This window comes from Centroberyx affinis, unplaced genomic scaffold (assembly GCF_046629955.1).
Source record: "Centroberyx affinis isolate AG114_WGS23_722 - 3 ecotype Tasmania unplaced genomic scaffold, CSIRO-AGI_Caff_v1 ptg000757l_1, whole genome shotgun sequence".
NCBI classification, from domain to species: Eukaryota; Metazoa; Chordata; class Actinopteri; order Beryciformes; family Berycidae; genus Centroberyx; species Centroberyx affinis.
Window position 1 is genome coordinate 1 of NW_027279369.1, and position 59734 is coordinate 59734.

The 59734-nt window shown below is 40.8% G+C and overlaps 1 protein-coding gene across 4 annotated transcripts; it reads right to left on the reverse strand.

The window, feature by feature from the left end:
• Positions 1–24677: 24677 nt before the first annotated feature.
• Positions 24678–57376, reverse strand: abcc1 (ATP binding cassette subfamily C member 1 (ABCC1 blood group)). 4 transcript variants are annotated; one of them, XM_071520009.1, is made up of 33 exons: positions 57267–57376; positions 53690–53866; positions 53418–53546; positions 51998–52135; positions 51502–51627; positions 50567–50628; positions 50168–50299; positions 49018–49245; positions 48518–48695; positions 48003–48164; positions 46745–46837; positions 45670–45873; positions 44554–44700; positions 43508–43595; positions 43245–43314; positions 42163–42289; positions 41706–41882; positions 41319–41486; positions 40424–40601; positions 38224–38265; positions 36358–36409; positions 36108–36246; positions 35709–35916; positions 34621–34931; positions 33514–33713; positions 32291–32417; positions 31458–31559; positions 30112–30258; positions 29840–29998; positions 29110–29276; positions 28696–28890; positions 27164–27968; positions 24678–25145 (listed from the first exon to the last, which is right to left on the reverse strand). In XM_071520009.1, exons 1-32 carry the CDS (start codon positions 57312–57314, stop codon positions 27860–27862), a joined length of 4590 nt encoding a protein of 1529 aa, XP_071376110.1. In that variant the 5' UTR covers positions 57315–57376; the 3' UTR covers positions 24678–25145; positions 27164–27859. The 4 variants fall into 4 exon arrangements, with proteins under 4 accessions (XP_071376110.1, XP_071376111.1, XP_071376109.1 ...); XM_071520010.1 differs by lacking the exon at positions 38224–38265 and having other exon boundaries at positions 36108–36243; XM_071520008.1 differs by lacking the exon at positions 38224–38265 and having other exon boundaries at positions 27164–27985; positions 36108–36243.
• Positions 57377–59734: the final 2358 nt, after the last annotated feature.

A 59734-nucleotide genomic window follows, 5' to 3' on the forward strand; every position in this document is an offset into this window, starting at 1 on the left:
CCTACTGTCTTCTAAACATAATTGATTTGCGTACTATACCTAACGTATCTAGTAGGAAAAAATTTCAGGTAATAGTGAACGTCATTCACATGTTAACAATATTGGTTGCTTTACTAAATTATCCTGCTAACCTAAATTTGGAAACAAATCTATCCTTCCCAGACTTTTCACTTTTACTTATAACATTACTGAATGGATCTACACCCATACCACAACACTTTTTTTTTTCAGGTATCTCCCTTTTTCTAGGTTGTTACATATTTAGACATATCTAACTAAGCCAGTTATCCATTGGAACTCCATGATGGAGTGACAGACCCGGCTGATCGGAGACATGTGATCCCACTGCAAAGCCTCTATATCATTTTATCTCTATAGACCGCTAACCTTTTGTTTGAGAAAAGTTTTCAACCCTCTAACCCATTGGTCAAAGTCCCATTTAAAGACTGCATGGGCACATGTGGTCATAAGGATGAGGTTTGAGTGGAGAGTTTCTAGTGTACTGAATGTGTAACAACAGCATCCTCATGCTGAATGTTGGCATGTCATGCTTTCCAAAAGCCTGAACTCTTCAACTGAGAACATTGATAGCTGGCAGGAGACAAAACAGGAGTCAACATGCTCCAAAGGTTATAGCTTACATAGCATAGCGTATGGCATTCCAGCACTGCGGTGTTAAATGGTGATGCTAACTGATGTGCAGTCTATAATGAAAGGAACAGTGTCACTAACTTGCTAGTCGACAAATACTAAGAACAGTGTACACAAGAGGCAGCGGTATTCTCGTTGATGCTTACGTTTAATGGAAGGTGAATGTTGAGTGAACATTAGCCAGCACTGACTGGCAAAGTATTCACTTACACAAGAAAATGTAGAAAATGTGGTTGGAATATATATCTAGTAACTTACCAATCAGCTGCAACATTCTCAAATGAATAAATGTCTCTTTTGCTATTCTATATATATCGCTGATAGAGAGGAGTCGGAAGCTGAGGATGTTGGGGAGACTGATCGTGGCTGACAAGGCTAACACAGGGAGGGTGGACCCTGCAGTACAGCACACCTCCAACACTCTGCTATTGGGAAAGTTTAAAGGAATAGTTCACCCAAAAATGAAAATTCTGTCATCATCTACTCACCCTCACGCCAGTTGAAACACAGGTGAAGTTTGTCCATATAACACACAGGGAGGTTGCCAGCACAACTCCATAGCAGCCTTCTCCAAAACAGCTGAAGTCAGTGGGGACCAGTTCTTCAGAGTTCCAAAAAGACCTACAGTATATTTACACCATCATTTAGTGCAAATCTTAACTACAGCTGATTGATTTGCAACAAATAATGGTGTATAGGTCTTTCTATTCACAGTGTGATTGTTTGGCTGTTTTTGTTTTGGAACTCTAAAGAACAGGTCCCCATTGACTTCAGTTGTTTTGGAGAAGGCTGCTACCAAGTTGTGCTGACAACCTCCCTGTGTGTTATATGGACTAACAAATTTCACCTGTGTTTCATTTGGCATGAGGGTGAGGAGATGATGACAGAATTTTCATTTTTGGGTGAACTATTCCTTTAACAATCAGCATTAATGGAACAACAGTCCTTGGATTCTACATATTTGGCATGGCAAATTGATGATGTTTTATTTCTTCCCTTTCGACCAATACAATTCGATGACATGGGATTACATTTGATCTTTGGAGTTTATGCTTAAATGGACTGCATCATAAATTCAGAGTGATAATCAGCAATGTTTTCATACCAATAAATGTCCATTTGGATACTGTCTATTGCCCATTGAGATAACACAAGAGTGATTCAACCTATACCCAGTTCATGAAAGCTTTTACATTTGCTGTTTTAAACACTCGGTGTCAAATAGGTCTTTCCATGGAAAAATCCTGTGATGCACAGGAAATTTGTTTGTGATAAATAGAAGAACTTAGTAGTTCACATAAGCAGTGACAGCCACCATGGCTGAACAGACAAAGAGTGCCACAGAAACTTCATCAACAGAAAGTCCAAGTAAAATGACGTCACAGTACTAGCCACACTGACTGATTGACAAGTGATCTCTGGGAAGTGCAGTGCAGAAACACCATCCCCACACCTGCCCGGCACCTCTCATCCTGGACAACTCCTGGCTAAGGTTCTCTTAGGTGTTGTTGTCTTGTCATAGGGGTCTTCTTGAATCACTATTTTTTTTCGGACCCTTCGCCTGAGACCAGTTTGCCTTGGGTGTCCCTACCAGAGGCCAAGGCTCTCGACAACATTGCTCCCAGGGTCACTGAGGCGCACAAACCCCTCCATCACAATAAGATTGTGATTCAAACAGATAGTCAGTGTAAAAATGAACGCAGAGATGAACCAATCTATGGTTGTCACTGCTCATGCGAACTACCGAAGTTCTTCTATTTATCACAAACAAATTTCCTGTGCATCACAGGATTTTTCCATGGAAAGACCTATTCAACACTGAGTGTTTAAAACAGCAAATGTAAAAGCTTTCATGAACTGGGTATAGGTTGAATCACTCTTGTGTCATATCAATGGGCAATAAAGAGTATCAGAATGCTGAACAGCTGACCAGCCATCAACTTGTAGGCAAGGCAGATCAAGGTACAAGATCAGGCAATCAGTTCAAAGCCATGGAGTCCAAACGTTAATCAAATCCTTTTAATTCACAATTCAATAAAAGTGAAGATTGTCTGATTATTCTTGTGCGTACTGTATTTCCTCTAATAGTGGCCGGTAGTCAATTAAAAGCCGCGTCTCCGATAATGTCCGGGGCCAGGTCGACACGAACAAATAAAGGCCGGCCCCAAATACAGGCCGGGGAAAAAAACAAAGGAAACAAGCCTGAATTTGCAATAGCTGCGACTACGTACACACACTGTCCGACTTCAAAATTTTTGTGGACCAACCAACCAACCTACCGACAGAGCGAGCTGTAGAGCTGCTGGTCGCAGCTAAAAACAACGGTGGATACCGGTAAACTCCTGGTGCCTGGCGGAAGTCTCTGGAGCGTGCCGTCATCGGTTACCGTAATTATCGGTAATGCGTTGCAGTAACAAAAAAAACAGCTACCTAACAAACCCCAACAGAAGCAGATCAGAAAACAAGGAGGCTTTGTACTAAAATATGAGCAAATATACTTATCAAACAGAGAGAATTAGAAATAAAGGCCTGTCTCTAATATAAGCCTGCTTCCAATAAAGGCCTGGTACCCTCTGCAGTTGAGGTAAATAAAGGCCCGGGCCAATATTAGTGGAAATATCGTATGTTGCTGCAAACAATTTGCTTTGTGCTCCTTAAAGCTGCACTATGTTACTTTCGTACATTGGCAGCCCCGAGTGGCAGCTAGAGGTAACAGTTTGAATTTTGAAGACTTCAGAACCCAGGAATCATGTAAGGTGAAGTCAGTAAACAAAACAAGCTGTTGTCGGTGGTTCCAGACAGAGCGCTCACTCGCTGCTGTTTAGGAAGTTTAAGAATGCTTGTCACCTGAAGGTCACAGTTTGAATTCCCAGACCATCCCATGTGGATGGGGAAAGTGAATTAGTAACACTCTCTTCTCCCTCTACAACTACTGTCAAAGCAATCTCGGAACCCATCGTCTATCGGTCGACGATTAGACTCTGGGGGCGACGGCCAATACAGTTGAGGCCAAAATTATTAGCCCCCCAGGAATTATGGAATATTTTCCTAAAATTCTGCCCAATGTTTGCATCATTGATAAAACCTGATATAATCAAACATTCACCAGTGCTATTTAGTAGCTTTTGGTACATTTTGGAATGTAAAATACATTTTTAGGCTGGCTTTATATCAAATATAGTGAAAAAAGGGGTGGTCAAAAATATTAGCCCCCATGTGAATTTTTGCTTTCAAAACACACCTAATCACCCAATCAGCTTTCAAACCACACCTGTGCAGTCAATTGGCTTCCTAACAACCCCTGAGCATTCAATCAGCACTGAAAAAAACAGCTTTACTTAAGGGACTCCAAGGAACAGGGTACTTGAACACATTATTGAGAGGGACTACTCTTACTCACCATGCCAAAGACAAAGGAAATAAGTCTTGAGCTCAGAAAGAAGATAGTGGAGGCTCATAATAAGGGGGAAGGCTATACTGCCATTTCCAAGCGTTTTACAGTGTCTAGAACAGCTGTACATTGCATCATTGCTAAGTACAAGGAAACAAATTCTGTAAGAAACAAACCTGGGCGTGGTCGAAAGCGCAAGATTTCAAGAACTCTGGAAAGGAAAATAGTCAGAGATGTCAGCAAGAAGCCCCGGACATCTGCCAAGATGATTGTTGCTGACCTGGCCTCTGTTGATGTTTCAAGGAACACAGTTGTGAAGGCTCTTCATCGTGGTGGGCTTCAGGGCCATCGTCCCAGAAGAACCCCTTTACTCAAAGAGCGGCACATCAGAGCCAGACTGAGGTTTGCCCGTGAACATTTGAAAGGTAAAGATGAGTTTTGGAAGTCTGTCCTTTGGTCTGATGAGACTAAACTGGAACTGTTTGGGCACATGGATGTTGCTTATGTTTGGCGAAGAAAGGGAGAGGCTTTCAACCCTAAGAACACAGTTCCCACAGTTAAACATGGTGGTGGGAGCATCATGCTGTGGGGCTGTTTTGCAGCCTCAGGCACAGGGAGCCTTGTTCGGGTGCATGGCATCATGAAAAAAGAAAATTATGTTGACATTTTGAGGGATAATTTGAAGAAATCTGCTCTTAGTCTAGGCTTAGGTCGTCGCTGGGTCTTCCAACAAGACAATGACCCAAAGCATACGTCAAAATTGGTCCAACAGTTCTTAAAGGACACCAAAACAAGGTCCTGGAGTGGCCCGCACAGAGCCCAGATCTCAATCCTATTGAGAATCTGTGGCGGGTGCTCAAAGTGAATGTCCATGCTCGGAAACCACGCAATTTGGACCAGCTGGAACAATTTGCAATGGAAGAATGGGCCAAAATCCCTCAAGAGACATCTGCCAACCTTGTAAAGAACTACTCTAAGAGGTTGTTGTCAGTTGTGGCTCAGGAAGGGTACACTATTGACTATTAATGGCCAGGGGGCTAATAATTTTGGTCGTGTAATTTTTGCCTTTTCTTGTTTCAACTCAGTGCATCAATAAAATATCCTAATCTAACTTGGTGGACATTTTGTCTTTGTTATTTTGGAAACAAATGAACTATAAACACTTGATGTTAATGGTCATTTCCATGGAGAAATCAAGGGTTTTGTCTGATTTCACAAGGGGGGCTAATAATTTTGGCCTCAACTGTATTTCCAACTTCATTCTCGCGTCTCAAGTTGCTAATCGGACTGAAAACAATAACCGGCACACGGAAGAGGAAGTCTTGGCGCGGATGTCCGCTGGCTACACCGGAAACCCCGAAATATTGAATGTCACCCCCAGAGTCTAATCGTCGTCAGACCGATAGACGATGGGTTCCAAGATTGCTGTCGACGTACCCTTGAGCAAGGCACTGAACCCCAACTGCTCCAGTAGAGCTGCTCAGTGGCCACCGGTAGAAGACTGTGGTTACACTGGGCAGCACCCAGTGGCCAGCAGTAGAAGACTCTGGTTGCACTGGTCAGTTCCCAGTATGAATGTGTGGAACTGTATGAACGTGAAGCAGGGTGCTGCTAGGAAAGAGCATGGAGCTCAGTCAACTTCTCCTGGGTAAATAAAGGTTAAAAAACATACAAAATGCTTAACTTAACTAGTAGGGTTATGCCTATATATCCCACATTCTCCTTTTGTGTGATGTTGGAAACAGCTCTATATTACTTCCATCTCAAGTAGTATGGATTGCATTTATGTAATGAATGCAACTCCATCCACATGGCTCAGTGACTGCAACTTGTTGAATGAGATACAAAAGGGAGAACTAAAGTCTTGCTTCAAGTTGTACACCATTGTCACAGCATAAGATAACCTCACACCTGAACAAATATATACACAATCAACAAGTTTTGCAATCAGACAAATGCAACCAGACACAGTGAGAGAAATGATAACCCAATCAGCAACAGCACACCACTTTTGTTTAAGGGTGTGTGTGTGTGTGTGTGTGTGTGTGTGTGTGTGCTTTTGTTAGAAACTAGTTTGGTTAATTACAACACATTCAGGTTATCTGAGGATAGGCAGAGCAGCCAGGACAACTACTATTTAACCTAGAAGTAAGTGTATCATTAATAGTGTGTGTGTGTGTGTGTGTGTGTGTGTGTGTGTGTGTGTGTGTGTGTGTGTGTGTGTGTGTGTGTGTGTGTGTGTGTGTGTGTGTGTGTGTGTGTGTTTTGTGACCCACTGAACAAAAGTGAACGACCACAACAGGAGGTTTTACAAAAGTAAAAAAAAAAAAGTCTGTGTTGATATTAAAGAGTGAAAGCAATTACATCAGAAAGAAAGAAAGAAAGAAAGAAAGAAGTCATCGATGGGAAAGAGCCAAGAGTTTGTGAATCATGAGCTGATCGTATGGTGCCTCAGGTGCAGGAACACTGTCACTGTCCAAACAACTATCACTTCCCAGAATCTCTCTCTCTCTCTCTCTCTCTCTCTCTCTCTCTCTCTCTCTCTCTCTCTCTCTCTCTCTCTCTCTAGAAGCAGATGTGAATTATTTTCAAGTGTTCAGATAGCTCCCAGTTCCAATACTTTCTCCAGTTGTCAACCTTCACTCTGAAGGTCTTAAACTCAAACTCAACACACACACACACACACACACACACACACACACACACACACTCACACACACACACACACATTTAGAGTAACTCACCCAGAGTGGATCCAGGCCACTCAGGCTGCAGAGATCATCCATTCCTCCTCCTCTTCTTCCCTCTCTTCTTCTTCTTCTTCTTCTTCTTCTTCTTTAGGAAAATATCCTGTCTTCCTCGTGGGTAAATCCTGGGTTTTCCAGCAAACGCCTCTCCTCCTCAGACTTCCTCTCCGTCTGAAACCCTGGTTTGTTCGGATCTACGTTTTATCCTCCCTCCTCCTCTCCTCTCCCTCCCTCTGTCCTCTCTGTCAATCTCTCTCTCTTTCCCGGGCCTGTCTATCTCTGTGTAGAGGAATGCACAGAATGCATACATACAAGTTTGAAGAGAGCTAATTTAATATTCACCGGGTGTTTTAAAGTTTGCAAAATCTCATGTTTTTGATAATCTCATAATTTGAAATTAGAAGCATCCGTTTTTCAAGTCCCTCTTCGCTTTCACGGGTTTACTTCTGTTTGTGAAGGTAGACTAGAAGTTTTTAAAGGTCCAGTCGCTGAGTCAGACTATTTGGTGAGTACACACACACACATGTCCCCGCACACACACACACACACACACACACACACTAACCAAGTGACGCTGTTAGTCCCATGCGCACGCCAGCCGAGTCCGACTTCCAGTGTCGGTTCAAGTTTTTGAACACAGCTCTCTCCTCTTGTAGGTGGATGGAAAGATTTTCACTCTTCTCTAGCCCCCCCCCCCCCCCCCCCCTTCTCTCTCTGTCTCTCTCTGTCTACCTTCTCTCTCTCTCTCCTCCAACTTTCTCGTTGCTTTTCCCTCCCTACAGGCTTGACGGAGGAAATGCCACTCACCCTGTCAACTCAACTGATCTCAACTCAGCTAGTTTATTGGCAAGGCAGGATTTTCTTCATATTGCCAAAGCAGTTAATTTATTTAATGGTTACACTTTACAATAAGGGTCACTAAGTCAGTTAATGCTTAATAAGCATTAATTAACCCTTAATTAACAGTTAACTAATGTGTAATTTACTAATGGTGTTCATGTTAACTACGGTATTACAGTTTTTCTCGATTGCTTACACACTATAACTGGGCCTATTAACTAAACATCCCAAACCATGACCCATCTACCAAAAGACAAACCCATTTCCCAAAACTATAAAAACTATTCCCCTGTTTTCACACATGATTCAGATTTGTTGAACTTTTTGTGAAAAACTCTACACACAAATCCCTTCATATATCACTGGCTGCACCATGTGCTCATTTAGAAAGCACTGGTATTCAATATCATTAACTCAAGTCATCACAGCTTGAACCCAATTAACACACAATTCCCCAGGTGCAAACACTAAGAGTCAACATTGTTCACACACCAATCAGAACCTCAGGATAAATAGATAGATAGATAGATAGATAGATAGATAGATAGATAGATAGATAGATAGATAGATAGATAGATAAAAGGGCCATGGGTCAGTTCACTTGTTTTGGAACAATGGATCCACAAAGACCTGAAGGTAGAGGAAGAGGACACAGGAGAGGAGGTGGAAGAGGAAGGGCAAGGGCAAGGAGACAAATAGTTTCTGATGAGATTCTCAAATTGGGATGCTGAGGCAGAATAAATGTGATTTCTTTCTTTATCTACAAAGTTGTTTTTTTTTTACAGTAATTGGTTTATATTGGTAAATACATGGAAATTATTTTACTGTATTCTACGTTCTTTATCAGCTGCATATTTTTACAGTACATTTACTTTTTCACTCAATTTCAGTTTATTTTACTACAGTACATAGCAGAATTAAAAATGTTGAAAATGTATACATGTGTTGTGTCTTTATATTGTGTTCATCATGTAAAGAGGTTGTTCTGGGGGAAAACCAGAAGCGCCATTATTCATTGCAGTAACAGGTTTTTACAGTAGTGTTTTGAATTGATCTCACCAGTGTGTAATGGCTACTTTGTAGTGTGTGTGTATTTGATGGCTTTTGTGTGATGTCTGAAGGCAAAGTTTGGTTTAGATGTAAGATTACATGGTTTTGAGTGGAGAGTTTGGTTTTGACATGGAAGTTTGAAGTTTGTGAAGATGAGTGTGCAGTTATGCATTTGTGTTTAGAGTTTTGGGAAATGGAGCATAATTTCAAGAAATGTGTCTTAGCAATCAAGAAAAACTGTAATTTATACATTATTTAATAGTTTATGAAGATGACTATTAAATAATGTATAAATTAACTATTTTTTTCCTCTGGATTCCTTGGGTTATTATGTATCTAACCATATAGGCCACTCCCATTTCCACCTAACTAGATTTTCCGCCATTTTGATTTTTTTCCAAAACAGTTTTTACACTGCTACTCCTACATATTTTGTCCAATCTTCACCAAATCTGATACACAGCATATCTGGACCGTCCTGCACACATGTCCCAATTTGTTTTTTGATATTCCGTACCGTTTTGATTTTATTGGCTTCCAAAGTTTGATCAAATGTTGTGGGCGGGGCCTATGTTTTAAAAATTGGTAGAACTCATGAACGCATTATGCTATCCCATCCAAAATTGGTACAATTGTGCACGTATCATGTCTCAGCCAACCTGTAAAATTTTGTGTCATTTCACCAATTGGGGGCGCTACAGCAACCTGTTACATTTTAAATGATCGTAACTAGTTAACATAAACACCATTAGTAAATGATTACCAGACACATTAGTTAACTGTTACCCTTAATTAATGTACCCTTATTGTAAAGTGTTACCTGTTTAATCTTTCAAGAGAGAACAAAAAAATCATACCCAAATAATATACACAACACGATTCTGTCAGACAGTCAGCAAAATATAGGGACATTCATTATAAAAAGCAATTACAAACCTCATAGAAAATGTGAGATGTCATTGCTTTAAAATCAGTGAGGGGTCATAGAGCTTTGCAGTCTGTGCCATTTTAACCTGTTCTTGGGTCCATCATTACAAACGCAGGTTGCCCAGCCAAGCTTTGTTCAAACCCACAGAACTTTGTTTTAAATTCTAGTCAAGATAAGTTTTCCAAAGACACCAAATGTGTCATGCTGAATTACAGGGAAATGTGTATAAAATGATGCATAAAAACAACTAGATTTTTTCCATTTGATGTAATGGTGCAGCCATAAAAACATGGCGTCTTGTATTTTAATATTTCATTCAAAATAAGCAGCTAGAGCTTCAAGAAAGAGTTGGAACGAGCAGATACAGAATATGGACGTGACGTTTTTTGTTTTCTAACTTTGAAGCTGCTTAAGGGGAAATTTAAGGGTAAAGTCAGCTAAAGTCAGGGAACAAGGGTTTAATAAGGAAAAGAAGTATAAAGGTATAAAGATGACAAAACAAATAATAAAGTGAATGCTCTAAATATCATTTTTCAATTGAACTGAAGCTGTCTCTCTCTCTTTTATCACTACCTTTCCCCCCTTCCCCCCCAGACCAGTCCACCTTTCTGTCGTACCTCTTCCTCTAGTCTCTCTGTTTTTTCTTTCTTTCAGATCCTGAGGCCTCTATGTGTGCTCTTTCTCTCTCTCTCTCTCTCTCTCTCTCTCTCTCTCTCTCTGTGTTCTCTCTCCAGTTGGTTGTGCACATCTCTTCACAGCTGTGTCTCATCATCTCATCTGCTTCCCCAGGCACTTAATTACGTAGGAATGACCGGAAATAACTAAGTGATATCCAAGTAAAATAGATGTAATAACTAGTTATAACTAGTTATTACATCTATTTTACTTGCATTAGAATGACTAGTAATTACTGAATAATATACAAGTTAAAAAAAAGGTGATTTACCAGGAATTGTATTAGATTAGTAGAACTACCACACACTTTTAAAAAAAAAAACTAGAAAGGTGCTGGAGATGAAGGGTAAACCAATTGAAAAAGAAACACACTGTCTCCATTGATTTATCTTCCATTCATTACAGAAAGTGACTACACCTGTGCAGAAACAATGTTTTTTTTATTAGGTTGTCATTTGCTTATAATGTAGAATACCAATAGACATACCAATACTGACTATGTACAATATTCACATAGGTATACAAACTCCATACCAACTGTACACAAATACACCTTTTTTTTTTACTTTTTGTACATTACTCAGTAATTACCAGTCATTCTAATCCTATAACTAGTTATTACATCTATTTTACTTGGATATTACTTAGTTATTTCCAGTCATTACTATGTAAGTAATGGCCTGTAATTTAAAGGGTTCAAGGGGTTCATTCAAGTGTGATTTGAGTTTTTGTTCATTTTTTTTTTTACATTTTCCATCCCTTTAATGTTAATGGTGACAATGCTTACATGCATGTGCCAAGATATTTTTAAATCAATTTTGCTATAGGCTATAAATTTGTACATTTTGAAAGAAGTTCCGGTCACTGTTGGAACATGGCAAGAGCTGAAACAAAGACAGCTTCCCTGATTTCAGTGTTTTCCTCACCAAAATATAACTTTCAACCCTTACTGTTTTACACCACTGTAGATTGTTTTCCAGTGCTTTTATCACGTTATGCGATATTTGTTATTTTTCCTTTCCTTCTGTGGTTTGTATGTCGGCTTGACTGGGTTGTGACTGGGTTGAGAACATTGGCTACTGGTTCAAAGTTTTATTTTGGAGAGGAAAAAGTGGAAATCAAACACGTAAGCTCTATCTCAAACCCAAGGAAAATTCCTATTTTGGTAGCATTTCTAGGTAGGTTGTGGTTCTGTCTCATTCATGTCGTACACACTGGAAGCATCCTTTTAAAGGTTCCATATTGTGCAAAACGGGATTCCCCTTGCCTCTGTGATGATAAAGGAGTTGGATGGTCCATCTAAACATGGTGAAAGTATCAAAACGCACAGTCACCAACTAAATCCACACAATCCATATTAGAAAAGCGAGCCTCTAAACGAGCCGTTTGGACTTCCGTAACTTTGTGGCGTCACAAAGGTTCGCTCATTATCATTTTTGTAAGAAATAATAGACTAACAAAGTGTTTTTTTCAAAGCAGTTGAGCGGTTGTCATTGTTTAATACCGGAGAGTTTTCCCTACCTGTAGCTGCCGGGCCGCGGTGTCTCACATTTCACTCTTGAAACGGTTAGCCAATCAGAACAGAGGGTTGTTAATATTAATGAGCCTTAAAAGACACAGCGACAGAAACAGCCTGTTCTTGGTAAGGCTCAGAGAGATGCTGGAAAATGAACGTGTAAAAATGGATTGAGAGTGTTTTTGGTTCATGACACCACACACACAGAAAATAAAACACTCGAGAGTGTAGAATATGGGACCTTTAAGGTTCCTTGTTTTGGTCGGTTTTGAAGGAAGCACACAGTGGTTCCTCAGGCAGAGTATGACAACATCACAACACCACAACATCAGCAAAGAAGAATTACTGGCTGTTTGCGCAGTGTAACTGCAGTCACATGATGCCTAGGAAGGCTGTGTCAAACAATTTATTTCTCTGCTACCTACAGTCAAACCTTTATTAGGAAGGTTCCTATGCCTATTCCTATGCCATGGTACCGACTTTTATCAGTGGCATAGCTGTGGAGACAGTAAGCCAGTATAGGTACTTGGGCACCATCCTGGATGACAAAATGACTTTTGATGCCAACTCTGACTCCATCTGCAAAAAGAGAAAGTTGAGGAGTTTTAACGTTGACAGATCTCTCTTGAAAATGTTTTATTCATCTTTTATTGAGTCAATTTTAACTTTTGCAATGACCTGCTGGTTTGGCAACCTCAGCATGGTTAACAAAAACAGGCTGGGAAAGATTGTTAAACTCTGCCAAAAGACCATTGGCAATAACTTGAATGATCTTGGCCATGTTTATCAAGTTAGAGCCACTCAGAGGGCAAAGGCCATTCTGGCGGACCCTCATCACCCTCTTCATGCAGAGTTTCGACTCTTGCCATCAGGGAGGAGGTACACTTTCCCTAGAAGGGCCAAATCAAACAGATATTTGAGATCATTTGTTCCGTCAGCTGTTGGGTTTTAAAACAAGCTGTAGGCCTAGTTGCTATTGCACACACACTTTAACAAAGGACTGATGGACTCTTAGCGCTTTATATCTCATTGCATCTTTATTATGATGACATCTACTGTATATGTATTTATGTCTTTTATTTATTTATTTTATGTTGTGTATTGGTTGTGTTGACTACTGTTTACAAACCAAACTGCCCCTTGGGGACAATAAAGACTATCCAATCCGATCCAATCCTAGTTAGGTATCAAGAAGGAAGCTGCCTTCCAAATGAGACAGAGCCTTTGGGTTTAGCTTGCTTTGTTTTCAAGCAGAAAGCGTTAGTACGTCTGAACATGAACGGAACTTCTTTGCGTTCCTGTAATTCGTTGGCTCCTGGACAGCGATGGATTACATTTACTGACCGAATGAGACGTCTCGGGAGTTTGCATGCATGTAAAAACAGTCAGAATCAACATTAAAACGGATGGAAAATTATAAAACATGAGCAACAAAATTTTGCTAAAGTCAAATCACGCTTGAGTTTGTCCTTTAAGATCCTGGCTTGAGGCCAATAAAAGGATTCTATTTTTTATTAGCTTGTGAGTTATTTGCTGTGCAGTGGGTGTGATTGGATGTCAACATTGCTGTACTCCATGTCCTGGGAGTGTGTGTGTGTGTGTGTGTGTGGGGGGGGGGGCAGTTTAGTCAGCATGTAAATTACACCACTGCTCTTTAACACTGTCATGATAAATAACAATGCCTGGCTCTGTGTGTGTGTGCGTGTGTGTGTGTGTGTGTGTACTGTAATCCAGTTACATGTATTCCATTACCTTGCCAGTGTGCACATCATAATTCTGAGAACTGCTGGTCACATGTGATTTTCCCTCTCTCTTTTATCACCCGGGTACTATAGGTCTTGAGCTGAAGTCATGGCACTCCCTACAGACTTCTTAATGGAGCAAAGTGATAAATCAGACCAAGACAAGAGCTGCCTGAAGGCCTCACCATGTATAGAGAAATACATTTTTAACTTGGTTACTCAAGTACTCGGGTGATTTGGGGTTGACGCCATGTAAACATCATAACTGGGTTAGAATAACTCAGTAAGCTCATACTCTGATATTGAGAAACCTGGTTAAAATGTCCATATTACATGAGTTACATACAGGTAGTACGAGCATACACAATTTACAGTAGACTTACAGTACTGCAGACCAGCAGACACAAACACACACACACACACACACACACACACACAACACGTTCAGACCAAACCAGAGGGAGTAGAATTTGGAAGTCATCTCTCACCTCAGGACCTCTGGAAGGATCGACTCTCTTTATACCTATATTATAAAAGTAAATGTAGCATTTGCTGAAGACAGTGATCGTCAGGACCGAGGACAAGGTCACTGAGGACAATGTCGTATAAATAGCTGCCACCACAACAATAACCTATTGTTGAGCTTAAGCCATATAGCAGCAAAACAGATTTTTTTGGACAAATGACAAACATGGGAACATTTTCACACCTTCCTCAAGAATTCCAGTTAGTTTTTATGAATTGCAATTTCGTTTTCATGACCATATCCATCAAAGTAATGGCATAAACTAGGCTTTCTCAACCTTCAGATCAAGGGTTCTTAGAAATTATTGTCCACTGATCAACTCATGCAGTTTGATATCTGATTTCTGTCCAACCTGAAGAATGAAACAGGCACACAAATGTCGGTGTTTGGAATGTGTTGTATGTACGTTATTAACATCTAGGTATACTTATACTGACTGTATTCATTGACTGTAAATTGGCCTATAATGGCTAATGGACTTGTCTGCTCTGCACCTTAGCCTCCTATGATGGCGGGTGAGTATTAAATGCATAATAAGATATCCCAGCGTAGTTATGGTGACTTTTTTTTTTTTAAAGAATCTTCATAAAATACAGCAATGTAATACAAAAAGGTAAAAGATAATGACAGACATACAATAAAAATAATAATAATAAGGGGGGGATACACAGATTTACTCAAATTACACAAAGACCTTATATAAATGACACATTTTAAAAGTTCTAGTGTTAAAAGTTCTACTCTTTTTGTTATGAGAGAGAGAAACTAAATCATTGTCAAGGTTCATTTCCTTCAAGAACACACAAAAATCCAGGCTTTCTATTGGTAAGTTTACATTTGTGGATATGGAATTTTGTTAAAATTCAAATTAAATGAATTACTGATAGATACAGATATAGAAGACAGATCACACAGTCCCATAAAAACACATAGAAAAACCAATAAATTCCAGGAAGACATAAATACTACTCAGGAACCAGCCAGAGCCGATACAAAAGAAACAATAAAAATCCATTGCGATACCAATACAATGCAATTCCAATACATACGACAAGATATAGGCTTTTACAGTACATCCAGTACAGCAATATGAAGCCTAGTTTCTGCACATAAATGAATACCCAATACATAGGCCAGTGGTTCTCAATATGGGGTCCGGGGACCACCAGGGGTCCTTGAGGGGGTTCCAGGGGGTCCCCAGCAAATTGATGAATTGTTAAACTTAAGCATTATTTTCATTTACAATTAGAGAATGTAGAAGAATGGACTGTTTTGGTTATAGTTTCACGGTTGTCTCTCTTCCTACAATACAGATAGTCATGGAATTCTGGACAAAATCATATCTAACAATTAAAAATATTCTGAGATTTGGGTCCGAGAGACAAAATCTCATCAAATGGGGGTCCATGTCTCTAATGGGGTCTAAATTAGGGGTCCTTCATATGAAAAAGATTGAGAATGACTGGCACAGGCTACGAATTAAAGCACCAATGTCCAAATCCATTGCAAGTTCACCTGTTAATGGCAAGCTTGGCAAGCTGATACAATACTCATTCCATCAAATATAACATTTCTGAAATAAAGAGCAAAATCAGGGTATATATTGTTGACAATAAAGTCACATGCATCTTGCCACAGATTACGGGTGTAATTACAGAACCAGAAGAGATGAAAGACCATTTCAGGATGTGGTTCACAGAAAGAGCAGTGTGTATTAATGTCTTTCTTAAATTTCTTAAGACAGGGTAACATTTATGAAGTAATTTAAATGAAATGCGAGCTCACGTAGGCCTAGTCACGCTGAGCACTTAACATTAGAGTAGTCTGCACATTTGAATTCAGCACTGATGTTTACTGTTGATGGGTTAGATCGTTTTGGTCAGTTATCCATGGGAATAAGAAAAAGAAACCACCAAACATCAAAATAGGACAGGAACGCAAGGTACATCGGCAATAGCTGTTTTATTTAAAGCCCTATGTGATGACTTTTTTGTGGTAAAACATTCACTCGCTATTGCTATTAGTGTTGGAGTTGGCTTTTCCAAGCTCCAGTGTAACCATCAACGTAACGTGAGACTCTCTGGAACAGCCGATTCTGAGTGGCGTGATGCGTTTTACATAACACTATAGACCTTTTTTGTGTTTGTAAACGGACGTATTTTGTGGGCAGAGCCGAACTGGTGGCAGAAAGTGACAGTCAGCGGTATCAGGTGTCAATTTACAACATAGGAATATGGATCATCCGGACGCCTTCTCCAATTATTTGAATGGTTTGCCAGCAGAAGACAGGTTGTCTTACACTAATAAGCTAACCCTTAGCAATGGGGTGAGGTTTCCTGACCCGTGCTCACTGTCGGGTCAATGGGTCAAGGATCCAACTAAATGGCCAAAGTTACAGTGGCCGGACATCTTCGTATACCTTGTGGAAAAACCCAGTGTCTATACGAAAGAAAAACTCAACGCATACAAATCTCTTGACGCATACAATTTTGTACTTTTCTGTCATGTCCAGGATCTTGAATACCGAGATTTGTCGAATGATTTTTGTGTGTTACGGACCGACGTACTGCCTAGCCAGCGGCAAGGACATAAAACGCAGCTATACAAGACGTGGGCTATTATAAACAAGCCAAACAACTGTATACTGACAGAGAACTGCACTTGCATGGCTGGGTTAGTATTAACTCTTTTTCATCGTTTAATGTATATTAGAACAATGTAAATCACTAGAACTACTGCTGCTACTACTATCTAGGTGCATGTAAAAATGTTATTTCTAGTTATAGGCCTAAATACTATTCAGAGACGAGAATTCCGGATGATTTCATCAGTCCAGTCTGTCCGTTTAATGGCTTGCAAACCATAAATTGTGAGTGTTTATGTGTACGAACAGTTTTATCCCAAGCAGTCAGGGGCGGTTTTTGTGATTTGGAGGCCCCAGGCAAAGACCAATGTGTGAGGCCCTTCTCCATTTTGCTTAACGCAATCATAGCTAGTGAACAAAAACTATTTGGAGGCAGCTCTTTTCACTTAACAAAGCCACAGAACTAAAGGACAGACCCAAATGAGAATTCTAACTGTTCTAACTGAAGAACTTCAAATGACCTTCAGTCACACACACACACACACACACTCAGGGCTCTTCATCTGATGCACAGCACCGCGATCGCTAGGTGTGGAGAACAAGATGAGGGAAGCAGAAAGGGATACTATACTACGGAACAATACATTGGCTCTTGCACATATGAGAATTGATAACTGGGCCGAGGTGCTATGAAAAATGTCCTACTGAGATATTATGAACAATGAGCCTCATGCAAGAACCACTCGTGCAAACAGATTCGTTCTTAAATCACTCGTACAAGGGATTTAAGAGAACTTGCCTCATTCACCAGAGAATTTTCTCTTAGGTACGAACAAAATGTACGAGTGGTCCAGACCTGCCCTCCTGTTGCACTCATGGATTGCCTTGCTTTTTGCATCTAATTTCATGTCAGGCCATTTCTTTTTTTATTTCTGTGACTGTGCCCTCACGACAAATCACTATAGTCCTATAATATTCCTATAATATTCCAATAGGGACTTAGAGTGTCTGTGATACTCACTAGTGAGTTTATAGTGACCATATCATGGTATTTTCGTCTTCTGTAGTATCACTATAATATTCCTATAGGGAATTATAGATTTGTTGGGATATTTATTTAGTATTCATCTAAAATGTAGTATAGGAATACTAGGCCTATAGTTGATTTTCATAAGGGAACACACAACAGACGACACTGCAGTAACAGCACAAGTTATTTTCTCCCATTCCTTGGCTTTAGCAGGGCCTTTGATTCCACTATTGAATTATATTAAATATTATATGCTTTGGTTGACTTATTTCTGATAGTAGGACTTCAGTCTCAGAGCTGGTAGACTTCTTCTTAGTCTTCCGTCTCATTTTTATGAATGAAGCTTCCCGACATATGGGCCGGACCCCTAGCCTTATATAGCATTATTGGGGCATCAATTATGCAAATTCACAATTCTCATGAACGCGCATTCATTTAGAACAGGTGTAATTCATAAAAAAATAAAAATTTACGAGGCCCTTTGGCGGACGAGGCCCCAAGCAATTGCCTACCTATGCCTTATGGTAAAACCGCCTATGCCAAGCAGCCTACAGTGTCATGAGTGTTTACTGATCAATAAGTACATGCTTGTTTGTTGTCTGACATCATTAAAAGTGTGATGGCAGCGACAGAGTGCAGTTGCAAATTCAGACCAGAGTTATCACATAGAGCTTTAAAGGAATAGTTCACCCAAAAATGAAAATTCTGTCATCATCTACTCACCTTCATGCCAAATGAAACAGGTGAAATTTGTTAGTCCATATAACACACAGGGAGGTTGCCAGCACAACTTGGTAGCAGCCTTCTCCAAAACAACTGAAGTCAATGGGGACCTGTTCTTTAGAGTAGAGGTTCTCAATTGTTTTTCAGCCAAGGACCCCTTATAAGATAGAGAATACACCGGGGACCCCTTCATTCTGATTTGTGATTTTGGGCTATATAAATAAAAATTGACTTGACTTGACATGTATGTCCCTTGGAATAATCTGACGTAGCCCATTTTTTACACTCCTATAGTCTTAGTTATGTGAAAGAACAACACAAGAGAAATGTATTAAAAAGATATTAGATATGTATTAAAAATATTTGCACCAACTCAACACAGAATACCCATAAAACAACCAATCAATTACCTGCAAGTAACACTGTACCTAAACAAAATATCAAAGGGAAATCAGGAGAAAAGTGCTAATTTGAAGTGCATTTCAAAAAACTTTTTTTTATATCATGATAATTTAAATGAATGTATCTGAAAACTTTTCACGGACCCCCTGGCAGAGTGCCACGGACCCCTGGGGGTCCCCGGACCCCACTTTGAGAACCACTGCTTTAGAGTTCCAAAACAAAAACAGCCAAACAATCACACTGTGAATAGAAAGACATATACACCATTATTTGTTGCAAATCAATCAGCTGTAATTAAGATTTGCACTAAATGATGGTGTAAATATACTGTAGGTCTTTTTGGAACTCTGAAGAACTGGTCCCCACTGACTTCAGTTGTTTTGGAGAAGGCTGCTATGGAGTTGTGCTGGCAGCCTCCCTGTATGTTATATGGACAAACTTCACCTGTGTTTCAACTGGCATGAGGGTGAGTAGATGATGACAGAATTTTCATTTTTGGGTGAACTATTCCTTTAACAGTGCTAAAGTGTTTAAGCTAGTCAGTGCTGCTGTTCAGCTAAATGATGAACAGCTCTCTAAATCACCGCTGGATACACTGGCCACAAAATCTTTGTCGTAAAAAATAATTTACACATTGTGTAGGTACAAACTCCTCTCCACACCTACATAAGGCTTGTGGTTGGAGTTAAACAACACCCTTGCTGCCTCCTCCAGAATAAACTCTGGGTAACCTCAGTGGATCTGCTGCTGACCTCCCTGCTTGCATCAGTTCTCCCTTCTCCCATGCCTTTATGTCCCATATTTCTTTCAACCTTGCTATTTTACAAGAGATTTGCATCATTTATCTCCATCTGAACATGCAAAAAAGACTTAATTTCCTGCAATTCCCTATTGTACTTACTTATTGCATCAGTTGCCTTGTTATAAGCCTGAACACTGAAACCGCTGGCTACATGCTGTACTTCAATTTGATATCAAATTCCCATGTCAATCCTTTGTAGGCCTGGTCAATATGATCAAGCCCCTGTTTACGTTATTTACACAATGTGTTCTGAAATAGTTTTTAGCTATGCTGGCTTGCTATAGGCTACCGATAATGTTAGAGTGCAACAGGGTGTTTTCCTTTTTACTCAACTAAAATGTCTCAGTCTCTCTTCTCAATAACGAGTTCATGACACCCCCGCTGTGAAACAATTCCACATATATCCAAGTTTGAAGTTTATTTAAAAAAAAAAAAAGTTTTTGCATTTATCTACAGGTTGTCAAATCTGCATTCTCAAATCACCAGACACGTGAATTTGGTTGCATTTATTTGTGGATTTTTTGGACAACTCTGACAGAGGTTGTTGAGGGTGTTCATGTCTGGGGAGTTTGACTGAGAAAGAAGCCTGACCAGTGGTGAGAGGGCTTTGGGGAGACAATTATCCAATTGCTAATGTTTGCTAGGTCCGCTCTCAGCTGGGCAGGTTGGAGTGGAGCCCGGCGACAGCTAGCCAACTGCTAATGTTTCTTTCTCAGGCAGAGAGGAGGCAGAGAGCGGACGGGAATAGTTTAGCAGCTGGACGACACCTGGGCAGAGACGGACGAGAGACCAATCTCGGAACCCATCGTCTATCGGTCTGACGACGATTAGACTCTGGGGGCGACGGCCAATATTTCAGGGTTTCCGGTGTAGCCAGCGGACATCCGGGACAAGACTTCCTCTTCCGTGCACCGGTCATTGTTTACAGTCCGATTAGCAACTTGAGACGCGAGAATGGAGTTGGAGTTGAGAGACGACGTCTCATATGCAGATATCTGTTTATAGAGATTAGCCGAAATGTCGTCTGGACCTAAAAAACTTGTGAAACAATCCAGTCATAGACGTCGTCTCTCAACCCCAACTGAAGGAGCAAATGCTCCAGAGTGTAAATAAACCATTCTGAACATGCTTCATGTGAACATAGCCCAACTCTCTGGTAGGTGGGTGGTATGAAAGCAGAGTGTAAAACACCCTAAGAGACAGTAAAGATACTGTAGTATATTATTATTACAGGAAGACAGTCCATAGAGTTTCATTGATACTGTGTAGTCCTGCAATCAGCAGCAACTTCACAGTAACACACAGCTGTGCAAAGGACACACAGTGTTGTTAGGCAATTTACTGCTTGTGTACAGTGCGAGAGAAAGAAATCCAAGGCATATTGTTTGTTTACAGTCTTTTGGGCGAGAAAATAGTGTAAAAAACTGTGAAAATTGAGGCTTTTTACTCCGACGATGTTGATATATGAGCTCAGGATGTGATAACGAGTGTAAGTGGCAGGTGAACCCACCAGAAGGTCAGTAGAGAAAGCAAACGCTAGTGCCAGCTATGACACTGTGGTGAGCCGACCTACACAAGATTTATCCTTTGGTGTCAGCTTAAACAGATAGTGTGAAAAAGCAAAGGTTTTGCATGAATGGAGGATGGTTTGTTTGTTGAAAGTCTGTTGAAAACAAAACTGGAAAACCGAGGTCATCCTGTTTTTAGAAATGTGACTCACTTACGTAACATGTCAAAAACAGCGACAGGATGTATACAATTTCATAAAGCATATTTAGCGCTGTGAAATCAAACGTAAAGCATCCAATGGAAGACTAATATGAGCTCTGCACCTTTATCTAATGACACATCTTAAGTGGATGAAATTGAAATCTCTACCCCCCCCCCCCGAACACTTCCCTCCTCTTTCTCTTCTCTCATCATCATGGTCCCCACTTGCTATAAAAGAAGACAACAGCCTACTATACATGCAGTGTTTCTGGTAATTGTATGTTTTGTGTGTGTGGCAAGAAGGGACCATGACTGTGACATCAGTGACCTTTACTCGAAAATTGGAATCATTGTGGGTGCAAAACAAAACTGGGCTGTGTTCAGAACAGAATACTACTCACACACCTTATGCGATCATCTTATTTAGCGGTCATGCAAACACTTGCGGGGAATCTTCAATCAGAATGAAAAAAATTGGCTCATGTAGCCACAGCTAATGTTCTGTGAAGGTCCTGTAACATTATTCTGTGACCAAAAGAAAACATTATAAAAGGTAAAGTTAAGGTATTCATTAAAACATTATGCTATGACTCTGACATAAAGAGAATGTTCCCCAGTGTCTTGCATTGTTTTCCACAGATTTACAATTTATTGTTTTTGAACAAATTGCAATCTGTTTATCACACCATTCTAGGATAACCATTTGTCCAGAAGATGAGATGACAATGTATTGATCCCTTTAGGGAAATTAGGTCATTGCAGCAGAAAACGTAATAGGATTGAACAGGAAAAATAAAAACAAAATGTAAGCACACAAATAGAAAGACAATTACATGGTAACTTTATTTAAAACGAATGACTTTGGCAGATTCAAAATTTAGTTAGCATTTGTGACATTTGGTTCAGCACATTAAAAGATGAATTAAAAGATGAATTAAATAAAAATGTATCAAGTAGCCAAAGTCTAACAGCGTACAAATCTGAATACAGATTGAAGACTTCATTTGCCATGACAGGTTACTGGTGGACAAACTGAATGTACTTAGCTTATGTATGAAATTCGGTGGACAAACTATACTTTACTGGGTTTTGAATCACTGACCTTGTTATTGGTAGGCACACATTCTAACCACAAGGCTACTGGACAGGTATAGATAGGAGAAAGGATAAAAAAAAAAAAGTAAAGCGATTTAATGGCAGTGTGATCTATGGTGTGAGAACTCTGGCCTTTTAAAGAAGTGTGATGTAAATCAATCAAAAAAAAATACAATCTAGGCCAAATGATTACTAAATCTAATGTTTATTGGCTCGCCTCATTGATGAACATATGCCTCTCAGTCTGTCATAACTGCATTTTGGCTGGCCCAAATTAAAATCACAGCCCCAATCATAACACAAAATAAATATTTCAACAAAATGAATAGCATAATTTGAGGGGTTAAGGGCCTTGAGCAAGGCCCTTAACCCCAACCGCTCCAGTGGAGCTGCTCAGTGGCCAGCAGATCAGACTGTGGTTGCATTGGTCAGCTTCCAGGTGTGAATGTGATCAGGGCGTTCCTGAAAAAGAGAGCATTGCTCTCAGTGAAACTCCTTCAGAATAAATAAAAGTGAAAACAAAAAACAACAACCTTGGGAACATTATAAAGCGTGCGGTTGAATGTGCTTCAACATTTCGATTTGTTTTGACGCCTGTAGCTGCGGACTGGGATGTACTTGTTTTTCTTTGTACCACCTTGTGCTCCTCATGGTTCAGGACATACTCAGTCCTAGGTAGGACCGAAACCAGTTAAATGCAGAGTTTGACAGCCCAATGGTGGTGTGGAGGCGCTCTAGAAGGACAACGTGATCCACAGTGTCAAACGTGGCGCTCAGGTCAAGGCGACTCAGGAGAATGGTCCTGAAGCTGAGAAGCATCCACCTTCTCCAGTGCCTTGGACAGGGGGTTGGAGATACGCCTGTAGCTGGTTAGAACTTCCGGGTCCTGGATGGGCTTCATGAGGAGGGGGTAGATCACAGCAACCTTGAGGGCAGATGGAACACTACCGGCTTGGAGGGAGAGATTGACAGTTTGGGTGATCAAGGGGCTGGGAATGGGAATGTAGAATTTGAGCAATGCCGTGGGAATGGGGTCCAAGGACATAAGAGCAGGGTTTCATCTTCCTGATGATTTCCTCAATGTGACTCTGTGTGGCTTGCCATTAGTGAAACGGAGGAGAGACTCCCAGGCATGAGAAGAGGCAGAGAGGAGCTGGACATCAGAGAGTGGATATTCTTGACCTTGGCTCTGAAAAAAAAAATATCAGTAGCCTCAATTTATGGTGATGATGGTGTTTATGGTGGAAAAAAGACGATTTGAGTTAAGATTGTTATTGATTAGGTGGGAGTAGAACTGTGACCGTGCCTCTTTAAGGGACTTTGAGCAATCCCTTTGATGTTCATCGAAGGCCAGTTTATAGATAGTAAGCCCAGAAAGTCTGAGGCACCGTTCCAGGACACGCCCAGCTGTTTTTATTTTCTGTAGATCATGTATGAACAAGCAAATAGTAAACATGTTGTCCCCCACCAGTGATGTAGTTCCACCCTTGGATCAGTCAGTGATTGCTGAGTGTACTTGAAATATGAGGGAATTTGTATTCATTGTTCCCCATTCGCCGTCCCCCACATTGTATGATAACTTTAACTGTATGACCTGCTTTACCACCGAGTCCCCATTCATTGTCAATGCCGCCCCCTAGCGGCACAAAGTCAACGTTACAGTGTGACTAACGAACGAACAAACAAACGAACGAACGGACGGAGACCGATCCATAGTCCCCCCTTTGGTGGGGGATAACCAGGGGGCAGAGTTTGGAAAATTAGACACTGCTCAGAGATGTATTGTAGAGCTTCACTAATTTATCCACTGATGCAAAGGCTGGACAGGTGATGTGCTTGACCAGCTATGATCAGGTCGAGTGTGCGCCCCCTGGTGTGAGTAGGGACATCAACATGCGGCTTCAGGCCAAGACACTCAGGAACCCCCGCTGCAGAATGACAGGAGGGGTTGTCAACTTGATCAAATCCCCAAAGAATGACAATGTGGACAAAGAGCAGGGAGGTGAGAAGGTCGTGTATCGCAGGAAGAAAAGATGAGTTTGGTTTGGGGAGGCCGTAGATGAGAAGAAATGTCATGGAGTGTGGAGGTTTACATTTTAGTGCAAGGCATACGATGGAAAGATCAAGCACTGATCTTTCTCAAGATCTCAAGATCGATTGATTTCAAGTTCAGCAAAATGCTAAAGGAAACCTCACAAGCAAAGTTCTTAGACCTAGTAGTAGTCGTCATAAAACATAACATTATTTTTTGTACACAAACTGGATTTATTCTTTTTTTTTTTTACAAAAATTTCTCACACATAAAAACTAAACCATGTATACAAATGAACATGCACATTACAAATGACAAATATGCAACAGCACAAGTGTATGCTTTAATCTCTAATCTCTATGATTTTATGTCCAAGTGGTTTGCAATCACATGTACTGTGATACACTCCAAAGCCTGTCTCACTGATTTATACAAAAAACAAAAAAAAAACAATTACAGGTAAGATGTGATGATGCAGACTGGAGTGAAAGCACTCGCAGTAGGTACGGTCAGCTTTTTCAAAAAGAAAAAATATAATAGCTTATATTTGGCCCCAAATATCCCAGAACACGTACATGTGTGTTAACATATTAACATTTGGAGCCAACAAGGGAACTTACTGACGGAGGTCTTTCTAGCACTCTCACACTGACCAAACAATCTCATCAGGCAGTGAAGTACAGAGTCCAGCAGTGGCCGTCCTGTAGGGAAAAAATGTATTTCGTGGTAACAAAGTATTAACTCGGAGAGCTTATTGTCCGATACTGTATAACAATCCCTCCAGTCTGCATATTGACGCTTGTAGAGTCCATTAGCTCTCAATATCCTTGTAAATTCTTACTAAAAATAACTTGCATGGCAAGAATTGTCAGTGGGTAATGTCTTGATAACTCATTTGAATGTTTATCTGAAATAAAATGTAATAAACAAATCTATCCTTTATACCTTCTCAAAACCCTCATTCAACTAAATATATCTTTATTCAAGGATAAACTAAATACATCAATGCAATCACGTAAATGCAACTAATAATGGCAACAGAGTGAAATCAGTTTGAAACTTGAGTTAAATCAAGCACACTTTAAAAACGTGTACACATTTTATTGTTGGCACGCTTTAATTTGTTTGCACAGAATTGCGAATGAAGAATTTGTTATGAAATAATCAAAATGAAATAAGGGAAAAATATGCGTCTTCTGCACTGTGCGCACGCAATACCATCTTGTGCCCTCACGTTAGTTAATCATGGCCTTAAAATATATATTTTACTCTCCTGCGGCCACTACTGGGCTCCGTTGTGAAGAGTACACACAGCACAGGCATGTGAAGCAACATGCTGGTGTAGAACTGACCGTATAGTTTCCCCTGGAGCTATGTTTTAATCCAAACCATTTTGTAGATGTAAATCACTCTCAATCGTGTAAATATGTATAAGACTCAAAACTATTTACAGCATGTAATTGCAAAGTAATAAAAAAAATCAAGCTTATGAAGAGGTACTCATCAAGCAGAAACTATGAAGAGTATGAATATTGCTTTGCATAGTCAAAATACCATAGCTCCAAAGTAGTTCCTAGGTGTGAGAATTCTCTACCCAAATCAATAATATGAATAGATCAATAAAGTGCTTTTGAAGAAGTAACAAAACAAATAAACGCTGCCTGCCTCTGGGCATGAGCCAGACTTGTTCATTCCTGTAAACTAACAGTCAAGCGGATGGGATATCCGATAGACTGCCTTGGATATTTCCAAGCGTGTGCGTTTGTAGCAGGCGGTCATGAAATTAGGCTGGCTGGCGTACGTTTTGCTGCACTCACCTTTTGCTTAAAACAACAATAAACCAACAGCTGAGCCAAACAGAAAATATTACAATATTACAAAAGTGGCAACTATTGAGCTAATACATTCAATCAAATAAAGCAAGTTTAAAGCTGCGTTGCCCCGTATTAGCCAGTTGTGCTAGCTAGCTGCGAGGTCAAGACAATGTGTGGCTCCAAATAAAGTTCAGACTGAGCGTTTCTGTCTTTGCTTGTCATGACACTGGGTACATTTACATGCGCACCAATAATCCAATATTAATTCACCTGATTAAGGCAATACTCAGAAACTGTCATGTAAATGCCTTGATCTGATTCTCTTTAACCAATGAGTAAGGTCATAATCAGCGGAAGCATAACCTGGTTAACACACCTAGATTCCTGCTCTATCTTTCCATTTTATTTCTTTAACACTTTATTCTGATATCATTCAGTTTTTTATGTTCGTGTGCCAAAGGTCCTACATCAGTACATTACAGTGTTCTGCTTTCAGCTAACAGTAATACCACTGCATCAATTTGTTCTGCAAGAGCCTCAATACAAACCACAAAGAATATCAAAAAAATAGTGAAATCTGAAATTTTTTGTCTAATACTGGGATGGCGGCAGGCTGGATCTCACTGTGTCAGTAAGTCCATATAAACCCGGGTTATTGGGGGACATGGCATTAGTTTGTAAACGCTTTAATCAATCACCTTAACCTGATTGTTTGCAGTAATCAGAATATTGCGTGCATGTAAATGTACCCAATGATAAGTGCAGAATTTGATCCCATCTAACCATTCCGATCCAATCGAAAGTGTGCCTTACAGTTTACAGCGAGGCAATGATAGTCGCAGTTTGATTAACGGCTACGCGCTTTCACATTGGATTGAAGTGAATAAGGCTAGAACACAGCTCACCAGGGGAGGTGGGGTGGTGGGTACGGTGGAAGTGGTTGAGGGTAATGGCTTGGTTTAGTAACACACCCAGCACTACGGACATCTCGTCGACGTACCTTGTCAGGTTCCCACATACAAAAAGTGAGGGCCCGCAACCTGGAAATAGTGAAAAGGCCTGTCTTTTATGGGACAGACTTGTCAGCCGCTGCTGGGAATACCAGTGTCTCTCATTGTAAAAATTAAACTTCCCTTCCTTGATCAAGGAGGTGGACACCAACACCGTCAAAACAAAAGTCAAATTCACCATCGGTCCCTTCTACCATCTCCAATTTCTGTCTTTTGGAGAGAACTCGTCTCCCGCTCTTCCATGGCAGCAAGGTGAAAGGGACAGCTCCGAAGAGACCTAGACAGGAGTGCACAAACATCTGGAGAAACAGGACGTGATGTCGGCTGTGAGTCGCTCAGGAAAAGTAACGGTAGATTCTATGAAGTTGAATGTCTTCCGGTGCAGTAGGGAGAAACGGAGGACTGGAGTGTGGGGTGGAGCGGGTCAGACCAAAACAGTTTTTCCTTATCAACACACTCGCTTCATTAAGCACTGTCAAACACTCCAAATCTTAGGAGTTCCCCTGTGTTTTTTCTCTCTCTCTCTCCCTCTCTCTCTTCAACACAGGGCCTCCATGACAGGGACCTACAACAGTGGAGGGAGGTGCTGCTTCAGACCAGCCCAGAGTCTTTGGCCATCTTGTAGAAGATTCCTCTTTTAGCGGTGAGGCTGGCGGGGGAGTCGAACTCTGCGATCTCTCCCTTGTCCAACACCAGGACCCTGGAGGGGAGGGAGCGCTGATGAGGTGCATGTAGCAAGTACAGTAAAAGCAGGAATTTGTACGACTACTGCTACTACTACCTCTGCTCCTGCCACTAACAATAATAATAAACTTCAATTGTATATCGCTTTTGTACCACTACTTCTGCCACTGTTACTACTACTACCAGTACCATCTACTACAGCTACTAAAAATAATACAAATAAATGTAATTTCTACATTGTTGTAAAAAAAAAAAAAAAAGAAATTTCCAAGTAGTTCCAAGTAGGGCTGCTTAATTGCATAATCAAGTGATCGCCGACCATTTCATATTATTTTACATCAAGAATATTTTTATGCCATATTAACTTTCAAATAAAAGCAAATATGTTTGCAACTTGGTCAAAATGTATATGGTGTTGCTAGCCTTGGGCCGATATTCGAGCTAAGCAAATTATATTATATTTTGCGATATCGTATATCGCCCGCTAGGCTGTTATTATTATAGCCTAGAAAAAAAAAAAAAAAAAAAAAAAAAATGTTGTATTGTTAATTTTGAAACTTAATGTAATTGTTGCTTTTAACTGTAAAGCACATTCCACAGAAGCAGAGAACAGTACCAGTCAAACAAACACCCTGAAGAACTGAATTTGAAAGCGTATTGAGCGTTGAATTTTTGCCTCAAACTAGTTTGAAATAAAAGCGTTCTATCAAAGTCTGTGCATTAGTGTTTGCTGTATGTCTTACCTGGTATAGTCCATGATGGTGTTGAGGCGATGAGCTATGGTCAGGACAGTGCAGTCCTCAAACTGAGTGCGGATGGTGGACTGGATGAGGTTGTCTGTCTCCATGTCCACAGCCGCCGTGGCTTCATCCAGAACCAGGATCTTGGTCTTCCTCAGCAGAGCTCTGGCCAGGCACAGCAGCTGGCGCTGACCCAGACTGGACAGATAGACAGAGACACTGTACACTGTGGAGCTGGGACCTACTGGTGCATGGTTATACCTTAATGGAAGCTTGCGCGATGTACTAGAATAATGAACTATGTAGACTTCTCTAGACCTAGGAGGTGTGTTACATCACCTGAAAGCCCTCTATAGTTTGTGCAGCTACATGTATGGTCAGGTATAGTTTGTATAGGTGGGCTGGAGGCTGATGTACCTGAGGTTCTCTCCTCCTTCACAACACTCGTGGTTGAGTTTGTCTGGCAGGCCGGACACAAAGCTCTTGAGATGGGCCAGTTCCAGAGCTCTCCATACCTCCTCATCAGAGTAGCCGTCAAAGGGATCCAAGTTCATCCTCAGAGAGCCTGAAAACAGCACTGGGTCCTAGGGAAGGGAGAAGTCGAAACCAACTCTTTTGACCAACTGGATACAGTGGCTAGAACAGTGGTTCTCAACATGAGGTCCGGGGATCACCAGGGGTCCTTGAGGGGGTTCCAGGGGGTCCCCAGCAAATTGATGAATCGTTACACTTCATTTACAAGAAGTTAACACAATCAGAGAATGTAGAAGAATGACTTTTTTGATCATAGTTTCTCTGTTATCTCTCTACCTACAATATAGATAGACATGGAATTCAGGACAAAATCATATCTGACAATAAAAATATTCTCAGATTTGGGTTAGAGAGACAAAATCTCCCTCAAATGGGGGTCCGTGGCCCTAATGTGGACTAAATTAGGGGTCCTTGATATGAAAAAGGTTGAGAATCACTGGGCTAGAAGATTCAGTTCGTCAGCTATTGTTAAGTGTTTCTTTACAATGGAAAAAACTGAACTGAGCCGACTAACTGGCAAAGCAGCTAGTAGCCATAGTCAGATTTGACTGAGGTTTAACTGTTAGCATTAATTACAATCCTATATATTCTTTTGGATCCTCTCTGCACTGACCTGTGGTATGATGGTGATTCTGGAGCGGAGTTCATGCAGGCCAAGCTGAGCAATGTCCACCCCGTCGATGAAGATTTGGCCCTCGGCTGCCTCGATGATCCGGAAAAGCCCGAGTGTCAGGGACGACTTCCCTGCTCCAGTGCGCCCCACAATACCCACCTAGTGGGCAGATGTATTACCACAGGTAATGGGGCCACGGCCGTACACACAACACACACTCATATCCCTGTTTCTATTTAGGGTGAGTTCCACTTTGCTCTAAGTATACCGACCTTCTCTCCTCCCTGGATGGTGACGGTGATGTTGCGGATGGCCAGGTCCTGGTCCTCTCTGTAGCGAAGGCCCAAGCCTCTGATGTCTATGTAGCCGGCAGTCGGCCAGCCTGGGGGGAGGCTGGACGGCTGGTGTGTCCACTCTGCCTGGTGGTCAGAGGACACACACGTACATAAGCACATGACATACACACACAGACACACACACACACTTCTACTACTTCTATCCCTATGAGGACCATCCCCTGACTACATTCATTCTCTAACCTCTACCCATCACCTTGACCTTTACCTCCACAAACCTAAACTTACCCCTTAACCTAACCCTAAATTAGGGGTTCACGACGTAGTAGTGAAATGTTATTACTGGAAATCCTATTATTCTTATTCTTATTATTATACTTTTTTTCTGCGCCATTTCGTCCAACTTGGCCATACATTGGTAACTTTTTTCCTTATTTGGTGCATACCGTATTTCCTCTAATACTGGCCCGGGCCTTTATTTACCTCAGCTGCAGAGGATACCAGGCCTTTATTGGAAGCAGGCTTATATTAGAGACAGGCCTTTATTTCTAATTCCCTCTGTTTGATAAGTATATTTGCTCATATTTTAGTACGAAGCCTCCTTGTTGTCTGATCTGCTTCTGTTGGGGTTCGTTAGGTAGCCGTTTTTTTTGTTACGGCAATGCATTACCGATAATTACGGTAATCGACGACGGCACGCTCCAGAGACTTCCACCGGCCGAGCCGTCTTGTGGCATACTGCCATCTTGTGGCACTTGTACGTTACTACAAACTACAGTTACATTATATAACAGGCACCAGGAGTTTACCGGTATCCACCGTTGTTTTTTCCTTTGTTTTTTTCCCCGGCCTGTATTTGGGGCCGGCCTTTATTTGTTTGTGTCGACCACGGCCCCGGCCATTATCGGAGACCCGGCTTTTAATTGACTACCAGCCACTATTAGAGGAAATACGGTAGATAGTAAGGCCGCCATTTCGGATTTTTTGAAAAACCTTTAAAAACCTTCTCATGAACCGCAGGTCAGAATGACATGAAATTTGGCAGATATAGTACTTGGTCCTGCCTTTAATTAGTTTGCAAAAAGCTAAGGGATCGGTCCAAAAAAAGTTATTACCCTATGAAATTTCTAAAATTTGCACAAATTTCCACTGACTGTAAAATCATGACAAAGTAATCCATACGCTAATGCTATGGATCTCTGCCAAAAGAATAACAGACTGCTTATCAATGGGAATATGCAACACCTGCACTTCTCAATCTCACCTAGAAGACATCTTACATGGAAAACAGATTCCTTTTTGGGGTTTGATTCCTTTCGTACCTCTTTCGCTGTGTCGCTGTACTCTTTGACTTTCTCCACGGCTACTATGTTGGTCTCCATTTCAGAGGACATCCTCACCAGCCAGGTCAGAGAGGCTGTCAGCTACACAGGGGACAGATACAAGCAAGGGTGGAGACACCATCACTGTCTGGCTGAGCAGTAGGGATGGACACTGTCAACAAGTTTCCACTAGGGCTGCACGATTATAGCAAAATTGATAATCCCAAATTTTTTTGCTAAATAATGTGATCACGATAATTAATTCTGATTATTAGTTTACACTCTGTCTTACTCTTATTGTGGTCCTTATTTACAAAATCTAAAATATAAATAAAACTAAAAAACAAATGGTACTGATAATATAAATGCATAGCATGGCAATGTGTTTTACTTAATAAATTAAATAAGATAAGTATATAATAAAATTGAAAGGCACAGCCACAGGCAAACTTTGCAAAGAAGGACTTTACTTTCTAATGATGGGCCAATCCATTCTTTTCCACTTTGCTTGTCGTTTTGTTTTTCCAAAGATCTATTTAGGTTTCTCTGCATAATGGACGCGCTTGATAAACCACATCAGGACTTTCAGGGGAACTGAAAATATAACAACCACTTCAATATTGCAGAATTACATGTTGTGTAAACATTATAAAATTGCAATATATAATAATAACTTTATTTATTTTATTTATTTATATAGCACCTTTAAAAACAGACTTTACAAAGTGCTTTGACAGACAAAATAAAAGCCCCCGACTCAACACCAGGACCAAGCTAAACCTGTGTTCGCTGTCCAAGCGTGCGTGTGTGTGTGTGTTGGTGTGAGTGTCTACCTGTAGGGCGTAAGAGATAGAGAGTCCCATGATGCCGGGACTGAGGTTCTCTCTGGCCATGACGGCAAACAGAGCAGCGAATGACACAATGCAGTTTCCTACAAACTCCAGACGAATCGCCAGCCACCTGTACACACACAGATACGACGAGTCAATACTGCAAATTAAGATTCTTTCATTAACAGCAACAGAGGATACTGAGGCTAAGGATCCCGTCCGGTTCTTCACAGAGAACTGACATTGTATATCTACAAGAAGCCCATCTCACAAACAATGAGCACCAAAACTGAAGAGAGAGTGGGTGGTCCAGGTCTTTGCCTCTTCGTTTAACTCCAAAGCGAGAGAGACAGCTATTTTTCAGGCAGATAAACACTCTTTCGCAGCTGAACGGCTTGAAGGAACCACGCAGGATGTTAGCAGATGGTAAGAAGTGCCATGTAAGGTAGGACTTCTGATCTAAACACACCCAACTTCTCAGCTGAAAGTGATGAGGGCTTTCTGAGCGTGTGCACTGGTTTGAATAAGCGGAACGTCGTTTGAATGAAATAATTGAATAAATAATTGGATTTGATATTGTAAATGACGAGCAATATCATGAATGGGATTGAATGGCAAAAATGTTTTGCATTTAAGTGGAAGTCAAATGCCCCTTTGCCACTTGGAATATGGATTTCTGAAGTTAATAACTGTATGCCCTCGGAAGAAATAACATACTGCCTGAGAAATCACAGTAAAACATTTTACAATATAACAAATATGGCAATCCTACGGAAGCGTAATGCATTGAGAAAAAAGAAAATTGCCCTGTTTTTTTATTTATATTTATTTATAATTATTTTTTTTCCATGAAAACTTTTCTCAGAATTCTGAGATAATTATCTTGTTAATTCAGAAAAACAGGGCAAATGAATGCATTATGCTTCCGTACAATCCTATATTGATTATGTGAAGAATATCCCCTCTGAAGAAATGTACGCAACCAAATTAACCTGTGTATATTCATGTCGTCATGTTGTCTGTCGTTTCCCTGTTCACTATGAGAAGGGAAAATATTTAGAAAAAAAAGAAGAAAAGAATTTCAGAAAAACGCACTGTATTGGCTGAAACATCGCATTATAGCATTATTCAACATTACTCACCGAAATCTATGCAGCAAGCTAGTGTCGGGACATATGTGAAGGTGTGGGAAATTAAAGAGCACCTCAGACAACACTGTTTATCACCTGTTTGCTACAATGCTGGGGTAATAGGCCTTCTGGTTGTGGTCCACGCGGCAGTCGCTCTCCTGGATGAAGCGCTGCTGTTCACCGAAGGCTCGGATGACGGTGGTGCCCAGCAGGGTTTCGTTGAAGTGGGTGTAGACGGGCGAGCGGCTCACCGACTCCAGACGCTTCAGCTGGCGAGATGACGCCACATAAAACCTCTGGACAGAGGGAGGGGGGACAGAGGAGTCTGGTGACTTTATCAGCATTTCCGGCAGTCGGGTTCCTTCATCTGTCTGGATAAAACATCTGTTTCCTCTTATGTCAGGAGTCAATGTGGGAAGCAAATCCTACCAAAGACTTTCGACAACCTCCAAACCTCTCAAGAGCAAAAAAAAGAAAAATCTCTGACCCCTCTCACCCTGCTCACCACCTTTTCCAACTGATGCCCTCTAGGAGGCGCTATAGGTCCCTGCCCACCAAACCATCCCGTTTTAAAAACAGTTTTTTCCCCACTGCAATAAGGACTCGGAACACTTCTCACTAACCCTGACACATGTACCTGCACTTTAAAACTCTTGTGCCAATCTTGTAAATATTGTCTGTGACTTCTGTCTTGTGGTAATTTGTGTATATTGTCTGTTGTGCCAGTCATGTGTCTAATGTGATGCTGATATCTGTCTCTGTCTGATGTTACTGACACTGTTGTATTGAGCTTACCCACCATTCTGTACCGAAAGCAAATTCCACCGACCTCGGTCGTGTGGTCATTAATAAATGAATGAATGAATGAATGAATGAATGAAAAAGTGTTTGGAATCTTAAAAGAAATGACATCTACATTAATCTTTCTTTTAAAATACACTTAATTGTGCATTTTCCTTGCTTAGGGCTTTCTAAATTAGTTACTCAGCACCCAGAATTCCCATTATAGCCCTGAGGTAAAAGTCCATTACTTGAAACCACAATCTAATGTGTGAAACAAGTTGTAAAATACATTCAGGCATGTTCCTATGAAGTGACCCGGTAGTAAAATAGCTGCTTTGCTGGCTGTGTGAAAAGGTAAGCATGACCTATGGAAGGACAACTGCCCTGAAAACGAGAGCAAAGCTGAAACCGCCGACAAACCTGGACAAAGAAGTAGAGCAGACCGAGTGGAGGGATGATGATGGCCACCAGCGGCGTGGCGACCAGGATGATGGCGCAGGCGCCCAGCACGTTCAGCATGGAGCCCATGAACATCTTGATGATGCTGGGGATGACCGAGTCGATGGTGTCCGTCTCCTTGGCGAAGCGGTTGACCAGGTTGCCGCTGGGCGTGCGCTCGAAGAAGGACATGGGCGAGCGCAGCACGTCGTACAGCATGGTCTGGTGGAGGTAGCGCGAGGCCAGGATGCCCCCGATGGACACTGAGATGGAGTAGCACAGGACGGCCACGCCTGCCGGAGGAGAGAGGGCATTGTGAAGTTCCGGGAGGGGAGAGGACAGTGCTACAGTCAGCCCCAAGACGAGGTGCAATGGGATTATTGTTAAAAGCCTTCATCGGAATTAAAATCCATTTTAATCCGCTTGAACGAGAGTTGCACTTTTTTTTTTTTTTTTTTAAAGGAGGGATATCATTTGCTTTTTCAGCAATTTTATATAATTACCTCGTGTCTATAAAATAAATCTTTTACGTTTTTTTCAGTAAAAATCATTTAGTTATAGCCTTAGCTATTCACTTCCCAGTGTTTGTTTCCCACCAACAAGAAAATTGGTATTTTTACATAAACAGCTTCTATGCTAATGAGCTACTGCTCTGATTGGCTGGCCATTCTGGAAGGCCCGCCCTCCTCTTAGCACTGATTGGTCGATTTCAGACAGTCCAGTGTCTACATAGACACTGGAGCAAAATCTGACTGGCTTGTACAAGGGGGTGTGATTTATAGTTGGTGACTGTGGGGAAATGGCATAGTAATTTGATTCAATTTTTTTTACTGTGATTACTTCACACCTCCAAGTACCAAAATCACCATAAATACTAAGAATTGCCACATCCTAGGATACCCCCCCTTTAACCTGGATAATACTGAAATTCCAATCACAAATTGATAGTCAAAATCTTCAGGTGTTTTCTTCAAAAGGGATACTTTTCAGTTCAAGTTCCACAAAGTGATATGTCCACTTTCAGTGCATAGTTAACCCTCCCACTTCCACCCCCCCATCTCCCTCCTCACCCTGCGACAGGCCCAGAGCGCCGTACACCGCCAGTCTCATCTGCCTGTTGGGCTGGGTGCCGTTTATCACGGGGTCGTCGGTCCACAAGCTGAGCCAGTAGTTGGAGAAGAGGGAGGCCGTGTGATGGGCGACGAAGAGCAGCAGGCTGATGCAGGACAACACCACTCCGATGGCCTTCATGTACTCCCAGAACACTGACAGCTTTACCTGGGAGGGGGGAGGGGAGAAGAGGGAAGTGTCAGGATGTATATGTATAGAGCTATACTGTCTAGACAAAAAAACACATGAAAACAAAGGAAAAGACAAACACACAGCACAAAAAAACACATGCAATTTGTATTCAAATCAAAGTAAATACATGAAAGTAAAACATGTGATCATGAAAAGCCTCGACCTACCCGTCCAGTGTTGGCTTTGTCGGCCTCCGTCAGCTTGCCGACCTCGTTGTTCTTGGCCTTCTTGCCCAGCACCTCTCCCTCCTCGCCCCGCTGAGACCGCTTGACCGCGCTGCTGCTGTTCTGGACTCCCGGACTGCTGCTTTAGTCATGTAAAAATGGAAATATAAAAAATAAAACACTCTAGAAATAGAGGTTGGAGAAGTAGAGGTCTTAGCTTTTTTTTTCACTAAGCACACATAGTTTCACTCACCCAATAAGAGCAGCTGGACCGCCATTCTCTAGTCCTTTCTTTGGCATTGAATCTAAACACGAGGAGACCAAAAAAACTGAAGTCAGACCAGTGCTTACTAGAGAATACCCATATCCATACACATGATCTGCAAACAATGCAGCGGACCACTGACATTCTACCATGACTCCCAAGAGACTTCATCTCTGTTGTCTCAGTGTTTTTTAGACAAGACCATGCTCATTTCCACTAGTTAAGTGTCAAGCGTTATAACATCATATTCAAATTTAAGGTTTTTTTTAATGCTTAAGGGAATAGTTCACCCAAAAATGAAAATTCTGTCATCATCTACTCACCCTCATGCCAAATGAAACAGGTGAAATTTGTTAGTCCATATAACACACAGGGAGGTTGCCAGCACAACTTGGTAGCAGCCTTCTCCAAAACAACTGAAGTCAATGGGGACCTGTTCTTTAGAGTTCCAAAACAAAAACAGCCAAACAATCACACTGTGAATAGAAAGACCTATACACCATTATTTGTTGCAAATCAATCAGCTGTAGTTAAGATTGGCACTAAATGATGGTGTAAATATACTGTAGGTCTTTTTGGAACTCTGAAGAACTGGTCCCCACTGACTTCAGTTGTTTTGGAGAAGGCTGCTATGGAGTTGTGCTGGCAGCCTCCCTGTGTGTTATATGGACAAACTTCACCTGTGTTTCAACTGGCATGAGGGGGAGGAGATGATGACACAATTTTCATTTTTGGTTGAACTATTCCTTTAACACCAAACCCATATAATATATGCCAAACCACAGCATGGGAAGCTCTAGGAAACCACTTTGACGTAGCCAACAGTTTGGGAGTCAGTAAGGAGCTTGGCTTGCTTCTCAACCCAACCCACTCTCTGAGCAGATTCAATTCATTTGTCTTCAGTTATTTACCAAACAATAAGTCATACTGCTCCAGCTCGGAGAAAATAATTGGGCCAAATGATAGCTCACATCTCTCCTTACTTGGCTACTGCAAAGTAGAATGGAACCTCAGACAGTAGCACCATGACGACCGCCCAGCTTAGCCATGAGGACAGAGAGTGGTGCCAGGTATCACACTGAGCCCGTTTGAGATTGCCTTATTAAGTGAAGCTGACATGCAAACACATGCTGCGCAGGGCTGTGTTTGCTGAGTCCAAATAGTAACAACTTTCGGTAACACTTTACAATAAGGGTCACTAAGTTAAGGGTTAGTTAATGCTTAGTAAGCATTAACTAACCCTTAATTAACAGTTAACTAATGTGTTTGGTAATCATTTACTAATGGTGTTCATGTTGACTAAGGTATTAATTTATACATTTAGTCATCTTTATAAACTATTAAATAATTTATAAATGAATACCTTAGTTAACATGAACACCATTAGTAAATTACACATTAGTCAACTGTTAACTAAGGGTTAGTTAATGCTTATTAAGCATTAACTAACCCTTATTAAGCATTAACTAACCCTTAACTTAGTGACCCTTATTGTAAAGTGTTACCCAACTTTCCTTGTCTTATATCTCTTTAAGAACACAGGGACATTGGCCTACTGGTCCTGAGAAGGTGCCTTGAAGAAAACTGTCTACCAAATCAAGTATGTTGTAGCGTGTTCCTTCATTAGAAAAAATATTAACAGATTATTCTTTTGATTATTAAACACAGACAGTATGTCTCACAGGTTAGATGTGTCTCTTCAAATAGGACTTGAGGAGCGGTGAGGTGGAAGGTAGTGCCAAAGGGAACAAGACAAGGAAAGGTTTCTTCTATAAAAAGGAATGGGATGTAGCCAACTGGTTTCATGCTACTTCAAATCCTCTATTGGACCAATAACACAAGCACTACTCAAACCTTCGGATTTTCCCTTCTCTTCCTCCTCATCCCTTCCCTCTTCTAAAGGACGGGCAGACAAGTGAAATACAAAAAAAAAAAAAAGAGGGTCGGACAAAGAGAAAGAGACAGATGGAGCGACATAAACACAGACACTGATAAAATCATAACAGAGAATGGTGAGAGCAGGGGGAAGAAAGTGACAAGACTTCAAGTATGTTTCAAAGCTCAGATCTGGACCAATGACAATTAATTAGAGATGAACTTTAGTTACAGAAACATCATTGCATAGTACTGCTAACAGTTCTGGACCGGAGAACATGTTCCTGTCTTGTAGAGTAATTATGCTTAGGTTTTTGGTGACTTTTCTGTATTTTTGTGGGCATCACAAATTATTATAACTATTTTATAGTACGTGGTAGAATGTGTTGATTTATATCAAGCCGAATAAGGCAATTCTTCGAAATTAATTCGGCCATTTTTGGGTTTTTTTTATTTTCCTCTGCAAATCAGATTAATAATTATTCTCTGACCCTTAGGTTAAAAATTTCTCACTTGTTAGTTATCGACTAGTGCTCTAAATACATATTTCCTTGTAATTTGACATACAGTATTTAATTAGAATCATTTTTAGCATTCAAGCAGCACAATGTTACGTTAATCATACTAGTTATATTCACTGTTTAAACTTGTTTAAGCATGCAGTATAGTGCAACATGTCTATATCTGTATGTCTGATTTATGCACTGTGCAAATTGTCATTCTGTGTCTCCATAGAACCATACCTACACATACTCATCTATATCATCCAAACTGTGTCTGGTGTTGCTTCTTAAAGCTGAGGTAGGCAATGTATTTTAGAACAATTTTGGTAATATTTGTTGAAATTCTCTTTACATCCTGGCAACTATCAATAAATCAAATGCTCTGAGAAAAATATCCGGTCTCTGTGACTGTCCCAGGCCCTGTAATCAGCCACTCCAGAATCTTAGGGTGCCTGAATCTTAACCAATCAGGTTAAAAAACATTCTTCTATTGAGGTTCATTGAGGTTGTGTTACATTGGTATGAAGGTATAGGTGATGAAAAAAAATAGACATGTAATGGAGAGGTTTGCAGGCATCTGGGAGAACTGGATTGAGTACATTAGGCTATTGAGACCAGACTTTGTGTAGGGATGACAAACTAAGACTGAGTAGAGGCCCAGGCGGCCTATTGTTCTTGTACATGTTCCTTCTTTCTTTCGATTAAAACTGCCTTCCCAGGAATGAATATTACTCACTACTCACTATAATATCTTATAGTGAGTGAAAATGTCTGAATATTTAGATTTCTTTTGTCTTGTAAATAATTGCAGTCATGGGGATATTTGACCATCAGTATCTTGCTTATAGTGTATCCAAACTTAGTAAAAATATTTTTGAAAACAATCACATTCTGCCCAGAAGAACAACATTAATGAGTAGAATTTAATCTTAAGAATTAAGATTTAAACAACTAATTAGAATTTATGAAAGTCCTTATGTTCTTATGCTCTAAACCATGGCGGTTAGTTTCCAAACTGTTGTTCAGAATGCTTATCAACCTTAAGGGTAACCTTCTTCTGAAATGGCTTTTTCAGTTCATGGCCTGCTTATGGTCCTATAGCCAGCTACTGTAAAATTGAATCTTTAATTTTCATGGATTTTGTTTTCTTCCTCCTTCCATGTTTATTTTTTTCTCCTACCATTTTTAACTCATAACTAAACAACTAACCTATTCCTAGCCACTATTGCTGCTAGCACCTATAATCTGAATCCAGTTCTGAAACCTTATTTGTTAATATTATTTAAAAAAATTTCCACCAAAAGTGTTTGAACCTCAGAGATTTTCAGGCGTACACATGCCAAACATTGAACTTTAGTCTGACTGAGAGAACATTAAAGAAGAAAAAAAATGGGACATAACCAAGATGATGTTATATATGGTGGTGTATAGGATCACAGAAAAAAACAGCTGTGAACAATGGTAAGGTTATCCTGAAAGTGATGATGATGATGATGATTGCGATGGTAAAAAATGATTAAACTGGTGACAATACGAGGACTAGCTTCACGGCACAAAGCAAAGTTTACAATTCCAATGGCGAAGATAATGATGGTGACAGTGAATCCACTGGGCTGAGGTGAACTTAGTGCATATAGTTATACGAAGTGTAGTGTGTGTGTGTGTGTGTGTCTCACTGGTGTCGTTGTCGCCCTGGTCAGCGTTGGCGTAGGTGCGCAGGAACTCGGCAAAGGCTCCGTCTCTGGCCATCAGCTCCAGGTAGGAGCCCATCTCTGTGATCTCTCCCTCCACCATCACCAGGATCAGGTCAACCTGGGGCAGGTAGCTCAGCCCATGGGTCACCAGCACACGAGTCTGGACACACACACACACACACACACATACACACTGGTGGATATATGCTTAAAATATTAAGTGCGGAGCAGGCATCAAACACTTTTGCCATCAGTATATCATCACCACATTCATTTTGAAACATCAGTATAGTTACTGTAAATAGCTTTATGGCAAAAAAAACTGTGCATTCACACTGCAAGCAATTTGGTTGATGGGCCACTCTATTCTGACCAAATGTGGTTGGGGCTCTGACCGCATCTATGTAGTGGTCTCATGCAGATGCAAATTTTGTGCAAGAAAAATAAGGTATGTATTCATACAAATCATGTATCTTTAACTGCTTTGTTATTTCAGAATGGAATTATCTAATGGTATCATCATTGTATATGCACATGTTTTATGTATCAAAACAGAGGGAGAATTCTATTTAGGTATACCATGGGTAATAGATGATAAGAAGGCAGTTTTATGCAGCTTCTCATTACTATCAATGTCATTACTGTCAATTAGAGGGGAGGGGACCCTTTTCTCTGTGGCAGACCCACTTTGTGATTTAGGCTAATAAGACGGATGGAGTTGCACACATCTGCATAGTGCTTCTTAAAAAAAACAACAGAAATAGTATGACAATTAGCAATAGGCTACAAATTTAAAATGTGGAAAAATAAGACCTCAGTTCAAACATAAAATTATCTTCCAATAGCCTATTTAGCATGGGTGACCATAAGATCATACCGTGTCCTTGAGCAGCCCCTGTGAGCTGATGACCTTGTCGAAGATTTGTTTTCCCACGTGGGCGTCGACTGCAGACAGCGGGTCGTCCAGCAGGTAGACGGCGCAGTTACAGTAGACCGCCCTGGCCAGGCTCACCCTCTGCTTCTGACCTCCAGACAGATTCACTCCCTTTATAGAGAGAGAGAGAGAGAGGGGAGAGAGACAAAGTGAGAGAGAGATATAGACAAGGTACAGCATCATCACCATCTTGTTTTTGCTGTCACATGCAACATTAAGTATTCAGTTATTTTTTAAGTTTTCAATATACTGCCAACTCATAATGCCACCTATAAAAATTCCTACTCCTATTTTACTCTGCTAATAAACTGTGACTGTGTGTGTTGATACCTTCTCCCCAATCTCTGTATTGTCTCCAGCAGGCAGGATCTCCAGGTCGGGCAGCAGGGTACAGGCCTCCACCACACGGTGATACCAGCTCTCCTTCCTCTCCTGACCAAACACAATGTTGTCCTTCAGGGTGGCATTCTGGATCCAGGCCTGCTGGGGAACGTAGGCCACCGAACCCTACAGGGGGAACACAGACCAACATGCACAATCGGATTTTAGTGGATCCAATCTTAAAGCAAGTCTTATTTTCAGTTTTTGTTATTTTTCTCCTCTAGGGTTGGGTATCATTAGGATTTTACCGATTTATCCGGTGCCAGCAATAGCAAAGTATATTCCTCAAGGATCCAAAACTCAACACCAAACAAAAACAGCTGGAAAGTGGGTCTTCTAGCAGGAAAATCTTTCATGGTAAAGGGTTCAATATGCGGTGTGGTGCGCGAGTTGTGTGAGTGAGCACCTTGACGGCTACGGTTCCTTCCAGCTTCTCCATTTCTCCAAGCAGGGCAGAGAGCAGAGAAGACTTCCCTGAACCAACATGTCCGACCACAGCCACCAGAGAGCCCTCTGGGATGCAAACGTTCAGCCTGCAGACAGACACAGTGGGTTCACTTCTTTATTTGAATTTGTAGTAGGCTTGTAACAGCATCAATAGGCATGATAGTGCCTATTGGATGTAAATTAGGGCTGCCCCCTAATAGTCGACCAAATGTTAGTCGATGAGAAGAGTCTTAGTCGACCAAGTTTTCATTGGTCAGTTAGTCGCAGGAAAAAAAAATTTAAAATTAGTAAATAAGTAGTAAATATCCGACCGCGAGGTCCGACAGACAAATTAGGTTAACTATAATTTAACAATCAATAATTTCAAATGATTAAATGATTAAATTATTATTTCAAACAAACATTCCAAATAATAATTATAATGAAATGAATCTACTACAAATTTATCTTTCTTTATCTGTCCATTGTTCACACTAAATCTTCCATCATTTGTCAAACAAGCACATGGCTAATTATTATGCAGAATGATAATTATGCTTAGTGCGTGTGCTTAGATTTTAAAGGCTCATTATTATGGTTTTGTATTTCTCTGTAATGTAGCACAGTGTTAACATGATAAAAGAATGTTATAAGTAATGTTACTGATAACATTCTTTCTCAGCCCTGAAACCCACGCCCTGGAACTCAAGTCTGATGCCCCAAAAAATATATATTTAAATAATTAAATTAATATCATAAACGTGCAACAACTAGTCGACTAATGGCTTGAACTAACGACTACTAGTCAACTAGGAAAATCTTTGGTTGGGGGCAGCCCTAATGTAAATAAGACTGTTTTTCTGGAGACACACGTACACAGACACAGTACTACTATCCTTGTCAGGTCACTCACTTAAACATCTTATCCTAACCATAACTACTGTAATCTTTTCTGTTGTACCTCTTGGGCTGGCAAAATGCCAGCCCAAGAGGCCACTATTACGGGTTTAATTGTCATGAGAAAACATGGAACACACACACACACACACACACACAACTTACCTCTTGAGTGTTGGCGATTCAGTTCTAGACCAGCTGAAAACTCCATCCAGAATGGAGATACTGTTTGGCGCTGGGAGGAAGACAAAGAGGGAGGGCAGTGGGGGGGGGGGTCAGAAGAAAAAACATGAGACAGATTGAAGAAAATACCATTGACACAGGCTCGCATAGCGAAGAGAAAGCGAAGTCTGCATTTCTGAGTGGACGGGTGAGGAGAAAGAGTGAGAGAGGAGAAAAGTAAAGACGAATAAGGGAAGAAGACTCACAGCCTGCTATCGCCCCCCGCTCAACACTGTCCTCCTGCAGCTCCTCGTGTGACAGAAACACTCTCAGACGCTTCATGGACACACTAGCCTACAGACAGACAGACAACAGATGGAGGGAGAAAACCCCAGAGACCAGGAGTGGGAAGTTGAGAGGGAAACTGACACCTCATGTGGATTAAAGCATTCGAGTAAAAATCTCATCAGCTTAAATCAAATGACTGGAAAATGACAGGCACTCTTGGGAGCTACAGTGAAAAGGGTTAAGAGGGTTAAAGCTAACTTCATCACTTTATGAATAGCTGATACAATATTTACATTGTGTGTAATTTACCAAGTCTAGATCAGTGATTCTCAACCTTTTTCATATCAAGGACCCCTGATTTAGTCCACCTTAGGGCCATGGACCCCCATTTGATGAGATTTTGTCTCCAAATCTGAGATTGTCTTTATTGTTAGATATGATTTTATCCAGAATTCCATGACTATATGTATTGCAGGTAGAGAGATAACAGTGAAACTATGATGAAAATGGTCATTCTTCTACATTCTCTAATTGTGTTAACTTCTTGTAAATGAAATAATGCTGAAGTTTAACAACTCAGAAATTTGCTGGGGACCCTCTGGAACCCCCTGAAGGACCCCTGGTGGTCCCCGGACCCCACGTTGAGAACCACTGGTCTAGATGTTTTTCATTAGATTGAAAGTTGGGAGTGCAGGGAAATTAATCCTAGTAATTTTGGCTTATCATGTTTACACAGAATTTGAAGCTGCATTAGTGGCCAGCTCTATGTGTTGTGCTGCTTGTTAGTAGTCTATCTGTCTCTGTCTAGTAAAGATTCAGTTGTACCCAATGCTACAGTTCCCTGGGTTTGACTCATAATATATTGATCAAAGCCAGGATATATTCAGTACCAAAATGACATCACCTCTTACAAGATATAGTCTTGATCTTCGTAATAATTGCTCTGCTTAAAAAAAACCTAACCTCGCATACTTTATTTCTATTTGTTATTAGACACAGAAAAACAGGGGCCTGGTACACCAACCTGCACCATGCTGCTGATGACCATGGGCAGCATGTTGAGAGGGAACCGCAGGATATTGAAGAGCGCCAGGGACACGAAGGCCTTCTGGGCGTCCAGCACGTTGTGCTCGTCGACCAGCACATAGACGGTGAATGTGGACAGGGCAACCTGCAAGTAAGAGCGAGAGAAATATTTGAGGTGGTGAAGGTTTCCCACAATATTACTGAACGATAGACTGATGTATGAACTAGGTACTATGTATTAAGCTGTATGAAGAAAAATAGCCCAATGTGATACTAACAACATCAAGCTATGTCTTCAGTTGCCTCTGAATTTTGTAAACAAGGAACTGTGAACAGAGCAACAAGGTGATGATCCTTTTACTGTACACTACCTGACTAGTCTGATTGCATGTACTATGTTTTTCATCATTGTAAAGCCATTTTGATCTAAATGCTTATGCTTAAATGCTTAGAATTTGTAGATAAAAATAATGAAGTTGATGCCTTATGTATGAATTTCTTTCCGAAGCGGCTACTTTAAAACTCTAAAATATAAGATAGTTTGGATTTGTTTAACACTTTTTTGGCCACTGCATAATTCCACTTGTGTCATTTCATAGATGCATTTACGATTATTCTAAAATATGGAAAATTGTTAAAATAAAGAAAAATGTGGTGTGTCCAAACATTTGACTGGTAGTGTACAGTAGGGCTGAACGATTCTGAAAAAATATCTAATTGCGATTATTTTGACTGATATTGCAATTGCGATATGATTTGCGATATTAGAGGGAATGATAATTTTTACATCATTATTCGCATTTTCATTGAAAAACGTATTAAAATGATTATGGTGTGATTTTTGCGGGGATCTGTACCAAACAAAGATGTTTTCTTAAGTCTGTGGAATATGATGTGTAGGCCAGGACATCTCTGCAGCACCACAATATTTACTTTAAAATGGTATTTCGCCTTTAACAAATATTGCGCCTCCTGCGATTTGAAAATTGCAGTAGGCCATATTGCGATTTCGATAAAATTTCGATTAATTGTTCAGCCCTAGTGTACATCTTGACATTTTTGCATTTCAATAGTATTTCATGCGTGATTGTCCCTCCTCCTCTGCTGGACTCACCAGGAAGGGGGCACAGACCCAGGTGAAGGTGGACACGGCACCCAGGTAGGCCGTCTTCTTCAGGACCCGCAGCTCACTCTCGCGGATGGCTGACACCTTGTCCTTGAAGGCCAGCTCCCAGGCGTACAGCTTCAGCACCTTGATGCCATTCAGCACCTCGTTCATCAGCTTGATACGGTTGTCCTTACTCTTCATCTGAGCCACCTGCTCAACGCACACACACACACACATACACAAACGCACACAGAAACAAACAATCCACACAATGTTAAGAATTGGCATATGGCCAACCGTGTGTTCACACTTGTTGGCCACTTGCAAACAGAGCTTTTCTTCAAAAAGTAACCGTTCATCTATTAACTACCAATTGGCAAATGATGGTTTTTATAATTCAAACCTTCTTGAATGTTTGACAATGCACTCATCTGTGATATATATGAAAATAGGGATGCACCGATACGGAACTTTTGGGCCAATACCGATAGCCGATTTTTCCAAACACCACAATCGGCCGATACCGATAGCCTGCCGATATTTTGTTTTATATTGACCCATTTGTGCCCTGCCAAAATAATCTATATTCTACCCTTCATTATACTTTGCAATGAATATAGATTTAAGGATCAGCTTTTATTGTAAAACTTTCACAAAAATGCCCTTTTTGAAATTGAACTAAATAAATAGATAGCAAATGAACATATAGATTTAAGGAACATCTTTTATTGTAACATTCTTTCACATAACCAAAAATGCCTTTTTTTTATTAAAATAAACAAATAACATATTGTTACCTCACGCTTATAGGCTGTCCTTCCATTCAGACATTCAGTCTTTGGAACAGATTAGTGACGCAATATATGTTAATGAGTATCGGACACTGCCATCGGTGGATTTAATCTTATTGGCCGATGAGCCGATTGTAGTCAACAATGCAAAAATCGGCCATTTCCGATATTCAACCGATGTATCTGTGCATCACTTATATGAAAATAAGAAGCATTGATTATCAAGTTTTGTATGGCTTTAGGAGAAGAATAGTTTTTGTGATTGTGTTTGTCTGTACAGATGTCCCCACCTGGTAGGTTTTGGTTTTCATAGCAATGACGCCGTTGATTGGCACCATCAGAATCATCACGGCTACTCCGGCCAGCACAGACGGACCCAGGGTCTGCACACCAGCAGAAAAACACAGCGAGAAGCCATAAAGACCATCACTATTAGTACAGGCTTACAGTATAATAAGACTTACCAAGGCGTGGGCAGTGCTAAAAGGAAATCGTAGAGAAACTTGAGAAGCTTTTCTTCATTAGTCTGACAAGTGCAGGGAAACAAAGTAGGTTTTCACAATCAAAAAATACTGGAAAACCCAGTCCTGAAAGGATGAAAGGATGAAAGGATGAAAGAACTGGCTACTTGGCTACGGTAGCAAGTAAGATAAATTTCTCTGGCATTCTCTGGCATACTCTGGCACAAAGTATCTCAAACTGTTTCTGAGGTAAGCTGCTCTTTCCCTGAAAAATCCTGCCATCTACAAGGCCTCTCCATGTGTAATGGCACTTGACCACAATGACTCCTGCTCAGACTGCCAAGAATCTTGGTGTTAATGTAGACAACAGACTGTCATGCTAAACCTACATACTAGAAAGCATATGTGTAACTTATAGGAACTCCTTGGTGTTTTGTAGTCAACAACAGTAATTTCTTCACCAGCCACCTGCCTCACTATGGGGAAGAATTTTATTTATTTGTTCTTCAAAGAACCTAAAAAGGGGCTTCTCCACATGTTTGTGGTCCTCACTGTAAAGCTAGTTAACAAGTGAAGTTGAAGCTTGCCATAGACTTGGACTTGAAGGACTCCTTAATTAACTATAGTGCTAACTATCGTGCAGTGTCCAAGACTTCCCTGCTGGTCATGATCCAAAATCTACCTGCTCCAAAGGAGAATTCACTGTGCGGATCAAAATCTAATTTTGTTGTAAATTATTATAAATAAGTTTCATTTCAGCATCTTTCTTTGGTCAATCTGAAACACTAGTCAACACCACGTGGACTATGGAGCAGTGTTTCAGTATGAAATACTGGTCCACATCCTGACTCCAGTAAGAACGGCAGAATCCCTTCCCATTTTCTGTTATAGGCTGAGAACTCATCTCCCCACAACCTCCTCTTCCCACTGAATCATATCCCCTCTGCCATGTCTTCCCATACCAAATTTTCTCCCTACCACTTACAAGAATGTTGTCAGGGCACTAGGGCACTGACCTTTGCACTCCTTACTGTTGGTTGCTTGTTGTGATGGTGATCTTGGATTTTAAAAAAAGGTAGAAGCCTACCTGCCAGAGAAAGTAGAGGGCCAGCACCACCTGCAGGGGGGCAGACCATATCATGTTGATATAGGTGATGAGGTCCATGAAGCGCTGGGCGTCCACTGACATCAGGTTGACGATCTCACCCACTGTGGAGGTGCGCCGTGCTGCATTGCTAATTACCAGCGCCTGAAAATGGAGGTCAAGTAGATGGAACAGAGAGGTAAAAATCACATAAAGGTTACACAGGTCCAAATGAGATTCATACGCAAACTAGTTAAAGCATCTGTCTTTGAAACAAAGCTAATTAGAAACTTTGCTCACACAATGTGACAAGTGTCTGTTCAGGAAATATAACCAACTAAAACATATGGCTGGAAGCAAGACAAACAATTATAGTTTGTACTCAGGATATTGTGATGGGCAAGTCAACAGACAGAAATTCAAAATGTCTTAGTATCACCTAAAGCTCGGGGGATTGTGGTTTTGAATCAGACTTTATCGGCTGTCATTTACTCTCTTTTGTATCTGGATCTCTGTACCTTCCTGTAGACCGCTCCAATGATGGCGGTACGCAGGCGCATGCCGGTGACAAAGCAGACATGGAAGTACTTCTGCAGGATGAGCGTCTGCAGGCAAGTGCAAACGAAGAGCAGAGCTGTGTAGAAGTAGCCCTGCCAGGAGGGGGCGCTGGAGTTATTGACAAAGCGGATCAGCAGCCTGGATGGGATCAAGAGGAAGAGGTCAACATAACGGACAATGCTGAGATTGAGATGGGATTAGAAGCCAAATCATTATTCCTCTGCTCTCCTGAAAGGATTTCAAAGCTGACTGTGTTGACAATTTCATCACTTATTTCACGGTAGAGCGCTGCCCATTAAACAAACCAATCTGTGCGTAACGAGCGCACATGGTGAGGCCATGTCACTCTTTCCAACTTTCTACCCCCCCCCCCCAAAAAAAGGAAAGACTACAACAAGCATGTAAATGTACCACATTAAGATCCCTATTGCTAAAACAAGAAAAACACAGGGCACCTCACCTAAGGATCTCAGGCCCGACAAACATGAGGATGTCCTGGATGATCTTATAGAGAGACGAGATGAGGAAGTAGGGTCCGAAGGTCAGGCACAGTGCCCAGAAAAGGGAGGGCTCCCCTGTCTTCTGAGGGGCTTTTACAATCAAGATCTCCGACTCCTCCACAGGTCTGCCTTCTTTACTCTCACTGCGCGATGCCCGCTTAGGGGAGTACATAGTCTTCTCTTCTGGCCTAGGACAAGGGAATTAAAGGAGTAGCAGGTGGTGTGAATTGGGAATTCATTATAAACATTCTACATATACCTGCCAAAATAAAAGAAACACCAAGGTGTAGTGTCATCATGGGGTGCTGAGCCACCAGCACAGCGTCAATGCGTCTTGAACTTTGGCATAGATTTTACAAGTGTCTGGAAATCTACTGGATGGATAGAACATGCTGTCTTAGGCACTGTTCCAGAACCCCTTATAAGATCTGGTGAGTGGAAGAGTGATGCTGTATGGTTTGCATTGCTTTCATGTTCATCAACCCATTCAGTGACCACTGGTGCACTGAGGCATTTTGTCCTGGAGGACTTCACTTCCATCAAGATAGAGATCTTTACCTCCGCCAAGGAGGTTATGTTTTCGGTGCCGTTTGTTTGTTTGTCTGTTTGTCAGCAGGATTACTGAAAAACTACTGGGCCGATTTTCATGAAACTTGGTGGAAGGGTGTAGCATGGGCCAAGGAAGAACACATTAAATTTTGGAGCGGATCCGGATCCGACTCACGACATTTGCATATCATAGCAGACTGGACTATTGGCCTTGGCCAGTGCCCTTCTAGTTCATAATAGGATGAACGTAGTAACTCAGAATGGCTTCATATTTTGCATTTATCTTGCCCTCTAAAGGGGTACAGTGGATGTAAACCATGCAAGGAAAATAATAATACTACAACATTTTATTTGTATAGCACTTTTTCAAGATACCCAAATTATAATGTGTCAAAGGAAAGGAAAGCCTTCTTTTACCCCTGTATATGAATGTTTTTCCAGCAGGGGTGGTTTCTCTCATGATGCACTGTCCCACCACTGACTGAATGTACAGAAAGTTACCAATGCTGCACATTCCTATTTCCTTCTAGCAGCCAATCCCTGCCATGCCTGGTTCCTGACCTTTTGACCTTTTGGCACTCTGCGTTCCAGCGACGCACAAGGTGGGGAACCACCCTCTGGGAGCGATCCTCGGCATTCAGAGACCATAGGTCCTTCTCCTCCAGTGGGCGCCTGTAGCCCGTCACCATCAGCCTGGCAGAGGCAGAAAGACGAGAAGGGGGGGTGGAGGAAGAAGGGAAAAGCAGAAAAGTCAAATTGTATAGAAAGAAAGAGAAGAGAGACAGAATTTGAGAGAGTAATGGTGAGGATTGGCAGGCAAAAAAGGATATAAGCAAGAGAGTACATAAAGGAGCCAGACAGAGCACTCTATGGTCAAGAGACAATCAACATTTACAAATATCCCCATCACATTTTAGCATGGTACATGGTGAGGCAGTGGCCAGTTGAAAATCTGCTTACCTGGTGATCCACCAGAAGCTTATTCTAGAGAGGAAGGAAGCTCCTGCCTCAGGACAGGGATTCTGCAGAGTCAACACAATTACATCCAGTTAGACCCAAAGCAAAGAGAAATTACAAGTGCTGACATAACTGGCCTGGATTCTGCTGCCTAACAACTCGATTTTGATTCATACGGTTATGTTTTGATTATATCAGTTCTCATTGCATCACAATTATGCATTTGATTCAGTTCAATACTGTCATTTATGTTTAAATTACTTCAATGAGATTCCCTTTCATTTTATGAATGGGGAATGTACAGCGAGTTTGGTGTACAATACATTTCGCAGCTTCTTACAAAAGACACTCATTATTTCAAATGAAATATTGATTTAAAATAATTTCATTACAATCTAGGGCTGCACGATACAGGCTACACAAATACTCACATTGCTATTATTTTGCTGAATATTACAATTGCGCTATGAATTGCACAACCACTTACTATGATTACGGCACAAGGACATGTAAACACACGCGTGTGCTCATAAAAATAGTTTGTAGTCCTACACCCCACGGGCATTCTCTAAACCAAACAACAATGGAACACACACACAGCATATTCCTACCCCCAGGGTATCTGCGTGTCTCCTGCGTGCATCAGAAAGCCAAACTTAAGGCAGACTCTTTAAAGGAATAGTTCACCCAAAACTGAAAATTCTGTCATTATCTAGGCTACTCACCCTCATGCCAGTTCAAACACAGCTGAAGTTTGTTAGTCCATATAACGCACACAGAGTTGTGCTGTGCCTCCCTAGTGTGTTATATGGACTAACAAACCACCTGTGTTTCAAAGGGTAAAAAATGAGTGACTGACAGAGAATGTTAAAAGACAGATTAAGACAGCAAGAGGAAGAGTGAGGGAGATAGAGTTACAGTGTGGAGGGGAGTCTCACCATGTCTTTGACGGCCTGGGAGAAGAGTGGCGGCTGGTCCGAAAGGCAGGACAGGAACAGGGCGACCAGCAGCAGGGCGTAGTAGGTGTAGAAGGTCGTGTACCTCCACACGCATATCGTCGATGGCTGGAAATACACACATCAAATTTTTACTCCAATTTGCTGGAAAAAGATATTACTCTGCTCAACGTACGTTTGCTGTCATCTTGTCCATTCTGAGGTCAAGTGAAGGACTTGAGAATTATTCATCAATATTATTAAATTAATGTTTGGGGTTCCAAAGAGGACTAAAGCACTCTACACCTTCAAATAAAAATGACTCTAATCCAGCATTGTTCTATAATGGTTGTGAGTAACAAAAAGAGAGATAGCCAAAGAAAAAAAGTGCTTACAAGCCGCCGGTAGAGGGCCAGAAAAGTCTTTAGATTGCTTAATTGAAACATAAGCCACGTGATTTTCATCCTAAAAATCCCAGACCACTGCCCCTCAGACTGACCTGGTCAAGGGCCTGGATGATCTTGGACCTGAAGGTGACCGTGGCGCACAGCAGGGCCAGCAGCCAGAAGTTCAGCATCACCCCGGACGACTGGACCCCTTTCATACGCTCGTACTGGGTCAGCAGGGTGGCCAGCAACTGGGACACACACACAAACACGCACAGGTCAAGAGAGGCACCTGCAAAGCATACAAAAACACTCACAACACACATTTGTCTGTCAGAACAAGCATTTTTCCACCTCAGTCTAACAAATAGAAATGGGTCAGTATACTGGTTTTACTACAAAAGAACACTTCTGACAACTCTGTCTCAATTTGTGTGCCATTTGGGATACTGGGTTTTGAACTGGCCAATCACAAGAGGCAAAAGTCAGCCCAGGAAGACAGTATCACACTGTAAATTCTTTTCATGATTTGGATAGTAAGGCTCTCTACTATGGTGCTCCAGGTTACATCAAATTAATTGGTTGTCAGCAAAACAATATGGTACTTACTAGCTGGATACTGCACATAGATATTTATTGAGATCTTGGATAGACATGTATAACCCCTTTTTCTGAAAGTGTATCACTTGCTCTTTTGTCTGTCAACCACTGACAACAAAGAGGCAGTAATGGTTTTAGTGATGAAATTCTGACACTTAATCCAGTGAAAACGTAAATAAGGCAATAAACATACGAAAGTGGAGTTCAACCCATCTTCACTTCCTTCAGTTACTAGAACTTCCAGTTAGTCATCCGTTATTACAGAAACTCAGCAGGGATGAAGTTTGAGAAGACCAAAGCCATTTCCGCCATGATAGTTTTTCCACCATTTTGAATTTTATACAAAACCTATTTCTCACCATTTCTCCCACAAAGTTCTAACCTCAATGAAACGTTGTACACAGTATATATGAACTGCATAATTCCTAAACGCTTGATGCAAGAGCAACCAAACTTCAGATACATATTTGGGATGGACCCCAAAGTATGACAGACCACAGGTCAACCTTGCAATAGTAAAAATGTTTTCAAAAATTTCCCCTACAAAGTTAATCCAATCTCCACCAAATTGTACACACAGCATGATTGAGCTGCCTACATCATGCCTCTTTTGCAGATATTTGATACTAGTAACTGTTTGGCCTTGATGCATGAATAAATGATGATCATGATTGATGATGATGATGGAGGGGAGGCAGGTTTTAATTCTCTCACTACTTATGCAAAAAAATTACTCCAAACTTCACACACAGCATATTTCAACCTACATCAACTTTGTATCACAGAATTTCTTATATTCACAGAATAACACACCTCCAGTGCTTCTCGTGCTGTATGTACAATCTTTTCTGCTGTTACTCACTCCACACCAAAGACAGGTGTTCCGTTTCTCATTAAGAAACCCTGTATAAATAAAAAAAGGTAAAATCTCACCATGGTGATGCCGAGTAATGTTGGACTGACCAGGTACACGGGCGCAGGGGCACTGCTGCCCTGGTTTCTTTCCCAGAAAGAATAGAAAACATCTGCCCAGCAGATAATCCACAGGAGAAAGCCAACAGCCTGTGGGAGAGAAGAATAGCAGCCATCTTTCAAATTAACAAGATAGACAGACACAAATTGACAAAAAAAACTCCACTCTGGCCCTCAGGCAAATCAAGCAAATTTCAAAAAGTCCTTTAATAATCAAAGGTCACGCCACTCACGGTTTTGGCTTTGTTGAGGTGGCTCATGCATATGTAGCCACGGTTGTGGCTACGGAGGTAGATGAAGTAGATTGGGGCACACAGCCAGAGGTAGAGGCAGGGCAGCCATACCAGAACAGTGTTCTGGAAGCACTGGGTCAGGTCTGGGTTGGCTATGTGCCATGTACGGTTCCAATCCTGGTCGGGTCCAAGAGACACAGCCGACGACACGAGGGAAGAAACAAGAGAGATGTTATTAAAAGAAACAGCTTTAAGAAAGTATATTATTCACAACATGAATTATGCACAGGGTTAGATGGTAAAGGTTCAATGAATAAGTCCCATAGCACAAAATGACCATAATATGTCTGTGGGGGTTAATAGGGTTGTTGATTAAAACTAAAGACTGCATGATTATGCCTACTTGGCCGGATGCTGAGATTTCTGGCTTTCAAAACTCATGTTCTGGCCCCCAACCCACTGGAGTTTCAAGACACTGAGTCTCCAAATGACAAAGCAGCATTGTTACTGTATTTTACATTGTTATATAGGCTTATTACCTCATCACTAGACATTTCTACCAGATATTTGCCCTAATTAGCAAGTTTATTTGTCTCTTATCTTAAAACGTGACTTTATAATTTATGCCATTTCGCCATCAGCTGTGCCAGATAACACTTATAGTCAACCAGTGAAGCTATCACAGGGAAAAAAAAAAGAACACAGAATGCATGCTTTCATAATAAGGTGTAGAAACTGTCAATATATTGATAATTAAAACTTCAGCATGGGCATTCCAGTGTTAAATACCTTAAATACCTTAAAGACCTGCTTGTTTACAAATCACATGCTGTGACTAGATCGCCCTTTGGCAAAAGGCGGTATAAGCGGTATGACTGGGATTGGGACTAGGATAACCGGTATGACGGCATTACTGTGACAACCCTATCATTTGTTGCCATCAAATCAAAATGTAGGCAAATAATGTTCAACTTCACCTGCAGTGAGATGTGTTACAACTGAGAATGCGCCACACGGTTTGCTTCACGCCCATTTAGCACAGGACATTTTTAATGTTAATTAATTTCCCCAATAGAAAGTGAAAATGAAAATAACTGTAGACCCATCAGAGTATAGGTCAGCAGGACTGGAATGATTTCACACCAAAGAAACCACAACATTTTTAAGACCATCAACAGTGATTGTAAGACTTAAAATGCTCTATTTAACTGTATTCCAGACATTTTAAGGCATCGAGTATAGTTAGTATGATTTATGACAGGGGTTCCCAAATGTTTTCATGTCAAGGACCCCCAGAATAGATGCACAATACACCACAGACCCCCATTTGACGGGATTTTGTCCTAAGGAATCCCCCTTGGGACGATGTTTGTTGTTAGGTGGGGAGATAACAAAAGTGGGTATAGTCAAACTAGGATCCCTATAAATTATGATCAAAACAGTCACCCTAATTAATTAAATACATTCCCTTCTTGTTCAAACTGCCAGGGAATGTCATGAAAGTGAAATTAATCTATTCCTCCTTTTGCTTGGGACCCCCTGCAACCCTCTCAAGGACCCCTGGTGGTCCCTAGACCTCAGTTTGGGAACCACTGTTTCAAGAATATGTTCACGAACGTGTTAAATGTCCAGTTGCATCCAATCTTGGTGATTAGTTTATATTTTGGTTTTCATGGTGGCCAAGTGCCGAATAACCCCCATGTTAAAACTAAGAGGAATATTGCTTTAAATCGATCGAAACCATTTCACATGTAGGACAATGGTTTCTGCTCCTTTTGTGTCCGAAGAACTGGAGAAATGCCACCTACAAATGAACCAAACCGTAACTACAACCTGAAACCAGATTTTTTTTCCTGTTGGCCTACATTACTCATGTAACCTGTTTGTAGAACAGACAGTCCTTTCTACTTAGAATAGATGGTAAAGGTCTAACACGTAAGAACCCACACAAGGATTTAAAAAAAATGCAAAGAGTCGAGGGGGTGTTGGAGAGTGAACACCTGATTGAATGTGTTATTGTTCAAAGCAGTGGTTCTCAATGTGGGGTCCGGGGACCACCAGGAGTCCTTGAGGGGGTTCCAGGGGGTCCCCAGCAAATTGATGAATTGTTAAACTTCAGCATTATTTCATTTACAAGAAGTTAACACAATTAGAGAATGTAGAAGAATGGCTGTTTTGGTTATAGTTTCACGGTTGTCTCTCTTCCTACAATGCAGATAGTCATGGAATTCTGGACAAAATCATATCTAACAATGAAAATATTCTGAGATCCGAGAGGCAAAATCTCATCAAATGGGGGTCCGTGTCTCTAATGTGGACTAAATTAGGGATCCTTGATATGAAAAAGGTTGAGAATGACTGGTTTAAAGTGTTGGTAGCTTAGTTTACAGTAGTAACACCACACCATCAACAATAACACACTGTGACGGGTATATTAAATGACCTATAACCATTTGAGAGTTACCACAATGATCATGATGAACTTATGTCTTCAGAGTGAGAGAAGCAAGGAGAGAAAATGCAACTGGAAAATGTGATTTATTAACGAGCCTTTTCTTTTTTTACACTGAACAGAAATATGCTACAATTTCAAAGATTATACTGAGTGTATGAGTCGATACGCCATCTAGTGGAGATTTCGTTATTACACGAGGGCACTGCGTGGAACACCGGTGTCATTTGAAGCGCCTGATGCTTGAAGATTTCTAGTTTAGTGGAGCACTTGTTCACCATAGTTCAGTTAGAAGTTGTGTCCATGACACACTATGTCTTTAAAAGGTGGGTTATCAGTTAACAATACATTTATATATACCGTTGACCTGAAAAGCGCTACAATGAATTGGTGTACATGCAGTTAATAAGAATCTAATTGTCATGGTTAAATTCTGTTCCCTTCAACTTTAACAGTATGCTGTTACATCACCACACTGCCATCTTGGTAGGAAAATCATAGGTGCTTGTAATAAATTCACAGGTGATGATAATCAAAAGACAGCCACAGCCAATGAGCTGTGTATATGGTACAGCACCATATAGGTAGGAAATGCATCTGACATCACGGGAATATTATCAATACTTTAAACTAACGGTTCATTCCTTAGCCACGTGAAGTACAGACCCATTTTCGGCATAAAGGATTTAATGGTAGCTATAATAAAATGAGGATAGCTTAACAAGCTAGCAAGGTTAACAAGCTGCTTGTTTTGATAGAAATCCATACACGTGACAGCTAGTCTGTCAACTTCTTCGACAAAATTATAAAAATGACGTGGTAAGTAGAATTGGTCATTTATATCAGTAGTGCTGAATTTAATTAACATGTGGTTGACAAAGTAGTAAGACTGGCAAAGTGACGTTAGCATTTAACGTTACGTGCTGCAACCTGAACACCGACACCGGCAAGTGATATGCCGAGTTGTGTAAGCTAGCCGGCTGCTAAAACGGTGGCCTCGGCAGTGGAAAGTATAGCTTCCCGGCTAGCTAGGTTAGCATTAGCTTTCCATCCGAGAACAACAACAACAATTGTAAGACTTTGAAGATAACGGAAGCGAAAGCAACGTCGGGAGAATAAACTCACCCAAAATGGATCGGAACCGTCCAGACTGCAGAACTTGTCAAACCCCATTCGCCGCGACGCAATGTAACATCAAGTCCTTCTGGAGTGTTTTGGAGCTTAGCTTTGGTTTCATAAACCTTCTGACTGTGACGGCAGAGAGGAAGGTTACCGATAGAGGCCGCTGCAGAGCTAGACCAAGGAGGTTCTATATTAACGAGCTGGACGCGCTTTACCCTATGGCTTTACCAGAGACTTTTATATTGAATCCTGTAGTGGTCCGTTTGCTGCCTTCACATTGTGTGGGAAATGTCGACTTTACCAGCTGAGAGCACAGAGTGGTACATAAGACTGGGAAATTAAATGTGACGTTTAGGGGGCGGAGAGCATGAAAGCCTTAAGAATGAGACTGTATGTCCAGGATGCAACGGTTTACTTGTTGTTATTCAAGGGGAGCACGCGATGTGTGGCATATTTTTTGTATTTATTTTCATTTTCATTTATGATTCATGTTGTCACAAACAAATCGTAGTTTCATCGATAAACAATCAGCAGCATACAAGATATCGTACTGTAGGGCCAATCTGTACAATTTTGAAAATGGCCACATGACGTAATGAGATACATCATATGTCCCTAAGTTTCATAAACAATCATAAGTAAAGTCAAAGATATTGTGTGACAATTAATTAAACAATAATAAATAAACATTGTGGCACCCCCTTTGGACCCTTTGGTTCAGTGGCATCCAAAATGTTGTGCGTGATGGACGGACAGACGGATGAATGGACAGGGACTCATCCATAGTTCCTCATATGGAGTGGGGGGGTTTGTACAAAAAAGGTGGATGAGAGTTGAGGGGGATAGGTAGATCTTACACTCTTGTTCTTGGAGGTTAAAAGGTTATACAATACAGTTTCATTTGTGGCTACTATGTCAAATCTTTGCGCTGTAAGAATGGGCCAGTGGTTGAAATACAGGGAGTTACAGGGCCGACTGAAGCATCTTGTGGGGTTGATGTTTCCTAAAAAGAAGAAAGAACATATCATCAGGTGAATAGGAAGTTAAAGTATGAACGCTACAAACTCGTCCCTGCTACAAATCAAACTCTTCGAGAACGTAAGCAAAAATTCCCCCAAATTTACATGGCCTGAAATATTTGGTTAAGTGGTCAAACCCATCTTAAGGGTGCTATTTAAAGAAGCTCTATTGTAAACTGACTTTCAAACTTTCAAACCTCTTGGTGTGTCTGCAGACTCATACATGTGTATTGAAACACTTAAAACTCTCATTTGAAGGGTGGAATATCAGTGATAAAAAAACTGGTACAAATACTTCTGGCAGCAAGCAAAAAGGCTCTCACGAGGAAGTGGCTAAAATCAGAACCACCCACCATTGATGAGTGGATAGAAATAATATATGAAATATATATTATGGAAAGGTTGTCATTTTCCCTCAAAGTCCAAAAATTGTTTTTTTTCCGGATTTGGACCAAGTAGACTGAGTACATTAAACCTATAAGGTCAGACTTTAGCTGACTTGATAGAATATATGAGTGAGAATATAATGTGATTTATATTATTTTATTACATCTAAGCTCTTTATTAATTTTCTCTTTTTTTCCCCCTTCAACCCTTCATAGTATCTAAGGTGAAAGCTTCCCATGTTCAACTGTAAATAATCAAAGCTAATGTTATAAAAGAAAACCTCTGGAAGAGCTAGGCTGTAAAATGGTTATCAAATGTACTGCAACATTTTTTGTTACATTATGTCACATTATCCAACGCTAATGTCGACTGTTTCTACTTTCTAAGGTTCCTCTATTCCGCATTTCTTTATTAGTTGAGGTGATGTTATGAAGCTGCAATGAAAAAGATAAAAAGCATTCAGTATGTCATAAGCTTTGTGAAGCGAGGATAACACAACGTCCATACCATGATTGCTAGAAAAATTCAGTAATGTGTTAAAATATGTAACAACTTCATCATATGTCATTTCTACTGACATTTTTTCACCCATTTTAAGAACATAATGATTTGTAAATGGTATCCAAAAATCCATTTCATTGTAGCCATAGGTGGGAAAAAATTGGATACTGTATTTTATGTATCTCAATTCTGAAAAGAAAACAAAGAAAACATCAGATTTTTAATGTCGATGCAAGAAAATGTATTCTTGGCCAACTCAGGTAATGCACATGGACATTTGTTTTGTTTTTTTTGTTTGCTTTTTATCTATATTTAACCAGTTTATTCACAACAAGATTAATTTTTTTTTTTTTTATTCTGTCAAGCAGGAAGTGATCAAGAAAGCAGCATCATGGCAAACATAAAAGTCACAAACAACATACAAAAATAGAGTGCAGTCAGATTTTATGTCAGTGCTCCAATAGGCAGTGGACAAGACCCATCATTTCATATGAAACCACTTTTCAACTCTATTTTATCTTATTTGGAACTTTCTTTACCTATCCTCACTCAAAATAAAACATT

Bases quoted from the DNA above. Each gene is read 5' to 3' on its own strand.
- abcc1 (XM_071520007.1), bottom strand. From the start codon at position 57,314: ATGGGGTTTGACAAGTTCTGCAGTCTGGACGGTTCCGATCCATTTTGG. The intron at 48,696-49,017 runs GTGAGGTGCCCT...GATCCCATCCAG, and splicing joins GTCGGGCCTGAGATCCTTAG to GCTGCTGATCCGCTTTGTCA. The intron at 36,410-40,423 runs GTGAGACACACA...CCTCGTGTTTAG, and splicing joins CCAGGGCGACAACGACACCA to ATTCAATGCCAAAGAAAGGA.